General features: G+C 37.6%; 2 protein-coding genes across 2 annotated transcripts; one reads left to right on the top strand and one right to left on the bottom strand.

Annotated features, from left to right (window-relative positions):
• Positions 1 to 6,463: 6,463 nt before the first annotated feature.
• On the top strand, positions 6,464 to 57,756 carry LOC128742556 (NGFI-A-binding protein homolog). The gene is made up of 7 exons (XM_053838954.1): positions 6,464 to 6,809; positions 52,385 to 52,486; positions 52,550 to 53,342; positions 53,400 to 53,493; positions 57,139 to 57,233; positions 57,408 to 57,480; positions 57,535 to 57,756. Exons 1-7 carry the CDS (start codon positions 6,464 to 6,466, stop codon positions 57,754 to 57,756), a joined length of 1,725 nt encoding a protein of 574 aa, XP_053694929.1.
• A 4,312-nt stretch (positions 57,757 to 62,068) lies between these two features.
• LOC128744739 (venom serine protease Bi-VSP) lies at positions 62,069 to 70,858 on the bottom strand. Its single transcript, XM_053841948.1, has 6 exons — positions 70,757 to 70,858; positions 63,365 to 63,733; positions 62,865 to 63,306; positions 62,724 to 62,799; positions 62,575 to 62,659; positions 62,069 to 62,511 (listed from the first exon to the last, which is right to left on the bottom strand). The coding sequence occupies exons 1-6, from the start codon at positions 70,818 to 70,820 to the stop codon at positions 62,069 to 62,071; spliced, it is 1,479 nt and encodes a 492-aa protein (XP_053697923.1). The 5' UTR covers positions 70,821 to 70,858.
• Positions 70,859 to 72,089: the final 1,231 nt, after the last annotated feature.

Here is a 72,089-nt window from a genome sequence, read left to right on the forward strand (position 1 = left end):
AAAATCCGACTTATAAGCTCGAAAATTTTCCTTTTTCTATTTGCTGAAATTCATTTGATAGCTCTAAATAAAAAGGTTGGAACGATTATTTAATTTTGTTGTTGTGAATGGGGAGGGGAGGGGTTGCCGTGACGTGACGTACTTTCTCAGGGGGGGTCACGAATGTGTGACGAAATGTGACAAGGGGGGGAGGGGGGGTAGATTTTGGTCAAAATTTGCGTGACGTACTAAATGGATGTCGCCTATATATTTAACTATTGACATCCTATCATTTATGACGCAAATTAAATCAAATATTCACGCTGCGGCAGACCCTCCAAAAAGTCAATGAATACAGAATTCAGCGCACAATTATTTCAATGATTTCAAAGTTGCGTATGATACCATCGACCGTAAAATCATGGCCATTCTAACCTCGCAGGGGACTTTATCAAAGTGATGGTCCCTCATGTGGCCTGTTCAACATGCCGTTACAGGATGTTATGAAAAGGAGCAACACACAAGCACAATCTTCAGCAAATCTAGTTAGTTCGTTTGCTTTGTCAATGAAATGGATATTGTCGATAGAACAGCATCTGTGGTGGTGGCTGAACAAACTAAAACTCAAAGTAGCGAAGATTGGCTTGAGGAAAAATGCGTCCAAATTAAAGTACCGTGAACCGCTAATATGACGCACACGCTAAAAGCTGGTAACTCGGTCCTAATAACGACTGAGTTTGTTTTGTTTCGAGCATCGAGCCGCTATGCTGCCCGTTCACCCGGAACTCGACACTCGACAGTACCTGAGTCGAGTCAAGTTGCACGACGTGACTTACAAAATAGAGCCCATAATTATTCGATTTATTGTCCGTGTAACGCTGATGTCATTTGAGTAGATGTCGTTTTTTGTGTTAATTTACTATCACGAGAATATTGCAAACAGGGGCCCCTAATCTCAAAGGCCCGGTGGGCCCTTTGGCTCCCAGTCCGCCCCTGATTTTTACGATGCCTCGCTGACCTGAGGGACAGCAAACTGTTACTCTGCCACTTTGTTCTAGATCGTGGAAGAGTTCGGCAGAGTTTTAAAAGTTTCTCTAGTTCGCGAGTGATCTAAAGGTATCACGTGTAAGGGCAGGATAGTTTAATTAGTAATACTTAATTTAGTTTTTCTTATAGATAGATTAGCTCGTTCGATTTTGGTGCAAGTTAGTGGAACTAGTCTAGTTGGAATATCGGGCAATCCGAATTTCTTTTAAAAGGTATAAATCAATGAGAAGAGTGCAAGTGCGTGAGGTTAATTTCGACATTACGATGTCGAACCTGTCATTTTATGCAGGTAGAAAGAGCTGCAGACGCCATCGAACCGAGCGACCTTCACCGTTCCCGTTCAGCTGTAAGCCACGCCGTCTAGTGTCAGAGTTTCCTGGTCATCCGTCAACCACGACCAGAAGAACGCCGTTCCCAAAAACCACGCGCGTTACCTGGAATCCGCGCTCTGGTCAGCACTTTCCCGCCTTCGCGCGACACCGAGCATACCACGCGAATCGCAGGAGTCAGAAGGAGGTACCACGTAAAACCATGGAAGTGAGTACTTTTTAGTTTTCTTTTGTCATGCGCAAGTACAAAATTTTCCCCTCCGCATATATTCGCCCGGCGTCACTAAGAGCGGCCGGTTCAGTGCACTAGATGTCTCGGAAAATTCCTTGCTAAACTCATAAATTGAGTGATGAGAGTTCGAGGCCACCACCCCCAGTGACAAACGTTTTTTTAAAACCAAAATCCTAGGTCAGCGATGCTATCGCTGAGTAACCGTTGCCTCACGCACTCCATCCCATGCAAAAACGAGCTGTAACACGAGATAGGCCCTATACAAACGCTTAGCATATACGAGCGGATAGCCGCGAGAGCTAAGGCACCAGTCTAATGTGAATTGCATAATTTCGCTAGGATTAGTAGATAGGCCTGGGTTCGAGACCCGTGAAACCGTTACTGTATGCATCTTTTTTTTCTTTTTCTGCAATGAATAAATTATGTACGTACAAACAAATTACAATTAAAAGTCTGTTAGGAAGCTATTTTTGAGTTATTCTTTGTGTTAAACGATTGTGCCCGTCGGTTACCGTTTTCAGAGTATATTTTCGATTGTGATATTTTGGGTTGGGCTGACTCGGAGTTTTCGGCCTGCACTGTTGGTCCCTAAAGCGTTCGATGACTAAGTGGACAGGGAACAGGCCCTGTAATGATAATTGGCAAGTAAGGTTTACTTAGCCACCACGATAATTTTTTGAGTAACGGTCGGCTGAGGCCGCCGAGTTTTTTTAGAGTTTTTGGTTGATTACTGAAGTAGTTTCTGGTACAGTTGAACCGTCCTCGAACCGAAAGTCAGAAACAAACTGAACCCGCCCGTAAGTGTGGTCTCAATTAGCTGGGCAAACACGACAAGGCTAATGGTCTCCTTCGGGAGTGGCGCATAAGCCATCCGCTAACTTTTGCGTGACGTTCCGGTTCCAACTGTCCCGGGTTACAGCCTTTAAAAGTTTGCTTCCAAAATGCAATCAAAACACAATTCAATGACGAACTATGAGACCATGGGCCTTATTATGTAAGTGATGTCGTGTGTCACTTTGCTCGACTGGTCTTCTTTGGGTATTCCTTAAGTCACACGGGACACGATTTTGTCGAATAGCTCAAGGATACTTCCTCGCATAATATAATTAGGGTTTTAAAAAGCCAGTCGTCGTATGTTCGAATGTTCGAACCTCGGTTAGGCGGTGCTTGCTAGATAGAGTCAATAGGATCGTTACACTGGCCCCGTAATTTTCCTATACTCTAACAGCCGGCTGCGAAATCTGTGGTTAAAGTAGGGTAATGTCTAATGACGGTTTTAAGCCCACGGCTTTGCAATTTTATCTCCCAAACTACCAATATGGTTTTTTGTAGTTAAGTGATTTTTATGTATAATTTTCTGGAGGACATTTTAAGCATATTTATTTGAAAACTAGCTGACCCGACAAACTTCGTATTGCCATAAATTAAACTGTATTGTACATAAACCGTGAATCTCGGATGACCTTTGTCACAATCTTGAGTTTTGCAAGTTTCTGAGGAGTTCATGGGTGTTTTAACATATAAATTTTCCTCACAGTAAAGTAGAAAACAACTCCCCCCCATTGCTTAGCCTGACAAAATAAAGCGGATATCATTTATATATTCGCCATCATTACAAACCATATCGCCGAATACCATTTTGCGGAACACCAATTCTCGGTTGACCATAACGCGGAATATAGAGTTTCGCAGAATACCATTTCGTGAAAAACCTTACGCGGGATGTACCATTTCACGGAAAATCTTTTCGTAGAAAGTATCATTTCGCAGGGGTGACCCAACTGAAGGAAAGTAATAGGGGTCAGTAGACCTAGAAAAATAAATAAACCTAGATAGATGTGATCTCTACGGAGGGCTGCCCCCCGCAGTGACCGGCGCTTCCGACGGCAGGTCGCCGGCAACACACGCGGCCTGTGGCCGTCTCGCGTAATTATCTAATGTTACTATTGATAGTTTTTGGTGGTCTTGTTATTGATTAATGTTTTATGAAAGAGTTTAAAAATTCTCGAGTTCGATTAATTTTTGAGCTACGCAAAACTTTCTGTTTTATTTGTATGAGAGTCCTTATCCCCCCACCACAGGGGTGAGGGGTCTCAAACCATCATTAAAAGAATTCCTGCCTCCAAAACCCCCCCAGATGCCAAAATTGGTTCCATTTGCTTGCTTAGTTCTCGAGTTATGAGGAAATTTGTATTTCATTTGTATAGGAGCCTCTCTTCCTAGAGCGGGGAGAGGTTTCAATTCACCATAGAAAACATTCTTGTCTCCAAAAACACCCACATGTCAAGTTTTGTTCCAATTGCTTGATTAGTTCTCGAGTTATGAGAAAATTTGTATCTCATTTGTATGGAAGCCCCCCTCTCTTAAAAGGGAGAGGGGTCATATTTCCCTTCCTAAAGAGGGGAGGAGTCTCAATTCACCATGGAAAAAAAATTGCCTGCAAAAACACCCACATGCTAAATTTGGTTCCATTTGCTTGATTAGTTCTCGAGTTATGAGGAAATTTGTATTTGTATGGGAGCCCCCCCTCCCTCCTAAAGTAGGTAGGGGTTTCAATTCACCATAGAAAAAAGTCTTGTCTCCAAAAACACCCACATGTAAAATTTTCTTCCGTTTGCTTGATTAGTTCTCGAGTTATGCAGAAATTTGTGTTCCATTTGTATGGGAGCCCCCCCTATTAGTGGGGGGAGGGGTTTCTAACCTTTCCTGGCCCCAAAAACCCCTATATGCAAATTTTCACGCCGATCGGTTCAGTAGTTTTCGATTCTATAAGGAACATTCGGGCAAACAGAAATCCATTTTTATAGGCATAGATTTGTATGGGAGCCCCCCTCCCTCTTAGTGGGGGAGGGGACTTTTGCCATCGAGAAAACCTTCCGTAGTCCCAAAAACCCCTACATGCGAATTTTCACGCCGATCGGTTCAGTAGTTTTCGATTCTAAAAGGAGCATAAGGACAGACAGACAGACAGAAATCCTTTTTATAGGTATAGATAAAATTTGAGGTGTTTTGAGATATTCGCACTTTTCGTTTTAAATTGCAAAAAAATATACGATGTTGACAAATTAGATAAAAACTGATAACATCATTCGATTGCGCGGCCAAAACCCCATAGAAAAAGTATATTGGCATGTCTTTACATCGATCTGTTTCAGAGATATTTAAACCCGAAAAATGACTTTTTTTGAAAATCTGTAAAAAAGGAAGTAGCGCCACTGCTAGGGGGATTGATCAATTGGCGTAAAACTTTGGGAAATTGGTTGTGGGATCGGAATGAATTTTTCCGATTTTTGTGTTCACTTGAGATGGAGTGACCCATATTTAAATGATTTAACCAAAGCTCTTTTCACCATTTTCTTATCAAGAAAAAAGATGAAAGATTTTACTGCAATATTCTGGTACGAATATTATTTGTTTATGCATCTTATATTCTCAATGAATCTAAAGAACAAAACGCTGATATACAATGAATTTCTATTGCAGAAATCTAAATCAAAATTCGGGAAATCGCAGCATAAGTGATCAAAATTTATTTATCAATATATGGGATGCATAACTGCTTACATAAATATCACATACATTTAATCTATTGATAATCGAGCAACTATATTTTCCCATATTATCTTAAACAGTGCAAACCTTGATTCGTTAGCATAAACATTATGCTAAACATTTTTTTATACAGTATAACCTGAACTTTATATGATCCATGATCATTACCGTTAAAGTTTTTTAGACCGCGCGGGAAGAATGCAAACCCTTCTCTCAGTAGTAGAGATTCTTTGCTGCTTTCTTGCTCTCAGAAGAAGAGTATGCGGCTGAAAGCCCGGAATGCAACCCTTCATTACCAGAAGCTAACCATCATCAATGATCATCATTGTGAAGGGGCTAGGAAAAAATAAATGTTATTAAAAATTATGCTGAGGGTTCGAAACATATCGAACAAAAAAAAAACTATGAGGCGGAGTCTGCTAGCAGCGCTCAACTGGTTTTTCTCTCATTCTCGAAATTGCATTCTTGCTCCTTTAGGGAGCGAAATTCACTTTTCCATAGTACTTCAGCTACCCGATGGGTGAGAGTGAGAGAAAAACCGCTGAGGACCACGCGGTTCTGATACATACACACCGGTGCGACCACAACCGTACCGGACGGTTTTCCTCGTGGCTCAAGCCTTCTTCCTTTATGCGGTGAAGTTTCAGATATTCTTTTGACTTCGAACTGCAAAGTAGTTGTCATAAGGAGCTTATCTATTAACATTTTTATCACTTTATCAAAAAGGCAATAGCACTTGCGGAATTGTTCCGCGAGCCGGCAGAATCATTAGGAAAAGCAGTGCAATCTATATCGACAATTGTTGTTGCTGTTGTTCGGAAGTGAGGGCCAAACCAAAGCATTGCGGACACTTTTAATTTAGCTGCACCGGAAGTACAAATAATACGAGAATTGCGCGCGCTGTGATAGAACAAATGTGTGTGTGTGATTAGTTCTGGTGTGAAAACATTTAAATAGACTGTGACGCATTCATAGCTGGTGTACGGCATTTCCAAAGAATAAAGAGAATACAGTTGAATAAAATCGAGATAACCACGCTGAATAATTAGTTAAATTTTTCGTTGCCTGTTTAGTTACTTATTTTAATATAACTGTAATATCATTTTTAATTTTTAATTAAAAAAGCTTTGTTTAGAAGGGTTTAGCTGCAATTAGGTAGTATCGTAGTTTGTTCATTGATCAGTAAACCGAGATTTTTAACTTGCTTATTGTCAAAAACGCTATATTTGACCCGCTGATTTTATATCGTCTGTTCAGCTTTATGTATTTTTGTAACCGCGTAATTTGGCGATCGATCGCGCTTCATTATCGGGAAATGCTTTAAATGTGCCTTGTAATATTGCAATCGGTAATGGAACAGAAGCCAGTTTCCTCACCAACGACGGTCCCGAGCGGTGTCATAGTACAGAGTTGTGTTCAGGTTGACGATGGTAGTAGCATACTAGGGGGTACAAGCACTAGCGTAGGTAGTATTTCTGATAGCAATCTTAGCTCGACGACCGCGATCCACAAGCCGAATATCACATCGTCAGCTGCTGGTTCCACAACGGCCACCCCGGTAAAGGCGACGTCCGGTGCACTGACAACGTCTTCATCGGTTGCATCGTGCATTCCCAGTCCGATATTGAGTCCTCCACGGAAGGTGTGGGGTCGCAATAATAACGGAACAAGTAAGTACTCCTAAGTAGAGACACGTGCAGATTTTAACTGTTAAGTTCCACACTAGCTAAATAACACAGAAAGACGATATCGTTTCTAGTAATTGAAATTACTTCAAATTTCATTGAAACTAGTTTAAAACTGTACAATTTGAATTTCTAACTGTTTCATGTAGACAATTCCGAGTTTTTTTTATCAGAACAAATATTCGTCGCCTTAATGGTACTTTGAACCATCAGGAATGATAAAACAAGTTATGGAAATGGTGATTAGTAGTCGCATTTACCCTGAACTTTAAACAATTCACATTTCTATTGAAATCATTGGCTATATAACTAGGTTTTGATTCATCTGAATATTTTATTATATGGTAAACCACTGAAAGTCACTTTTCAATACTAATAGGATTGTATTATTTTGTAATCTTGGGAATATCACAAATTTAACAAAAATCATTTCTGTTCTAATATTGGTCTTAGATATTGGAATCCATAGTACATTGCCAAAGTTACTAAGGAACTATTTTGGCCATTAAAAACTATAGTGATAATTAACGAAAATCCCTTGTACATAATTTATATAATGTTTAATAAAATTGGATGTATAAAGTTTAACTACCAAAGTTCATGTTATTGATTGCCAGGACAGATTTACTGCAATTGGAATGAGTGCTTATTAGCATTTATCCATGATTTGCGTTTTATAACCTATTACATTTCAGAACTAATGAATCCGTTGTAATGTCAAGTACCGCTCATATCGCTGGAAACGTGTGTAGTCTGGGGAATCCACTACCATCATTTCTGCTTTACAGACAGATATTTAGTGAATGTCTATTTTGTGCAAATTTATTTAGTCGCAGACATTGATAAACGTCGAGCAATCGCTTTTAAATTAGCCACACATTATCTATCTTGATCCGATTCTCAGCTATCCATTAAAGCTCGTCGCTTTTTTACCGTCCGACCGGTCAGTTTCTATTTGTGTGACATGAAATATCAAGGAGAAAGCTTTTCTTTTTTCACTGATCTCACATCGTCAAAGAGTCCGCTTTTTCCGCTATCCTTTAGCGGACGGTTTGTTTGTTTGCTTTTCAACATTGAAGCATCGTCACGACAAACGTACATATATACGACACTGTATATGCGCATCCTAGCAGTTTGCACGGTGCTGTATTGGCCTGGACCGAATACTCCTTCACCTTTCCACTTTCCAAGAGCTTTCGAAACGTGCACTGGAACCAGCTTAAATTGAACTCCCTGAATGCGCTGTTTTTATTGTGCTCCACAGACGAATAGGAGCCACACGATACAAATATTCCTTCCCATATTTTTTTCCTGTCCGGGTGTGCATTGCACCCCAGCAAGAACAGCAACAGCAGCCAGTAGGAAGAAGAGCTCCTTGCAACCACCAAGCACCAAACCATCCTTCTAAGCCTCGAACGGAAACCCTTGCTTCGATGTACTTCAACCTTGTGCACTATTTTTCTCTCCTGTTCCTTGGAACCTCGCACTATTGGCTGCCTCCCTGCCTCCGGATTGTATTTTATGCTGTGATATTTTATAGATTATACTGGCTCGCTGGCTGGCAGGATAAAGCTCCAATATGTCGGTCGTAGTTGAAGAAATGGAAAAACCGGAACGAGAAGAGAATTTCTTCGTTTTCAAGCTTTTTGCAGCTTCCTCATTGCTGGTATGGATCTGTTTGCTTCTGATGTGGCGCGAGCAATGACAGTGGCAAAAAAATTACTGCCCTGAATTCGTGCATGACACTCGGGAATGAGTGTGACTTGGCGAATGGGGTCCTCTAAAAATCTAAAATCTAAAAGAGCGATTAAGTTAAACGTCTTTGCATAGAAGACAGTTGGTGATAAGTAATCCTTCCAACTAACACGCATTCAAAACTGATCAATATAAACAGTGAAATAAATTTTCTTAGGTATTCATCTAATCATTAATCAAATCATGTTCGTTGTTAAAACTTACGATTTGTTGAGTATTAAGATTTGGGATTTGATTTAATTAGGCCACCCTACACCTACCAACTAGCTGAGTATACCAGCGCCTGCGACCGTTTTTTCATACGTTTTCCCAAACTGCATCGTTTTTTCCTGCGTCCATCGATTCTTTTCCGCTTTTCTCCATTCTCGATTACTGGTGCCATCGAGCTCATTCGCTTCTATGGTGTACTGCACGTTTTTTGCAACTTTTCTTTTAGCTTCGGCACTTTTCTTTACGTGGCTGTCTTACTCGCGGTTCTTTTTTTTTGTATCCGAGCCTGGCTATCCGTGCGGTCCAGTTTTTTGTTGGCAATCTCTATGTGTCTTTTTTGAAACTCAAACGAAAGTTCCACTTTGTCCGAACACCGTATGCCAGGAGCATATGACCATGCGGGATGTTGGCTAGCCAGATTGTAGAAAAACTTCGCATTAGGGTGTACCTCAATATCTCTGTATGTAGGGTGTGTTCGTAACAATGTATGTTGAGAGACTGCTTATTTTGAGAGTTTTGCTTGATCCACAAACTGCAACATTGCTGAAAAACACATTAAACATATTTTATGTAGTGTGTATTTGCGAAAAATTAAAGATTTGTTCAATTGCGTTAGTGCCGTAGCGACAGAGATTAATGATGTCAATTCTCTCGAACTCGAAATCCGTAATGAATCTTTTGATTTTGACATCCTTGAAAAATAGCAAGCAGCATTTCTGTGTACAGTTATGCATCACAGTTTATTTGCATAACTTTCTAATACCAAATGAACGGAATCTCCTTGGCTTGCATGACAATGAGAATTAAACTTCTAAATAAAAGTTCATACACTTACGCCATGAACAGTTACACTGTAAATTTGAAATGTTATTAGAGTAAAAAGTATTTATTAATTACTTTGTTCGGATGTTTTTATGCAGAGGTTAAGGAACAAAACAGGCCCTTAATCTTTGCATAAATATGTAAAATACATACGTACCTACATAAATATGTATGTTCCTCGTGGTTAAGAGGGTAGAAAAATTCAAATTATTTTTTAAATTTAAAGTTCAATTAGTGAAAAATACAGAAGAAAATATCCATCTAAGCTTCCGGTTGACCGAATACGCATTCCAGGGCTATTCATTTAACTCCTACCATTATATTCTGTACACGCAAAGTGGACGAGGGGGCTGTGGACACAAATTAGATGATGTTCGCCACAGGACGTCAGTTTGCTTCTCGCTTCCAACGATGCGATGTCGATGTCGATGTCGATTAGGCGAGCTCTGGTGTGTTGAGTGCGTTCGTGTGAGTGGTGGTACACCACCCCATGGCTTTTGTTCCTAAATGGTAGGATGATAAATCCGGCCAAAACAGCACGGGCTAATGTTGTTGCTTCAGGAAAGGTAACATACGTTTTTCCAGACATTTGTTTTCGTCAATTTGTTGATTGACGATCCCGGTTGCAATAAAAATATCCTTTTTTAAATAAAGCGTAAAGATAGGATAAAGATAGCGTGTTTTTCTTAGCGACCTACGACAGTTTCATATACTTGAAAATGTCAGCCATCTTTTTTCTTCCAGTTGCCATATAAAACTCTTGCCCAGTAAGCTGTTTGAAGTCTGCCTTGACGTATAATTTGTCATCCATTTGCATACAATCGAACTTTGTCAGTATCACCATGTACATTCGGTCATCTTGTTTTTTTTTTCCGTCGTGATTGGGAGTCCCTACTTCTTTACAAGTCGATACATCCCAAGTAACAATTTGGGTTTTATTACACTCTTATGATGGCATTTAAGACCAAAATTAGTCTTGAAGAGCACCATAAGAGTACAATAAAACTCACATTGTTGCTTGGGATAGCTCAAATGGAAAGATTGGAGTTCTGCTTAAAACCTCTTTATACTCCTTGCCGCTAATCCAGGCTGCTTGGTTGTTGACGAACGTTCTCCGAACACTTTCATTACATTCGTAAATTTTGAATTGGTTGATATTTTATAACTAGCGAATAAAATTTGGATGCGCTTTTTTTCTCCCTGGACGCCGATTTGATTACTGATGAGCAAATGTCAAAATCAAAGTAGAGGTACCATTTAGCACTTGTCACAATCGGATATTTTTGAAATTACGTTTTCAAGCATCCAAACCTGAAATATATACTAATTTATGAACGTTTTGATCACAGCTCGTATTTAGCGGAATCAGCCAACCTAATAGATGAATTCGGTATAAAAGTATAAATAAATTTTGTTCTGAAAAATTCCATAGAAATGATCGAAATTGTTATAACGTGATTTCTATATTTTCATTCATTTTGAAACTATGCAGCTAATCAATATCTAATAATATAAGAGCCCTTATACGGTCTGTTACGAAAAACGCAGCATCACAGAGGCAATTAGCAAATAAACTGTAATTTCAGAGATTCGCCGCCAGCTGCAACTCAATGTTGTGTGCAAGTTTGGTTCAGTAAAATACTTGAGGGAATTCGAACTATCAAGGCTTGTAACACGTATCTACTACAGAGTACTCAGAGCGATGATTACAGCTACCTGGAACCGGATTTTGCGTTACGTGTTTTGGGGACATTCTCGAGCCCTTGAAATCTGTCGAAGAGATGAGGCAAGGTGATGGATTATCCTGAATCGGTGATTGGCATACTTCTACATTTTTTTAAAATTTTGTAGTGTCTTGCTCCTTGACTTTGATATTCATAACCTTCTATGCATAGTCATTTCAAATTTAAATACCATTTATCGTACATTCCTAGTAGCGAGTTTTTCACACTGAGAAGTATAGAGATACTGTTTACCACTTAGTACTAAGTTGTTTTTGCTTGGCTGACTGTTGTACTATTGTTAACAATATAACAAAGGTACAAGAAACATTGCATGACATTGGCTCAGGTAAAATATTATTAGGGGCCATCCATATACCACGTGGACAGAAAAATACCAATTTTCAACCACCCCGTCCCCCTCCGTGGACTAGCGTGGACATTGGCTCGACCCCTCCCCCCTCCACTGTTTGTCCACGTGGACATTTTTTTTCTTATGCCAAATTTAACAAAACAGAAATGCATTGTGCTAAATTTTGTTTTCAACTTGATATATGCAGTATTTATTGAAAAAGCTTACGTGAAAGGAACCTCCAGTTTAAAGGCCCCGACACATTGCATACAAATTTTTAATCGTTGCGGAGATTTGAGTTTTTCCATGGATTTTTCGTCAATTCTTCGCAGCGTATTAAAATCCATATGCAAGGTGTTAGGAACTTAATTCTTATGATCTTGTCTACTGCAAATTATTATCGACTGCAAGAAAGTGCACTTGACTTTCGCTTGACGATTCTTGTCTGCTTAAAGTAGGTATCGTCTAATCAGAGCACCTCAGCTTGGCCGTCTACTTAAACACAACATATGACCTTTCCGACGTGACGGACGCGACGCGATGTGATTCGTAAAATTCTTTGAAGGCGAATCCTTTTGGAAATACGTTGCCATGGATGCCCTTTTTGCGGCGAGCTGCATTGGATTTTGAAGCACAATGCAATCCATATTTCATCCAAGCGCGACCTATCAGCATCTTTGGTTCGAGCAGCACGTTCTTCAACGCGATCTAAATGATAAATGAGTCACGAGGCTGATGAATATTCGTGGATTCTTCCGTTACCTTTATCATTTCCCAAAGTAGACAAGGGTTGTAAAAAATGATAATATCATTGTTATTGCATTACATCAAATGTCAGGCTAGGCATTCGACATCTATGTGTACTAACGCAGGTTTAATCTTTGCAACAAGATCTTTAATCTTTGCAAATTTATGCTATATACGTGCTCTCGTAATGCTTGGTTCATGTGTTTAGGTCAACATATGCCTCAGAAGATAAAACTTTATTTGAGCTCAAAAACAATCACTGATCAATGGTTAATGCTAATATGTATAATTAATTCAATATTGCTGTTTCTAATTTCTATTATTTGTATGAAAAAAAAAATTGTCCACGTGGACATTTTTCATACCCCCTCCCCCCTTTCCGTGGATAAGCGTGGACATTTTCATACCCCCCACCCCCCTCTAAGCTGTCCACGTGGTATATGGATGGCCCCTTAGAGCGTCCAAAGTAATTTTGTCATTTCGTTCTTCCCTTAAAATTGTTTGCCTGTTGATACTCTTGATCTGTTTTCAAAATACCATAATTTACGAACCGTTACTCTAAAACTTTTTGTTAACCCTCTAACGGGTGAGACCGTCTGTAGACGGCCTTCGCTTTTGGTGCTCCAGAGTTGCATACGAAATTTGTTTTGAATTGACAATACGCAAAATGTGTTCAGAATAGATTTCTTGACATTTTGATATTAATATCACAACATTCTGACTATGCATTCAAAAGTTATCATCTTTCAAAAACAAAAATTCCGAAAAATTTCGAAAATAATTAATGCGCGAATATTCTCTTGTTTACTTTTGGAGAAAAAGGATATCTAGAACAAAATGATTGACCTTAAAATTTTTCTATGAGTAAATTTCATGCTTTATTTCAATTTTGTAATGTATTTGAATTGAAAAAATATCTGGGTAGAGCGTTAGACATGAAAAACGAAAAAGAGAAATTGGACTTTTTGTAACCTAGCGCTCCTCCAGATAATTATTTTTGCATGAAAATCAGAATTTAAGGTTCTTTTGAGTGCACTTTTATGATAAAATAGTCATTAGCTTGATCGCATCGTTTTTACGATGTTGCCCGTTAGAGGGTTAAGTATATTACATAGAACCGTAAAAAAACATTGATGTCACTTTTTTAGTTCGACTGTTAGCACCTGAGCTACTTGGAATAATGCACTAGAATTGCATTTCATTGAAACTAGATCTTGAAACTATTTTGCTTGTCCGTGTGCCGCTTGAAGTTACTGATTCTGTCTGGCGTCGAAAGTATATGTTGACGTTGACGTTGACGTCTTAGTAGAATCAGGCCATTCGAGGTCAAAGTGACTTTAGCATGGGTTTATTCTCTGGCCCCTCATCACCCTTCCTTCATGCTGAGTTCTATATTATCCCGAAGACGCTTCTTATGGTTAGTATACTGGTATGAGGACCTAATGAGGTAATGGTTTTGAACCTCAGGAGGACTCACCAGTGCTAACTATAATGAGGCGATACAGGTTTGGTATAGTAGGACATGCATCGAAGCATGGGTAAAACCCTCAACACATAAGCACGCATAAAAAAATATAAGTTATCGTTTACTCAATAACGATAAAGCACAGAAATTCAGTGCAGAATACAGCATACACCCGGGCAACATTACAATAGATCAATAATGTTGTGGTCAAAGTGATAAGCCCATACAAAAAAAATATTTTGACGTTTGACGACTGCATCATTATCATAAAAAAGCAAAGCCGGGGGCTTAAACCGTCATTAGACATTACCCTTCTTTATCGACAGACTTCGCAGCCGGCTATTAGAGTACACGAAAATTACGGGGCCAATGTAATAATCCTACTAACTCTATCTAGCAAGCGCCGCATAGCCGAGATTCGAGCATACGACGACTGGCTTGTTAGACCAGCATCATACCTCGAAGCTAACTGGGCGGTTGCATAATTATTATATGTGACTCGAATGACGTTTTATATTTGATCGTACAATTTTGTTTGCAATATGGCAAAAAATATGATTGTTTACGTTTGATCGCAAAATACATCCTCGGCTTGTTGACAGTGATAAACAATGACTGTGAGACAGAGATACCGAGCGAATATTTGTGAGCGTAATCAATTCATATTTTTCTCACCAGCTTTTGCGTCGGCGATTAATCGCGAGCGAATAGAATAAAAGAGAGAGTTACCAATTGTCAAAATTTAAATCACTGATGAACTGGCAATGAGGCATCATCGCGATGAAAATTAGCAATATTGATCTTATCCATCACAAAAAAACTGGTTCTCTTTCCACCACAGGAACAGTTCCGTTGTCAAATCATGAACTTTTTCGCACGCTTATCCGAGAAAACAAACTTTAATCTGCTAGGAACCATGTCGCGACACGCCCTGGCAGGTGTGGTGGGTTCAAATCCGGTTATAATCTCTGATTACAGCTTGGTTCGACCCATGCACCTTCCAGCATTGGACAAAAGATAGGAGTCACAACGACAACTTGTTAACCATAGCTACCTATTACCCCCCCCCCCCCCCCCCCTTCCCCTTCATTCCCGAAAAAATCCTTCTTCATTACACCGTCCCTTCATCAATTGTAGAATCATCGTTTCAAAATAAATATTTATATATGCCTGACCGCATTTCAAGGTCATGACTAAAGTCACGAGTTTGGTCAATTTGGTTAAAACTGCTCTTAAAGTGTACAAACGCAAATTCTAACTAGAAAATTTAAACAATTTTGGCTACTTGTTACCAATAATTGAATTATTCTCAGTGACAGATAACGCACATTTAAGTTCCTCTTGCCAATTTTTTGGATGGAAATATAATCATAACCTGAGTTTGCACACTTTACTGCATTTTGAGTAGTTTTAACCAAGTATTTGCTGAATCCAACCTATTTACAGGTAAACTCATTTGAGAGTGTATAAAGTCGTCCTTGCTATAGTTAAGAATTCAAGATAAGCCTATACTTATCATTTTCGTTAAGTTCCGACACGCGACTTCAATTTCGGTATTTCAAAACTTTTGATTAGAAGAGATTAAATCAATCCACCGATCTCTAATTTTCGCTAACAATTCAATCAAGAAATCAGAATCTCCACATTGATCCAAATCAGAAAAAAATGTCTCTATTCATACTAACCGATAAATCGAAATGGTGGTAGTTAGAGAATATACAAATCATATTTTAAGGAATATATTAAACTGAAACATCAGCATTTGTGGATTGTGGCTCTAACAGGACGTTCCTCACGATCATGTGCAGGGCTTATTCCTAAACATAGCTGTTGCCTTGCATATTCCAATGTAATATTCAGCATCAACTTTGACATCGTAGGTCTATTGTGTCGAATTCATTAAGTATTCCGTCCATCTGCTAGATCGCGCGTGATGCGTCATTCAATTTAACCTATATATTAACCAGGAGAAAGGGTCACATTTCACCTTTGATACAACAGCTAAAAAAATGCTCAATGCGTACAGCATAAGTCTGTTAATGTTAGCTCAAATGGCAGATGTACGTATGTCCACGCGTAGAAAAAAAAACTTGTCCGCTCGAAATCCTAACGGCTATCGAATTGTGCTGGACCAACTCGTACCGAACGTGCATGCGAAAGGGATCACTAATGACAACGCACATCCGTTGTGGTTCGCTTTACTCTCAGGTCATAACAAAAGCTAAAACTAAAGCATGACCCTCCTGAACCTTTTGGATGCCCTACCCTATTGCACCGTAAAGCTACCAGAGCCACGCAAGAGTCAGAGGGCAAAGTAAGATAGGTCAGCGCAACTTTTCCACTCTTTCCATCAAACGTGACGCAATCAGTGTTCCTCTCCTCGCAGAGAAATGCGTGAAATAGGCAACCCTCCTGATTAGGTTTTGAAAAGCTAAAAGAATGTTCCACTGTCAGTAACTACCTACTGCGCAGATAAAAACACTTCGGGTTGGGCGGGAAATGTTTAATAGGTATGTCCCACCGAACCAATCCGATTTGTGTCAAATCTGTTTCATTTTTTAAAATATCCTTTTGAATCCGTTTCTATTTTTGGTGAATGCAACGATACAAATATACAGATCTACCTAGATCTGAAGTCAGTACATGCTCACTCAAAATATATTTAGTTTGGTTGAGTGAAAAACTTAAATATCTCGAAATCAAATTTTCAAATCCTTGTATTCTCTATGTACAGGTATACCTCGATAGTATGAACCCTCCATAATACGTTCATTTTGCCTCGATAGTACGTACATTTTCCAGCAACACGATATTTGTTCCATTCCAAGCTTCACAAAGGGCAAAATCATTGATTTAAAAAAATTAACTGCTATATTAAGTCAATACCACTAAAATACATATTTATTTAAAAGTGTATGCAAATTTGCAAATTTCATCCAATATTAAGCATAATACAACAATGCTTCAAAGTCAAAAATTGTGATTCGATTAAACGTACATTTCGGTAATACGTACGCTAACGATGCAAAGGTGGACGTACTATCGAGGTATACCTGTACCTCCAAACTTCAAAAATATTTATAAATTATGTTCTTTAAAGTTTGAAATTAGCTAATCTTTTACACTTGTTACAATATTATTATTTCTACTAGGTTCAAAGAATTAGTCTCACGCTTTGACCTCGGCATGATCACAAGATGAGATTTGTTGGTTTGAATTTAATAGAATGGAAAATCAGAAGGATCTAATCATGTCTAAGTTTGTTCAAAACTAACTACTTGCAAGTAAAATGTATTGCCATAGTTTTGCTTCACTGCTATGTAGAACATACAATGATATGTTTTTAAAGATAATCAAAGAACTGTGGAACCAATATGTGCAATAGAAACCAGCATAACCGTTACAAAAACGGCGGCCAGCCTCGGACATGTGCTGCTACCGGTTGGTTTTGAATCGTGGATCTCATACACAAACAAAAAATCAAGAACATCTTGTTCTGAATCTAGCAACGTCTTCAAGCATCTGGACAACTTTTTTTTCTACAATGCCTCTCACCAACGTATAAAAAATATTCTTGTAAGGAAACAACACAGCACGCTCCTAAAGCAGCATTTATTTAGATTAAACTTTTTTTGCTGCCATTCATTTCTTGCGTTCATCACAAAGCGCGCTTTCCATATCGCATGGAGTTTTTATGCTACTATTCTGCCAAGACCTTCTTGGTTGTCCCTTGCAAACGTCTGATACACAGACATTCCGAATACAGGAGACCTTACATGCACCGAAAGAAGGTAAATCGAACATGATAGAAGGACACTGGAAAACACGAAAGGGGTAATTTCTGTGCCACATGCTCTGCCGAGACTGCAACCTCGACAAACCGCTTCGTTTGTGATATGTGGTGGACACAAGCTGTTGAGGGATCTTGAAATAAAAAGGCAAAAAATGCTGCCCGTCCGCTTTGTTATATGCGTAGAGCGTAAAAACATGATTTGTACAGCATAAATGTGTACAGATTTATAGCGATGTTAATGGAACGCATATCATTTCGATTTAAAATTTAGCACTTTGTATGAAAAAAAGCTTCTAATAACTGATTTTCATACGATTAATAGGATCGCATGAATTTTTTCGCTCTAAATTTATATTGAAAATACGTATCGCATTATATAATCTGTACTTTATAAATTTATAGATGTTCAAATTTTTATAAACTGATAGCTTCTATTTTATTTTTTTTTTAACTTTTATAAAAAGAGAGCATGTATCAGATACCAGATATATTAAATGTTAGTTGAAAAGTCAAACTTATTCAAATTAAGCCTAGATTCAGATAGAAAACTAGCAATAATCAAATAATATTTTTACAAAAAAAAATGTTACTATAATGGATCTCAGGTCACCACTGCGTTACGATACCGAGAATTGTGATTTTCAGCAGACTTTTCAGTTAGTTACCGCAGCCAGCAAATCTCGTACGACAATTAGAAGACAAATAAAAAATCAAACACCATTACAAGGCAAAACTCACCGACAAAGGCTGATAAAGAGCTGGCGACAAGGGTCGTATATAACAACAAACTAGCATCGAACTAAACGTGAGACTATAGCGATTAAGACGGCACAAAAACCATTTGGCTGCGTGGCAATTTTTTCGTTCGTCGTCTCATCTCAGCCTACAGAAGGTATTCCTGCTGACTGGATGCAATGTTGCGACCGTGAACGCCATCCCATATATCTTGAAAGACGAAGGAATGTCATTCGGGGAAACTTAGCTTTGATAAAAAGTGTGCAGTCTTACACGGCTCAGACCACCGAAAATTTAAGCTTGGCATACCTAGTTTTTCTGCTTCTTATTTGTCGGCTGTTTAGTGATAAATCAAAATTACAAAAAAAAATCTTTGCTTGATTTATTTCTCGCAATCCTTTTTGAACGCGATCTGTTGAATTCGAATACATCTATTACCCCTCCTACTGAAGAAAAACTTTTTTAATAGATCAAATTTCAAGAAAAAACATCTCAACTCCATTATGCAATTCCACTTCAGTGATTACCGCGGCTGTTTGCTTTCCAAAATGGAAAAACCTTCAAAATGCTGTCAGAGCAAACTTTCCATCCCAAGCCCTCGCTCTGCTCGTGTCATAACTTTTTGCAACCCTATTTCTAATTTTATCACACGTCTATTTCTTTTTCGCTGCGAATCTTCACTTTCCTATATAGTCGCCTTCTCGTGGTTTCCCCTCGATCAAAATGGTGCGAGAATTCTCATTCAATTACAGCTTATTTAATTTAAGATCAGAAATCTCCTTCCATCAATACCAAAAAAGCCCAAGCAACTCCGGCCAATCGACGGTGGTTATTCTTGTATCTTCGCGATTCCCCTCTGACAGGCCGCACCAAATCCCAAGCTTTGCCGAACGCAAACAGCCGCAGTGATACCCAGGGCCGGCATGTCCCACCCCTACCACCCAACCAGCCAACCCGAACGTGACAGCATGGGCATAATTAAAAATGATAAAATTTGTAATTAAGGGTGGAACTGCCGTTGCTTTTTTCATGCTCTCGCACTCGGACTTCCGTTGTTCAAAAGGACAACCCATCTTTCGGCGTAGCAACGATGTCACTATCATCGGTTTCCTTTAGATGAAAATTTTCCTGTAATCATTATTCAAAAATGGCACCTAGCGGGTGTCAGCGCAATCGGGCTTCCAATTTTTTGGGCCTTTATTTAGCAGGTGAAATTGGTGGTCTTTTAGTATTAGGAAACTCAAATTTACTGCTTGCGTAAAAAGACTACGACATAGTGACGAACCTGATTGGAAGCATAGAAAAATAAACATGACAAATGTAAAAAATGATCAAGTAACGAATGCTTAATGTAATAAAAAGATTTTTCCTATGCTAAGAAGATGGATAGTTGAATGTTGAAAGTATGACGGACAGCTACTGCTATGGCAACAAGAACCGATATCATTTCTCAAAATTGTTTTGCAGCTGGCTGTCAGAAGAAAATTTTTTATTACCAAAAATCTTGGCTAGGCGCTGCTGGTAGAGAGAGTCAGTAGGATTGTTGCACTAGCCCCGTAATTGTCCTGTACTTTAACATCCGGCTGCGAAGTCTGGCGATAAAGAAGAGTCAAGTCTTGGAAAGACGTTTAAGCCCAAGGCTTAAAGGCGTTGCTAGTTTTCATTCTTCGGGTACGTTACAGTGATTGAATTACCTACCCAATGCTTTTAATTTGTTTCAAATCGAAAATATTATCTTTAGTTGGTTTTCCACTGACAATCAGGGCTGTCTTGCAATTAGTGCACTGATTTTGCTTACTTAAGTTACACCTCAGCCAAGCAAAATTCGAAATTGTTGTGTATGGAGCATTTATAGAGCTAATTATTATCCATAATATTGATGAACTAAGTATTGCTCTATCTTACATATTTACGGCGTACACCCAATTTACACCGGGTGGTGCGCAAAGAGCGCTCTCATCGAAACATTGAGACAAATTTAGAACGTAACACTTGCTGAGACAGATGAAAGTCAAACGCTGTTGAAACTCGGTTGAATGCACGTTGGAATCCTTCGCAACACTCTCGGGGCAATCGATGTTGGAAGTAGTATTGAGCGATACCGTATCGATACCCGCGATAGCGATTTTCGAAGGCCGATATTTCGATATATTTCATCGATACTTACGACGTCCATATTATGCTAAATCGATAATTTCATCCCGATACTGTTTTGATAAAGCGGGATATGCAGCTGAAAAAATATAGGCTAAAATTAGGAAAGGAAATGCTCAAGAAAGCAGTATTTCAAGGATTTTTCCTCGCGCTGTTTTCTTATCAAGTAGATCTGTAGATGGGACAATCCACACCCTCAATCCACTCGTCCGGTAGCCCTCTCCCAAACCCCTGAAACCATCCAGTGATGTGTCGTTGCTGGCGATTCTTGACCATTCCTGCAGAGTTCCGCCGAGAGTTGCTCCTTTCCGGTTCTAGCTTTTCTCGATCTCTGTCCCACTTCTGTCACTTTCCCCGCTATTGTGAGGCGTAAAAAGCTGGAAAGTCTTTGTTAATGCCTTCAACGCCCAGTAACTTTGTTTTGTTATTTTTTGTTATGTGTGAGTTGTTTGATCTGCCACCATTTGCCACCTTGGGAAATATTTGAGCTCAAAACAGTAGTATTTTTCACCGAAAAAGCTCAACATCTCGGAATATTTAGAAAATAGCGTAAAACGGTGCTTCACTAAAACGTGGATTTTAGTTAGATAAATAACTTTCTAGATCACTATGAACACGTGAAAATTGCCCAGAATAATTTAGAGACAAAAACCTGTTTTTAAGGTTTTGCCCACAAATAACGCTTCATTGCTAATTTCTATGCAGAGATACAGCTATAATGTCTTTAACAAAGTTATTTGTATTGATTTTAACTACGTCTTTGGTGAACGCATCAAATCTGTATCTCGAGTATGTGAGAAAATAAATTTCGTATTTCACTTTTAGAGGGATAAATCATGTAATGGTTCCTGTCAATCGAAGGGGTTTTTTTACCAAGTATTATTGCTAGACACCATATGCGCAAAAGCTCGCGTTTCGGCGTAATCTCACGCGATCACGTATTTCGCTGTTTGGTCCACTGTGCAGCCTAGTCCATAAAGGGTTAAAGACCTGAAACACGCATTTGATTGTTCATATGACCTCAAAGGAATCATTAAGGGGGCATAGTACGTTTTACGCCATATTTTTTGCCTATTTTAAATATTTTTTTCTCGATAACGCGCAACACCAATTGATTCGGGTTTTTTGCATTCTAAACATTGCACTTTAGACTAATATGAACAATTTTGATTTAATATGAAAACCTCCTCTCCCTTCCCCTACGGCTTCTTGAAGCTGATCATTCATAAAAACCCGATTTAATCCACCTAGTGGTGAAAGGAACCTTTGTTATACGGTCTTACTTGCTATTTGAGATAGAAATCGACACGTCTTCGAAACATAATTTATCTATTGGTTATCGTTGCGTAGTGCGTTGGTTTACATAAAATTTTTGAAAATTGAATAAGTTTACAAAATTTGAACAAAATAGGAACACTTTTAAATTTTAATAGATCCTTTTTTCATGAAATTGCCGAGTAAGCATAAGTAAGTTGTTATTAATCTGAGTAAATGCAAATAAAAGTAAGTTGTAAGTGGAAATCTTATCCTTTAGCATATACATTGTCTAGTAAAGATCTAGTTTATAGGTTTTTGAACTATGCATAGTTTCCTGTAACGCCATTCTATTTGAATCACATCAATAGAGTTTTCTTAAATAATTTTCATCAATTTTTATTAACTCACGCTGTTGTATTTTATACAACACGTGTAGGTTTTTCAACGCCATATTGTTATAAAGTTACAAATCGTAGTTTAACTAACGTATATTCTTCAACAAACTTACTGTGAGCAAAATATCATAATTATTCAATGCATTAATAACTTAAATTGTTGGGAAAATTTATGCAGCAAAACTATCAGCAAATGTAAAATGTTTAAAATGTATCCGTCTGCTGGTAGTCGAGTAATGCGGAGTCAAAATTAGGGTATTTTTTATAATCAAAGTTCCACAGATCCTAAACAAGCAAACATAGAGGTATACTATTTTCAGCGAAGTTGTGTATTTTTACTATTTGTACAATTTTGTAGTACATGAAAAAGTCATACAACAATTACAAAAAGAGCAAAAATAGAAAAACTGATTTTACAAATTCATATACAATAAATAAATATTTCTATCTTCGCTGCAGAGATAGAAGGTTACTGTCTTTAGCAAAATTTCTTGTAATAATATGCTCTATAACTTTGCAGAACACATCAATGTGTTATATTGACACTGAAGAAAAATATTTTTTTATTTCACTTTTAGAGGGATTAATCAAAATTTAAATCCCACCAGACGATAGAGCTTTCAATTTCAAGAAACTCTTCCAAAGGTTCGATAAACCTAAAACCAAGTTTTCCCAGTCAAAACTCTAGTGCACACGTTTTCTTTGGTTTGGGGCTATTGTGCGCGCGAGTAATTGTGTTATAAAAGTTGGCGCGAGTGTTCGAGGGTTAATATCTTTTAACTGGTGAAACCAATTTTTATGCAATTTTGCATATATATTCGTAGTGTCAAAACCTCTCGTTTGATATTAAAGTAATTGAAATTAGGTAAATTATCTTAGTTAAAATCATTATAAATTATTGTTAATTTTGGTGTGGTGTATACGGTTGCTCATAACTTTCAAATTAAACGTCCAATTGAAAAACCATTCAATAGTGATCTATTAGGATATATTATCTTTCAAATCAGACTAATAGCGCATAAATCGGTTTGGCCATCTCTAAGAAACAGGCGATAATTATTACCTTGTCAAAACAGGTTTTTTAAGCATAACTTTTAAACTACTTGTTTGTTTTCAATTAAAAATTCCTGAACAATTTAGCTTTAATAAGGGCTTTCATTTGAAACTAAGATCCTTGAAATCGGTCATGTAGTTCCGAAGAAACCCGTGTCACCTATTTTTCACATTTTTGCTTATAACTTTTAAACGAAACGTCGTATCACGAAACAACTTAATAGTGATCTACTAGACAATAACACCACAGACAAACAGACATAACTCTTGGAAGAAAAATCAACAAAAATTATCGTACCTCACATTTAACCTGAACACTAGCACCATCTATAATCGACATTCCCAAATATCAAATAGCAATATGGGTGTCCCTCGAAGTAGCAAGTATTTTTTTTGAGGAATTCCCCTTCTTTCGTCAAAAAGCGCCACTTTGACCAAAACGGAGACATTCCCAACTAAGCCCAAATTTGAAATGACGGTTTTATCGGTACGATGAATGGAAAACGAGTGTTATGTCTGTTTGTCTGTGATAACACCTTTCAAACAAAAGTAATAGCGAACCATTCGGTTCAGCCATCTCTGAGAAACAGGCGATAGAAAAAATCATTACATACATACACACACATACACACACACACAGACATTGCTCAAATCGTCGAACCCTATCGATTGGTATATGTGACTTGGCCCTCCGGGCCTCGGATCAATTTCGTGTTTTTCGACCAATTTTTAAACCTTTGTTATAGTATAACAAAGGTAAAACATGAAATGCGGTACCATGTATTGGCGTTAGAGGGTATATCCGAAATGAAAAATTCCAAAACGACAATAATAATAAATATAATAAATAATAAATCATATCCGTGTTTGATCCATCCTTTTTTAAAATTAGAACGCATAACAAAATGGCGAACATTCAAACATAAAAGTCAGTTTTTCAGTCGAAAAAATTAACTATACACTTATCTAAAAATTTTAGATAATTGTATGAGCTTTTAAACAACAGAGAATTGAGTGAATTGCTTGAGCCGTTCTTGAGATATTTATGGTACCGACTTTTAAAACCTGGTTCCGAGAGAAACGGCGTTGAAGTTTTTATTCGCAGTGTAACCGTTCCAGACATGCGCGTTACAAATAGTTGTAACTTTGTTAATTTTCGGAATTCATCCAAACGGCTTCAAATACATATACTCTAAATGTTAATCTTTCGCAATAATCAATAAAAAACATTTTGGATTTTTTAAAACTAAAAAGGTAGGTACTATGCCCCCTCAAGTAACTTTAAAAATCCAAACAAAAACCCGAATTAATGCATTTAGCGGTGTGACCTGGCCTTTCTACTGCAACAATAATTATTTTTTATTTCTCAGGAATTTATAATTAAGTTGACTATATTTTTAAATATCTGATCCTTATTCTTCAAAATCCTTACTTAACAGTACAATTCATAAGAACGTACTACGTGCAATATTTTCTCTCCTAGCGTGCGTAAATATTGGTAAGGGTCTTTTAATTTACTTTATCAACACCTTATTTAGTTTTATTACAGTTAAGTGATTCCTAGAAATATATTTAAAGACAAACGATAATTTTTGCAAACTTGAATGAATATAACCCGTTCAACGGGTTAGGCTTCAAAGCTACATACGAATTTCGTTTTGAATTGACAATTCAAATTGAAAAATGTGTTCAGAACCGATTTCTTGATATTTTGATATTAATGTCACAAAAATATGACTATGCGTCAGAGTTATCATCTTTTAAATGGAATTCAGGAAAATTTAAAAAAAAATATTGCGTGAATATTTTCTTTTTTACTTTCGATGAAAATGGGCATCTAGAACAAAATGACCTCAAAAAATTTCTATAATTAATTTACCTGCTTGATTTCAATTTTGTAATATATCTGAATTGCAAAAATAACTGGGTAGACCGTAGAGCATTAGATATGGAATATTAGAAAGAGAAATTGGACTTTTTCTTAGTTGGCACTCCTTTCGATAATTGTTTTTGCATGAAAATCAAGACTGGACCTTCTTTTGAATACTCTCATGAAAAAATAATTATTGGTTTGATCGCATCGTGTGAAAACGAAGAAACAGTACACAAGTAGCGCCATAAACATGCTTAAGAATGGCAAAAATAATGGTTTTTCCAGCGCCAGTCTATTTTGATGGCACGAGCGATCCGATATGCGCAAAATTTGTTTCAAATTTGTATAAATTTATATGGGAAAATCCATTTATTAGCATTTTCAGTTCTATACACCACTATACCTATGTATATGCCTGGATGAACCCCTGTTTTTCGTTTTTCTGCTTTTCTAGTCCGCTCGTGAATTACAGCTTGTGATGAAAATGTCAAATAGAATGTTTCTTACTTATCTTGTATTTCAATGCAAATTGCAAAATTGAGCAAATTGTACACACATACATAGCCACATACACACATTCATACACACACGCGTACATACATACCTATGCACATGAATCACACATACGTTGAATACAATCGACCCTTGATTGATATATTTTGGTTTTACACGTTTTGATTGGTTTAACATACGGTACTTAAATGTTTAAGTTTCCGGTTTTCAATAACTTGGTTTCGTTTGAAAGATCTTAACGGTAATTTTCAAATAATAATGAATTCTAGGATGTTTGTCATTTAATTATTGCAAATATGTTACAAAAATATGTTTTAAATGCAGTAGAAAGGCCACGTCACACCGCTAGGTGGATTAATTAGGGTTTTTTTTCACATTTATTTATGTTCATTAAGACAGTTTGTCGGATGAAGCAAATAAATAAATAATAATAATAATAATAATGTAACTTTCAAATCACCAGCCCAATCATCATGAAAATTGGAGGTTATAACTTTTAAAGGGTCTCCTTCATTTTTAATCAATTTTGTTCAAATCGGTTGAGGGACCGCTAAGAAAATGAAGTCTCTTATATTTTCGTATTTTTATACATAACTTTTGAACTAAAAGTCCAATCAATATGAAATTAAATAGCGACCTATGAGGCAACAAGACCTTTCAGTTGATACTAAGATCATCAAAATCGGTTCAGCAATCTCCGAGAAAAGTGAGTGAGATTGAAAAGTGTGACATCGAACACACACACACACACACACACACACACACACACACACACACACACACACACACACACACACACACACACACACACACACACACACATACAGAAAATGCTTAGTTTTCGAAACTGAGTTGAATGGTACCTGAAACTCGGCCTGCAGGACCTTCTTACCATTTCCGATTTTTCAAGTCCTATACCTTTATAGGAATTAGTAATTTATATACACTCAAGTCTTTTTTACACGGTTTATTTTTACGATTTTTGAATTAACGAGGTTTTTTTATGGCGATTTTTGAATTAACACGGTTTTTTATGACGATTTTTGAATTAACGCGGTTTTTATTAAATCATTTTTCGAATTAACGTGGTTTTTTAAGCGGTTTTTAAATTCGAGCGGCTTTTTTGGTGATTTTAAATTAACGCGGGTTTTACGTCGATTTTTGAATTAACATGGTTTATTTTATGACGATTTTTGAATTAACGCGGTTTTTTTCAAACGGTTTTTTTACACGGCACGTATCTCCCGTGTAAAAAAAGACTTGAGTGTAGTAGAAAGGCAAAAATGTATTTTTAGGGCTGATATAATCGGAAAAAAGCAATATAATCGGGACTAGATATAGGGTTTTTTTCTAATTCCCGTCGTAGTAAGGAAAGCCACTCTAATTTTCTCTCTAATTCATTAAATTCACTCTAATTCATCATTTCTTAGGTGGATTTAATGAATACCACAAAAGTTCTTGCGCTGATTTGACTAAAACTTATTTACCTTCCGATCCGTGCACTTTGCACAATTCACTAAAAAGCGATTAGTAAAGCATTTTATTGAAATTACGCAGCTGACTTTATTTCTAAAATTCGTCGTACCGTTTTAAAATCCGTCCAACAAAATTTTTCATCGTCCAAACTAAAAGCACAGTACTATTTACGAAACTTGCGCGCATGTATTTGTGTAAGACGACATGACAGATGTTATTCTGCAACATTTCTGCTGGTCATGCAAGTTTTTTCTGCTGCAGAATAATGACAATGCGTTGGGTGAGCGATTTTCATTTTATGAATGTTGAAAATTGAAACGATTAGTCGACATTTTCTTCCTCGTCGCACAAAAAAACGTAGGAAATTTGGCTGCTAGGAATTCTTTAATGAAAAAAAGCATTCAAACAGATCTCAGCTCACTTTGATTGATCGCGTATGATAGACAACAAACTAAAATATTAGGGAATAGCTAATTTTGCATTGTGTGTTATAAAAATCGCTGATATTTTAATAATTTGAGTTGGATAGGACGAGAATAGACAATTACGACGAAGCAGAAACATACCCTAATTATGGGTAAATTTAATCAGGAACTGATATCATCGAAACCATGCTGTAGTGGATTTTAAATTGCTATCTTTAACACGTATTTTAAATTGCAAAAAGTTGTGGAGGTTATTTTATGCATGGATGCTAGATTACTCTTTAAAAATTTTTAGAATAATTTGAGTAATAACTGAGCATCGCGTGATAAAGTACTTACATGCAAGAAAAGGATGTGTTTCTTACACGGGACAGAGTGAAAAACAAATGTACAAAATGTTTATCACCCGCTACACATGTAACAGAAGCTTTTATGTGGCTACTGCAGCATTGGCGCCTACGGTGGCTTAAGTTTAATCGAATATCATTATTAATTACTTAAGTTAACTAAACTTATTCATTTTCTTAAGTCTAAATCGTAACCATAAAAGCATTATATGCAATTGAATAAATTCTCTTTGCTTTCAACGTGTTCACATTTGAAAAAGTAACGTAGCAAGTACCTAACACTTGAATGCACACTATTTCGCTAACTTAATTAACATCGATATTCAACCGCGTTTATATGTCTTTCTCTGAAAATAGCGGCCCACTGACTGTTCTTATGTGTTATGTTAGTTTTTTCGATCCAATATAACTCGCACTTACACTCAAGCCTCGTGTCAACCGTGATACTATTAACCCTGCCTGCAAATCAGTGACGATAACATTGACATTGCCAAGCAAAGCAAACTAAAAGCAAACAGGTAGGTACTACAAGGAGCGGCCGATGGACATGCCTCAAAATACGACGGTTTAGTTTCACTTTCCATGCACTTGCAGAACTCAGGTAAGCCACCGCTAGAATCAAAACGAGACCGGTGCGGTCGCCAGAAATTACCAAACCACTTCGGGCTCACACGCGTGGCGTGGCGTGGCACATCCATTTTCTGATAATAATAGCTCAAAGGAAAATCGCTCTTAATTGATCATCGAACATGAGCAAAGCGAATTGCATCAATTCACTGTTCTCTTTCGATGCATTTGAGGTATTCCGCAGAGTGCAAAAATAAAAAGGGCTCGAAACGGCATCACAGCTTCTGAGGGAAACTGATTCTCTTGAAAGCCCTATAGATAGAAAGGAACAGTTTTGGCATCACATCCCTTGTGTGCTTTGTGTAAGCAAACAGTTGCTAATAAGAAAGACACACAAAACGCAATAAATTCTTCTTTTCTGAGTATAATTTGCCACTTACATTAAGATAACAACGTTGCACCCAAGCTCTGTATAGACGATCCAGCCCAGCCATTGACTGCAAGACAGGAATAAAATACTTTCACCCAAATTGAGACCCCTCTTTTTACTTTTGTTGCAATTTTTTTACGTTTTCACATCGGTGCCTAGCACGGGACACAAGGTGATAAGAGCACGTGCCTTTTGTTGGCTTTTCCCACGGAACGCTATTGTTCAGCCGGTTCTGCTGGCTGCTCAGTTACGCTAAATTGGCACTTTATGGAGTAACTCGATGAGGCCAAGTGGCTAGGCTTGCTTGTTTTAATTAAACGGTAAATTGCTCAACGGGCATACGAAGATCCTCACGAGTTCGGTACCGTTAAAATTTGAAGGTCGGCATAAATTTGAGCGGAAGAAGAAAATTCTTTTTTTTTCGCATGCATATGTAATTTGTAGATTTGATAATTGGCGCGCAACGACTAGGAGAACACGTATTACGGGTTTCGCACGATAATTATGTATGAAATGTACCGTTGCGTGTCCTTCGCGTCCAGCGAAGCTGCGCGGCTGTAGTTCAACCGTGGGAACATTTCTTTAAGTTGTCCGTTATCGGCTTTTTCACATTAGTAGGTTTTTTTAGCAGCTGGAGCATCAACCATTGATATGAATGATGCCATTAAAGTTCTTCCACGTTTATTGATGGACAACGTAATAAGACCACCCAAATGAGACGTGTTTTATTTATTAGATGTATGCTTTTAAAAATACAAATATAGAGGTATAAACCGAATCAACAGAAATAACATAATCAACCCGAGCAAGTGTCTAGAAATGTTCCACAAATTAAGAATCAAATGTTAATAATAGAAACATATTATGTATGTAAGTGGTTTGTTTTGAAAACAGAATTGTGTCCATAACTTTTATTATGATCTGCGATCCGAAAAAATCAATGAGAAACGTTTGAACATTGAGTAAAGACAAGAATCTAACTCCCCATTTTTTAGAAATACAGCTCACTATACCATGCAATAATTTGAATTTTAAAACGTTGTTAACGTATTTCATATGTTAACTTTGGACTTAGTTTTGCAACAATAAACCTCAATCGCATATTTCATTTTCAAATCTTTAACCTCATTGAACGGAACCAAAATTTAAATATCTTTAAACTAAACTAACGGAGCAGTCTAAAATACCCTAACAGAAGTTCTTAGAATCAAGTCATTATAATAGAAATCGATATTCACATATGTTCAGTAGGCCTCATAACATTGTGCAGCATTCATTCTTCATTTTCAATAAAAAATATAACGGAAAATTATCAAGAAAACAGTTATTTTCTCACCCGTGAAAGCACCGATACTCGGAAAACGACTCATTGCGTGATAAAATGTTGGAACCTTTCGAATAAAATCATCGAACCATGTTATTAAACTCCATTCAGTTCTGCCTATCCAATTCTGGAAACAGTTTCTTAGCCTAGTGATAAACTGCCATGAAACGGACCAAACTTATGATCATCTTGATGAAGCAGAAAAAAAAACTGTTCACAATTCAGCCACCGAAAACGCCAGAAGGATTGCTTCCCAAGCCCAAAAAAATTGTTTAGATATTCACGGGATTTAAGAAGCACCAATTTTTTTCTGTATCGGCTCCCATCAGCTGAAAACGTATCCAGCTGCCATCCTGAGAACACCAGAGGAATCACAAAATGCAGCCAAAAAAAACACCTTCCTATCATTATGTGGTGGACGCTCATGATTGAAATGGTTCAGCGCGACGCGGATCGGTTATGCTGTATAAGCGTAAACGGACTGTACCGCGTCGAACGGTGACAATTATACGCTGACACAGCGCATAGCGTAAAACGTACGACACATAGCATAGGAAGAAATATTTCAGTACAATATAGTCGAGAACGACACGTTACGAGGACCACATCTAGTATTCTTACTCCAAACCGAACCGCCATATCCCAAGAATATTGCATGGCGATCCTCGCCAGTATGCAGTGAAAGCGAGTTTCGATACGGTTAAATTTTCTGATTCACGCGTTGGAGATGCCCAAGTTAAAAAAAAAAAAGTGGTCGAGTTTTGTTCCGGAAGTTATAGTTTCAGAAATTGTGCAATGAAAAACGTCCTTGTTGGTTGCAAAACGAAAAAGCACGCTTCGAACAGTGTTCTGGAAGAGACCACGTAATACGTGAATCGTAGAGTGAGAAAAAAAAAAAAAAAATTAAAATGGGATGGTTTAGTGCGGATGAAATCATCGCACCGGCCGCATCAAATAGCGTCATTGAACAGAACCATACCGCACAAACAATTGCACTGTGCGTGATAGCAGCGTTGGCTGTAGGATACATTGTAGTGCGGATAGTAGCAAAACTGCACCGCCAACAGACAGAAAGTGTCGCCCAAAGAGCTATTAGTATGGCAAATTTGCCAAACGTGTAAGAAACTACCAAATGTTGTGATTCAAAATAAAAACAATTAAAACAATAAACAATTGCTTTAAAAAACAAACGTATAAAAAAAAAAAAAAAAAAAAAAAAAAGTGTAGTGCTGTCCCAAGTAGCTTCCACGTTGCATTCGTACATCGACATACATTCTACGGATAAAAGTGCTGATTCAGTTGTACAACTGGAAATGATTTCAATCAACCAGACGATGACTGCGAGAGAAAATTTCGTTCGATGATTCCAGCTTCGGATGGATGGAAAATTTCACACTAGCGAGATATGGGAAATTTCGGCTGCTGCGGGGAAAAAATGTCAAATGTGATGACCATAGAACATCTCAAATATAACCAGAGAAATAATTGGGAAGTATCCATTAGTAAAAAAAGAAGAATATAAATTACTTTACAAAAAAAAAAAAAAATTTTGTTTTAGGCACTATCACTGGAATGGAAGAATTTTTCAAAGCAGGAGATGCGTTAGGGAAATTACATGCTAATTTAAAAAAAACATGCCAATTATAAACCAGGCACTAAGGTAAGGAAAATAAAGGAAATCCAAACCATATTAGAAGAGCTAAAAAGGGCCGTAAACAAATGTAAAGCAATAGAGACTAAAGCCCAATTTAAAAGAAGATATCTACAACTGAAGTCTGTTGCTAGGCAGTGCTATAAGCTGCTTGGCTCAGTACCTGCTAACCTAGACGACACCTTAGCCCCTGAAGGCACTAAAGGGGGTGAGGGTGAAAATTCGAAAATACAAGATAACGAAGAAGACTCAGAGGAATCAAACGACGACGAGGAAGTTCTTCAAGAAGAATTTTCAGACTTCGAAGAAGAAGAACGCTACGAAATGGCGACCAAACTAGACCTTAGCTTGGCCATGAAGGTAGTCGACAGATATAATGGCGAACCATCGAAACTGTCCATATTTATTGAAACCGTCGAATTGCTGGAGGAATACTCCAACGGTGTTCCACCAGCAGACGTCCTGAAATTTTTAAAAACAAGACTAGTAGGCGCAGCCCACGGGGCAATCGATAATGCACGAACAACCGCCGAGGCGTTTGATGCACTGAAAAGAAAATTTTCGGTGAAGATTACACCGAGAGCGGTGGAAAAGGAGATGGCATTGAAAAAACAACATTCTAAACAAATCGCAGAGTTCGGCGCGGACATAGAAAACCTGTCCGCTAAATTGGCAGCCGCACACGTTTCAATGGGAACTTTCCCAAGTGAGGCGGCAGCCCTAAATATTGTCGAACCTGTAGCGGTTCAGGCATTTGTCGAGGGATTGAAAGATCCCTCAACACAATTTTTCGTAAAAGCACGGAATCCGACATCGCTAAATAAAGCGATATCGGATGCGTTGGAGTGCCAAAGTACTCCAAAAACTGAAAATAGTTTGGAAAATATGATGGCACTATGGTGCACATCAGGAAGAACGCCCTATAGGGGCAACGATCGAAATAATTGGAGAAGCCGAGGAAGCTCTAGAGGTCGTGGTGGTTACCGAGGAAACACTAGGTACCGTGGTAGGGGTACACAACACAATAACAACTATGGTTATAACAATAACCACCAAACCAACCAAACCTACCGAGGAAATAACAGTCGCGGGAGGAACAACGGACATGTGGCACATATGGCCGAACCTCAGCAACGACAACAACAGCAACAACAAACACAACAACAGCAACAACAACAACCTGTAGAAGAGGCACATTTAATCGATCTTTTTCGTTAATTTTAGTGCGAAGAAGGCTCTCAGAGCAAAATTTAAATTATTTGGCAGAGTAATAGAACTCATAATTGACAGTGGAGCATCTTGTTGTATTCTGGACAAAAGATGTCTTCCCGAATTTATCAATATCAATAATTCACACACATTAGAAATCAGTGGTGTAAACGGAATAACCCGTACTCTGGGATCCGTTGACACTTTTGTGGGGTACAAGTCTGTGGAATATCCCATTAAATTTAATATTATAGAGAGCTTGCCGGATGCAGTTAACGGCTTGATTGGCACAGATTTTTTGAGAGAATTTGGAGCCATTGTTGATTTTGTGGGTATGGAGATGAGATTGCAACAACCAAAAACTGAAACATGCTACATTATACCGGCTCGTACTGAGGTGGTAAGGTACGTTGATACCGGTGTGACGGGTACTTGTGTGGTACTACAACAAGAAATAGTGCCACATGTTTTCATAGCAAATTCAATATCAGTTCCAAAAGAAGGGAAATTACCCGTAAGAATTATTAATATAGCAAATAAGGAAATTTGCATTGAAACAAAAAATATTGAAACAAAGGATCTAAGGGATTACAATGTGGTAGGAAAAATTAAACTGCCAAAATACGATACTAATAGAGCAAGTAAACTTTTAAATGAGTTGAACTTGAAACATTTGACAAAACAAGATCAGGCAGAGATGCAGAGGCTATGCTTAAAATACGCTGATGTGTTTTGCTTGAAAGACGATAAATTAACAGTAACGGATAAGTACACATCCAGTATTAAAATAAAGGATGGCACAACTCCAATATTTTCTAAACAATATCGCCTTCCCCTGGCGCAAAAAAGGGAAATAAATGACCAGATTGATAGGATGATGTCAGATGGAGTCATTGAAAAGACTAGTTCCGAATGGAATAGCCCAATTTTACTAGTGCCAAAAAAGTCGGCGAATGACAAAAAGAAATGGAGGTTGGTTGTTGATTATCGGAAACTTAACAATGTTCTTGAGAACGATACATTTCCACTCCCAAATATAGAGGAGGTCATAGACTCATTGGCAGGAGCGAAGTACTTTTCGCATTTAGACTTGTCCCAAGGGTACTACCAATGCAATTTGAAGCAAGAGGATAGGCCACTAACAGCTTTCTCGACGTCGTCTGGACAATATCAGATGACAAGGCTTCCAATGGGACTAAAAATAAGCCCAGCATCATTTTCAAGACTAATGACCATAGCGATGGCAGGTCTTAATGGAGAGAAGTGTTTAGTATATTTGGATGATCTCATCATATTTGGTAGAAATCTAGAAGAGCATAACAAAAATCTCTCGAACGTTTTCCGAAGATTGCGAGAGGTAAATTTAAAACTAAACCCCGAAAAATGCAATTTTTTGCAAGAAAATTTAGTATACCTGGGACATTACATATCTGCTGAAGGCATCAGGCCTGATCCTGCTAAAATCGAAGCAGTGAAAAAATGGCCGATCCCTTCCACTGCGGATGAAGTCAAGCGATTCGTTGCTTTCGCAAATTACTATCGGAAGCACATAAAAGACTTTGCTAGGCTTTGCACACCGTTAAACAAGTTGACCAGAAAGGGTGTAAAGTTTGAATGGAGTAGCGAATGCCACAACTCATTCGAGAATTTAAAACAATGTTTTATAAATCCACCAGTACTGGATTACCCGGATCTAACGGAGACCAACAAATTCAACTTACATACGGATGCGTCTGGATATGCGATTGGTGCTGTGCTATCTAATAGCAACGGCAAACCGGTTGCATATGCCAGCAAGACTCTGAATAAAGCCGAATCAAATTACAGTACGATAGAAAAGGAGTTATTGGCTATGGTGTGGGCTATCAAGCATTTTCGACCATACCTGTATGGAAGAAGATTTGAAGTCTACAGTGACCATAGACCATTAGTTTACCTTTTTACTTTAGCTGACCCCTCCAGCAGATTAACAAAATTCAGGTTAGCTTTAGAAGAATATGATTTTGAAGTAACTTTCAGGAAAGGAAGCGAGAATGTGATAGCGGACGCGTTGTCACGCATTTCGATTCAAGACCTGAAAACACTTCATGGAAAAACTGTTCTAGTCGTTACCAGAGCTTCGAAACTTAAAGGCGAAAAAGCGAATGACGATAGGACTGATCAACCTTCGTCTAAACAAGACAAATACGTTAAAATAGTAATGAAAGATAACATAAAAAGCATGCAAATCTCCACAGATGTAATTGAAATTCCCCTCAAAAGGACACAAATTGACCTACGGGCAATGTTGTCGGAGGTGGCGGAATATTCAAAAATTAATAATATAAAATATATAATCATCAAAAATAATAAGGAGACATATGACGTCATTAAAAAATATGAAGAACTACAGATATATGGTCGACCATCATCAGTAAAAACATTACCAATTTTAATAAAAATCGGAGAGCAAATAGAAGAAGTAACAGACGAAAGGTCAAAGCTTTTAATACTAAACGACTACCATATATTACCGACAGCGGGACATGCGGGTATTAGACGCACACTTGCAACTATAAGCAAAAGATATTTTTGGAAAAACATGAAATGCGATGTAGAGAATTTCATTAAAAAATGCAAGCAATGCCAGATATCAAAAGTTGGAAGATGCGGAAAAACTCCAATGATCATTACGACAACAGCAAGCACAGCATTTGAAAAAATCTACGTAGATTTGGTTGGTCCTTTGATACCTACCAATGGATACGAATATATACTAACAACGCAATGCGAGTTAACAAAATTTATAACCGCAACACCGATACCTAACAAGTCAACAGAGACAGTAGCTAAAGCATTCGTGGAGCATGTTATTTTAAAATACGGTGTTCCACAACGAATTGCGTCGGATAGAGGAACAGAGTTTATGTCGAGTTTGTTTACATCCATTGCCAAATTATTGAATATTCAAAAACTAAATTCTACAGCTTACCATCATGAAACTATAGGTTCTTTGGAGAACACACACAAATGTTTAGGAAACTTTTTACGCATCTATTGTAACGAAAAATTATTTTCTTGGGTACATTGGATACCATTTTACACATTCGCATATAACAATACCGTTCACACTAACACTGGATACACACCTTTTTATTTAGTATTCGGAAAAAATAGTAACATGCCTTCAAATTTAACAAATGATAATCCAGTGCCTATTTATGACATAGACAACTATAGCAAGCAATTGACGTTAAAGTTACAAGTATGCCATCAAGAAATAAGAGAAAACCTTCTTTCTAGCAAGATGAAAAGAACAATAAAAAATAACTTAAACATTGTACCAAAATGTTATAACAAAGATGACTTAGTCCTAATTAAAAATGAAATAGGTAAAAAATTGGACAATAAATTTATAGGTCCATACAGAGTAGTAGAGGACATAGACCCAAATATAAGGGTAGAGATCAATGGTAAAGAGGATATAATACATAAAAATAGAATAAAAAGTTATAAGGAATGAATATAATAATACATATAATTTGAAACAATAGGACGTGTGGTGGACGATTGTTTCATAATGAGTTCTTTCAAATTACATGGGAATAATACGCATTATATAAATCCTAGTTCATATTTCCTTGTTTAGTTTAAAAATTCTTAACTATAGATAACAATTTTTAAAAAATGTAAATAGGGCGTGTGGTGGACGCTCATGATTGAAATGGTTCAGCGCGACGCGGATCGGTTATGCTGTATAAGCGTAAACGGACTGTACCGCGTCGAACGGTGACAATTATACGCTGACACAGCGCATAGCGTAAAACGTACGACACATAGCATAGGAAGAAATATTTCAGTACAATATAGTCGAGAACGACACGTTACGAGGACCACATCTAGTATTCTTACTCCAAACCGAACCGCCATATCCCAAGAATATTGCAATTACACATCCTACCACGCCACATCCTTTCTTCCAGTCTGAGTCGAAAGTAACAGTGATTATGTGAGGATTCTCGAAAAGACAAAAAAACTCATCTAACATGCATAAATTATCCACAATGACCTTGTCGTTACCTGCTCGAGGTGTACGGAGGTTTCGTAGAAAGTTCTCACTCATCCTGTTCTCATTGAACGTCTTAAAAACAAAAAAAAAACTATGACAAAAAACCACTGCTAGATTGATTATTCAAATTTAGGTGCCAGGCGATACGATTTGAATGCTGCCTAAGCCGGAGCGTCTTCTCCGAGCAGACAAAGGGGTGAGAAAACCAGTTGACCCCTTACTTTTACCGTACTGTGTGCGGCCGTGGCTTCCGGACGACAGCGACGACGGTGGCAAAGAAGGGGTTAAAGATGCTGCGCTTCCTAGGCTGCTGCAGAGTCCTGTTTGTTTTGTCTACATACGCTGCCTGCCGTGGCCGTCTGCGCTCTTCAAACCGAGCGCCGTTCGCGGGAACGGAAAATTAGAATGATCCTAGCGGCGCATAATTCCTCTGACATATGCCCGGAGCACACCTTAGGAAGGACAGGGCCTTTTTTTTGTTTCAATTCCTGTTGGTTACTTTTTTTGTTTAACTTGAAGTTTGATAATCGTCGTATGTAAATGAGATTCTGTGGGAATTTAGATTTTTTATTTTTCCTAGGTCGCTTCGTACGGCAAGGTACGAGTATTGTTCAAATATTTAAGAGATAAATTATCTAGACCAGATTGAGGCACAAATTACTGATTTGGGAAACTTTAATATCATTTTTTGTAAATATTTGATTTTAATGATTTGAAAAGTAGTAATTTAAAATTACAGTTAAAAGGTATAACTCTTAACAGCACTTTACTTTACTTTACTTTACTTTACTTTACTTTACTTTACTTTACTTTACTTTACTTTACTTTACTTTACTTTACTTTACTTTACTTTACTTTACTTTACTTTACTTTACTTTACTTTACTTTACTTTACTTTACTTTACTTTACTTTACTTTACTTTACTTTACTTTACTTTCCTTTACTTTACTTTACTTTACTTTACTTTACTTTACTTTACTTTACTTTACTTTACTTTACTTTACTTTACTTTACTTTACTTTACTTTACTTTACTTTACTTTACTTTACTTTACTTTACTTTACTTTACTTTACTTTACTTTACTTTACTTTACTTTACTTTACTTTACTTTACTTTACTTTACTTTACTTTACTTTACTTTACTTTACTTTACTTTACTTTGCTTTACTTGTTTTACAATTACACCATACCGTCAATTTTTTTCTGTATTAGTCACCCGTGCCACCTATCGATAAACACCGTTAATCTTTTCTAGCAACAGCTAACTTTTCACAATATTAGGAGTTTCGTTTGTATATGGGAAATGTGTTGAGAATTCAGTGACAACGATCTACGAAAAGTTTTCCAGCCACTGTGAAATCTTTATGAAAATACTAACGAAAACAAACACACTTAGCAGAACGATTATTGTGTATATTGATCATGATTGATTGTATTGATTATTTCTGGTAAGCAAGATTGCCAGATATTAATTAAACAAAACATATAATTTCCACTCAGCGCTCGAATAGGTTACAAAACTATAAAGCGTAGAAACTTTAGTTGTTTCTCACGATGTATATTTTTACGCTATCAGCACCAAATTCCAATGAAACATTCGGCTGCTCGTATCATGAAAAAAAAACTAATGACATAAAAAAATGATGGCATATTCTATTCGATAGTCATGGTTCACACGGTGTTGCAAGCCCATCTCGGTAGTAGTCGATTGAACGAAACGACCACAACCTAGCGACTGGCTACGAGACGAAAGAATGAACAATCCGTCTTTGTTAAAGGATAGTGCAGCAAAAAAAATTTACCACATTAGAAATAAGATATTCATAAAAACCCTTCTTCTGAAAGGATCTCCGGTAGAATAAAAGCGAAAGTGAAGGAAATCTTGGCTTAAGCAAAAAAAAACTCTGTCTCCTTAGTCCTGTGACGACTTTCATATGGTAGGGAATATGCAAATTAGGCTAACAAAAAAATGGTCGTAGAACATTAGACTAGTATGAAAAAAAAACTCTTCGTGGATAATACGCGAGAGACGTCAAATATATGAGAATTGGAAAACTAAAAGTACTTGTGCATCCATATATTCTCAATCGTTATTTTGTTTGTATGAATCCCTTCATCAGCTTTTTTCATAAATATCCAATCAGGAGGCCATAACAAGGTTATATCAGTTTTATAATAGGGTACGGGAGGGTATTTTCAGCAGGTTTCTAAATTCCGCCTATTTGCCTCTTCTTTCGCCAATAAAAATACTTCGCCGACAACAATTTTAATATGTTATAACTATTTTCTCAAGACTGTAAGTTTTCTACTATTTTTCATTCAAAGAACGTCAAAACCACCTGTTCTTCCACTAGAACTAGACCATAGGCCAAAAAAACAGTTGTCATCGCTTAATGGGCTGAAAATACCCTCTCGTGCCCTATATTATGATATGTGTTACAAATTGGTAACAAACAGACCGAAAAGCAATAACAAAAGATTTCCAATTTGTAACAGATTCTGGCAGTTGTAAGTGATTTAGTTATAAATGAGCAATGAAGGCTCCGCCATTCAACATGCTAAAGGGCAACAACAAACAGAATGCTACGTCAACGCGTCCGTCAGCGTTTTTCTGGCAGTTTTCCCGTGGGTATACTGTCAACTTGACGCTGACGGATACGTTGACGCAGCCTTCCGTTTGGCCCTTAAGTATCACTTTTACTACAAAATATGTTATTTGCAAAAAAAGTTAGTCTAGTAACTACCATCATTTCAATAGTAAATTAACTACGTTGGATCACATCTATTTATATAATCTATAATCTATTTATACAAGAGGCTTATATCTGTACCGAAAACCAGGTCTCTGACAGGACGTCATAAGAGGCTTATCGGTAACTATAAACAAGTCCCTGTCAGGACGTCATGCTTTCGTAGCAATGGCTTGTATTCTCAGTCACCTCACTTGTCGACAGCCGGACTGCTCGATTGCTCAACTGGTTGACTAGACTGCTCGACTGGGCTGGTCGATTTAACTGCTCGATTTGATTACTTGACTGGACTGCTTAACTGAACTGCTCGACTGAACTGTTCGAATCGACTACTCGACTCAACTGCTTGATTGGACAGATCGACTTGACTGCTTGACTAAACAGCTCGATTTAACTGCTCGAGTGGACTACTCGATTTAACAACTCGATTCGGCTGCTTAACACATTTGCTTGACTTGCTACTCGATCCGACTGCTCGACTTAACTGCACGATTGAACTGCTCGACTCAATCGACTCAAGTGCTCGACTAGACCACTCGATTCAACTGCTCGACTGGACTATTTGACTCAACTGCTCGATTAAACAGCTCGACTGAACTGCTCGATTTAACTGCCCGACTTGACTCCTCGACTCGACCATTCGATTCAACTGCTCGTCTCAACTGCTTGACTCAACTGCTCGACCGGACTGCTTGACTGAACAGCTTGATTTAACTGCTCGACTAGACTGCTCGATTTGACTGCTGAAATCCAATATGACCATGAAAACTATTTGTTTCAGTTTCCGGCTATGACTCTTTTATGTACATCTTAGAGCTATATTATGCAATATAAGAACTCAAAAAACTAATACAAAAATTAAACATCTTCGGAAACACTGGCCAATGGAATTTATTTATATTTATTTATTTATTAACAGAAATTTATATTGTCTGGATCGTAAGATTCGGGCTCAATTAGTCTATTATATTTGCTGACAGTTCAATTGCTATGATGTTTATGAAATATCTGACATAATATGTTACATTTCAGGTAAACCCCTATCAAGGTCAGTAAGGATTAGATAAAGGCTAAAAGATTTTTTTTTTGGAATTTTTGTTATTTTAAAGTGTTTAATAATCGACACTAATTTATAACAACGGTTGATATAATTTACCTAATTTACCTATAACAATCGTTGTTAGAAAAGTTGGTAGCAAAATAGCTTGTTGGTAACACGACCTGTTAAATTTTATTAGGTTCTTCGATCATGTAAATACTGTTATCACTATATCTGTTCAACATGCAAAAACGATGGATCCTAACATTTACATTCTCAAGCCAAAAAAGCAAAGCCTAGGTGCTACAGCTTCCATTTTCGCCACTTGACCTTCTGTTTTTGTTTGACAGACTTCGCTGTTAGAGTACAGGGCAATTCGGCACTAACTTTTCAAAATGTACATTCTGCAAAATGTGAACAAATCGAATGAGGGTTTTTTTCTGCTAGACAAGCACAAGCAAAGAAACCTTCACTTAGTTTGCTTACATTTTGCAAATAGGCATTTTTGAAAAGTTGGCGAATTGCGGGGCAGGTGCTACGATCCTAATGACTTTAACAACCTCTCGCAGCCGAGATTCGAAAATACGACGACTGGCTCATTATACCACCGTCATGCCGTCGAGCCAACTGGAAGACCAAAAGCAGAGGATTACGGATTATTAACGCTTCTAGCACGAAACAAAAGTGGAAGTACATATAATGTAATTTCAGAAAATCGGCAAAAAAAAATTCTTTCGATTTTGACTCTATTTTGGAAAGTTTTTGCATAGAAAATAATAACGTGTATATGAAAAGCAAGAAAAGAGTCGGGTTTCACGATTAAACTTCAAGTAAAAATTGGACAAAAACTTCCGCAAAAAAATATTTGTAATGGCCTTACTAAACTTACGAATTTATCGACAATTTGTGTTATAAAGACCCAGTTTTATTCATTTATTGTGTATAGTAAGTTTCTATCAATGCTACGAAACACGTTCTATGTTTATTTGCGTCTAACGGTCGGTGAAGGCTTATTTTGTAAATCAACTTTCTTAATAATTTTGACGAGCAAATCGTTAAGGCGAAATCGGGACATATGTAAGAAAATTTATTATTACGCTTAAAAAACACGCTGAGTGACAGGATAAAATCGTAATATTCGATGGATAATGAAAATGTATAGCCGGTGTTGTTGTCAAATTATATTTGACATAATAAACCGTCGAGACACGTTGCAAACACTGCCAAGTGTGCAATAATTGACAAATTACACTAATAACACATTCTTGATGGATTGATTAAACTGACTCGAACAGTGTTCAATATCTATTTAACTAAATATCCAGCCAAATTTTTTGTGTTTAACGCGAATTAAAATTTCATTAGCTTTCACCAGTTCATACAATCTGTGTAAACTGAAAAAATGTTATAGATTTACCTATCATTTTCATTCATAGAAGTAAAATCCTAAAAACAATTAACATTCAACGATTTTTTTGTATAACCTACATCGTACAAACTTTATAAAAGGGTTGATACTTCGCTGACAGATTATTCTATTTATTCAATCGTTTTTATGCACATTCAAAAAAAAATCCCACGCTGTAAAGTATTAATCGAAAACCCAACCCACTTAACCAACAATGCAGAAGTCATCATAATTTTTCCAAACAAATTTACATCCATTCTCAATTGCGTTGCGGCGGAGCGATCAAACAGCCAATTTGGGTAGTACGTTTTTTCTCCACTGAGTATGTAAATATCGTTCAGCAAAAAACGCAAGTCAAAGTTGTTAAAACGTCGTCAAACAATTTATCGCGTTACAGCTGTTTTTTGCCTATTCCGAAAATTCCGCATTATCTGATTAGAATTAGTGCTGCACACCATAGCAGCGGGTGAAGTCGGCAAAAAATTCCACCCTTCGCATCGTCGTACCTCTAGAACAAGTAGAGACGAAATTAGCGGGTTACGTATAGGGTGGCAATCGTAATCACCCCAACGCAAAGGCATAATTGAGTCGTGAAAGAGTTAACAATTTTGTTTGAATGGTTGGCCGTACTACAGTGCTTTAAACACTTTTTTTTAGAAAAAAACATCATTGACAGTCATGTCAACTCACCACTTTATAACGCAGAGCCGAATGCGGAAAATTTATGTTACTATTTCAATGAGTAAGCAAAGATGACACTGGTGCCTTACAGGGTTCAATAAGTTCGAATTTCATCGTTGTGTAAGTGCGCATCATGTGCATTCTGTCTATTGGCATTGGTGTCAGCTTTAGCCTTATAAATAGGCTAACCGACGCGCAAGCTGTCGACTTGATGTTATTTGTTATTTGTTTACCGCGCGCGATAATTTCATCTATAACACCATCCGTCGGTACCGGGAGACGGGCTCGGCCAAGGACCGTGCTAGATCAAGGTGGTGAGGGAGCGGGTTCATCGAAAAATGAACCGCTCGATTAGGAAGACCGCTGTTGACCTGGATGTGTCGATCGGGACTGCCTACACCATCATGGCCAAGGACCTGGTATGCAAGCCGTACAAGAAACGCAAGGTTTACGAGGTAACGGAGGCTACAACGAAGAAGAGGCTGGATAGAGCAAAACTGATACTTTCGCGGCACGCTGGTCAGGAGTTCGTGTTTTCTGATGAGAAACTCTTCATCTTGCAACAGCCGCACAATTTCCAAAATGATCGGCTATGGGCGCCGACGTTGGCCAGCATCCCCCCGACCCACATAAACATCCCGCGGTTTCAGAGCGCCGCGTCGGTGATGGTTTGGGGTGCCGTATCCAAGCGTGGGAAGCTTCTACTGGTGTTTACCGAGAAAAACGTGAAAATCAACGCCGCGTACTATAAGACCGAGGTTCTGGAGAAGGTTGTGGCCCCGGCCTCTACGGGAAAGAACATTGCGTCTTTCAACAGAACGGCTCATCAGCCAACACGGCGAATATCGTCCAAGCGTAGTGTCGGGAAAATTTGACTGATTGTCTCGATAAGACTCTCCCAGCTCCCCGGATCTTAAACCCCTAGACTTTTATGTATAGTCGTATATACTGGCCAAGCAGAGCGAACATAACGTGAGCACTATGGACCAATTTCAGAAGCTCATTTACAAGATATGGGACAAGATGCCCATGGACCAGGTGCGTTCCGCGTGTGATTCTTTTGAGAAACGTCTCAAGCTCGTCATAAGCCACAAAAGAGGGGAGGAAGGTGCTGCCACCATATACATATGTCGTAAAGGTTCTCAATAAACACTGCTTTAATAAAAAGTAACTCAGAAAACAATATTTTGTATTTTCATTTTTTAAACACATTTTTGAAGTATGTTCGAACTTATTGAACACCCTGTAAATTCTATTTGAATTAAAACAATTTGTATTTATTTTTTATCGAATCGTTTGCTATCCTAATAACCCCATATCCCACCATATCTGACTCGAAAGTCAGATTCAACGAGCACATCGGAATTATCACCGCGAAGGCATTTACCACACTAGGATTCATTCGTCGTCATGCTTCCAGCTTTAGCGACATTTACGCACTCAAAACGTCGTATTGCGCTTTGGTGCGTAGCATCTTGGAGTACGCGTCTGTCGTTTGGTGCCCGCATCAGGTTACGCAAACCCTTGTAATCGAACGAGTACAGAATTTTTTTTTACGTTTTGCTCTGCGCAATTTGCCCTGCAATGATCCGATCAATCTTCCTCATTATCAAGTTCGGTGTCAGCTGATCAAACTGGATCTACTGTCGAGTAGGCGTACCAATCAACAAAGAATGTTCGTTTTTGACCTAATGCAGGGAAACATTGACTGCCCAGCATTATTAGAACAGGTGACAATCAACGTACCTCCTCGCCGGTTTCGCGATACGCAGATACTTGCACTTTGGCCAGAACAACGCATTAAACTCATGTCTTCAAGCCTTCAACGCTGTTGGTGAAATTTTTGACTTCGACATGCCAAAGTCAGTTTTTAATAAACGAATCAGCGAAATTACACAGTAATACATAGTTGTAAGCATATTCAGTCTGTACGGTTTTTTATCGAAGGCGGTGTTAAATAAAATAAAAAAATAAAATAAATAAACATCATATTTTTCGTGAATGAAACATTTCTTTTCAAACTTTTTAATATGTTTCTTGATGTAATGTGATTTCAATTACAATTCAGTTACAAAAAACAAAAAAGAAGATCTAACCCACTTTACACACAATTAATCCCAAATCCCACTTTCACAAAATTAATCAATGCGGGATACGTTCCGGGACACTTCTAGAACTGTCTAGCAAAATCCGAGATGTTTGGTCAGTACAGGCATGAAGCTGAGTCCGGCCAGAAAATAGTAAGACCTGAGCCTACATGTGCCTCAGAAACCGAGTATGGCGACTTTGAAGTCAACTTTGATAATTTTTGCTTTCTGAGGTAGTCTGGTAATCAAACTTGTATTGTCGTTCATCATTTTTATGACAATCAATTCTACAATGGATACCAAAACGAATCAACTAACTGACTATTTCAGTAATTTTAAAAATTAAAGAATTATGGGATGGTGAATACGAATAATGTAAAAGAAAGTCAAAACTGTGCTTCTTCCAAGGGTAAAGGGTCAAACAGAATACTGACGCGTCCGTCAACATAATTCTCACAGTCTTCCCATGGGTTAACTGTCAAATTAGCGCTGACGCCTGCGCCAACTGCAGCAGCATTCTGTGTGGCCCTTAAGTCGCTTAGAACAATCTTTGCACATTATTTGTGCCAATTTTGTCCATTGTGTGGCTTCTTAGCCGATCGCGTCAAACTTGTGCTGATTTGTTCAGTTTGACAATGTTAAAATTTGGCAGAGCGGCCAGATTCCAATATTTTAAAGTTCGAATATTGAACGAATGCCATTTGGGTGCCACAGTGTGCAACAAATTGTGCAATGAATGTACCGCTATTGTGAACAACGAGGTGAAGTGTCGCATGTGTCACAATGTTCTCTGCGACTTTCTCCTTGGTTTCTTTCATGTGATTGGTTGATTTGGAGGTAAGCAGATGAATTCTTATTTCGTGAACAGAAAAATTTTGAACGCAAAACTCAAATTTTCGGAATTAAATAAAACAAATTCAAATTTTTTGAATTGAAAAAGAGGAAAAGAAAATAAATTTGTATCGAAAAAAACAATGACAAAACACAATGCGCACTTCATTTTAACTCCAGAAAAAATAAAGTAAAAGAACAGCAACGCCTGAACCAGATTTTCCCGTAGGATGTCGCTGTAGAAATCTGCCGTTATTATCCCATTGATTTTTACGACGTTTCTCACCCCACTCACTCAACCCAGGAAAAACAACCTCGGACCATCACATTGATTGTGAGGAACGCGCTGGTCGAGCCACGTGTTGATACCTGCTGATACCTCCATGCTTCACCGTGCTTCGGAAGAGGACTCCTGAAGCTTCACAACCGATATGTGCCACACGCAAGCCCACCGCATGCAGCTGAACAGCTCGAATTATGATTCGTTCGTCCTGAGACGCGTTTTTCAAAATTCCACGAGCTTATCGGCATGCCTCTTAGCAAACTTAAGCCATTTGGATTTATTTGCCTTATTGATAAATGGGAGCTTCCCGGTAACTTTGCCATTCAACACCCGTGCTACGAGACGGCAACGAACAATTTGACCTAAAACTGCTAGCTGAAGGGTTTCCTGAATCTCGCGGACAGTTAACTTCAGGTTCTCCTGGACTTCGTGTATGACCTCGGTGTCCGTTCTCGCATCTGTATTGCTGCTTCCTGCGTCTGCCCGGGCGATCCACCACTAATCCAAACGTTTCTAGTTTCAGGAGAATTTTTCCAATCGTACTGCACTTCATAGCGACAGCTCGTTGCAATTCACTGTTTTGCACATCACGAACGACCAATTTCCGGATGCATAAGAGAATTGCTTTTGGAATCACTGCGTTCTCCATTTTTTTTCTACTGAATCAAAAGCACCAGCTCCGAACCCAGACCGAAAAACGGAACTTTTTGTTGCCGCTGTTTTTAAGGGATAAAAAGTTTTTAGATTTTTAGATATATATTTTTTATTGGACGCTTAGGGTGCCTGTTTCTCAATTGGGGTGGCTATAAAAATCATCACGACTGACATGTTTCTACAACAAACTGTTTCAGTGATATTTGAACACGAAAAATGACTTTTGAAAAATAACTGCTAGGAGGATTGATCAATCGGCACAAAACTTTGGGAAATTGGTTGTGGGGTCGGAATGAACAATTGTGCCGATTTTGGTTGAAATCGCTGATGGTCGATTGTAATTTTTTCGAATTTATAGCATGATTGAGATAGAGTGATCCATACACTGATATGTAAAATAATATGTTACGTGTACACCTCATCATTTTTTAAATTTCTCCCAATTAGTGATATTTTTTGAAATTTCTGTGAAAGGGCACCTGGCCCTGGCGGGTGTTGTGGGTACGAATCCGGTTATAATCATAGATTATAGCTTGGTTCGAACCATGCACCTTCCAGCGTTGGACAAAAAGTAGGAGTCACAACGACAACTTGTTAAGCGTAGCTACCAATAACCCCCCCCCCCTCACCTTTCCGCTCTTTCCACACCATTTCAAAAAACTTTTCATTACTTTCTCCTACCGTCCCTTCATAAATAGTAGAACCACCATTTCAAAAAAAAATATTAATACATGTTTGACCGCATTTCAAGGTCAAGACTAGAAACACGAGGTTTAGTCCCAAATAGTGGTTTAAAATAAAACTAGAAACTTACTGAGTCTTTTTTGATTTTCTATTTTTATGTTCTTTTAATTGTTATTGTTATTTAATGTGGTTTTAACCAATTGGTCATTCACCAATGTTCTTTTAATGTTTCACTTACGAAAAGCTGAAAACTGTATTAAGAAAAACAGTGACAAAAAACTTCAAAATTCGATATGCTGTCGATAAGTTTCTCTCGTAACACACCTCGAATGTTTTGTTTATGTTTTGATATTTCGACATGTTTTGAAGCCTACGCACAGTGGGCAGAATCGACCGAAAAAACGAAACTTTTTGTTGCCGCTGTTTTGAGGTGTAAAAAATGTACTTATGTAAAAAATCACGATAAATTGGCTGGTGATGGTCTCAACCCGCTTAGGAGGTGACAGAGGACCTCATTTGATGAAAAAAAACGCATGTGGCCAAATCTAAATCATTACAGAGTTATTAAACATTTTTAGTTTTGATTGCCTTAAATTTGCTCTAGTACAAAAACTATGCTAGCTAGCTCAGTTCTGTTACTTTCATTCGAAAGCTGACAAACATTTGTACTGAAAATTGCTTGTAAGCCTCATGCTTCATGAAATTTAGTAAAAAAGCTTTGAAATAAATTTTTCTCATGGCGTTTTTATCAAATTTCTCCTAAAAAGATTAAACTGACTGCTTTTATTAACCCATTTGAAGCACCGATATCATTCTACAATTTGTTCTTTGTTGACAAATGCCTATCTATTTTAGTTTTGTTGCAATTTAATATTAAACGTATTGTGTTGAATTAGTATCTGAAAGGTTCACGAATTCATACATCACCACGTGCGATGGATCCGGTATGACGCGTATGTAAAATAGTAAGGAAATAGTCTTCTCTAGTACGCTTCTATAAGCGATTGTATGTAGTATTATAATATACAGGAATCCTCCGAATAAGGCGATGGGTGCAACTGTACGCCCATCTTGATATCTCAGCTGTCCATTAACCAATAAAGTTGATTTTTGGTACATGGCAAATTGCGGCACAGCCCCATGACACCCCAGGTGTAGAGTTTGCAGTTTTGCTTGAGTTTTGCAGGTCAATAATCCTGTTAAGAGCAAAAGTGGAGGCGAACCCTAAATTTATGAAAAACATTGTTGTTGTTTTTGTTGTCTTTCATACGTGTCAAACTCTGTTCGTTGCACGCGGTAGTCTAGGGTGCTATGCGTGATGTATGAATTCGTCCAGTTTCCCGATACTCAACACCCAAAACGATACGATAAAGAGATAGGTATTTCACGTCAAAGAACGAATTGTAGAATGGTACCAGAGCTTCAAATTACGAAATGAAAGCAAACAGTTTTATCACACCTTTTTTGGAAAAATTTTATAATAACTCCAAAATAAACACCTATTTCAAAGCTTTTTGCTTCCAAAAAGTTAATAAATTGCATGAAGTTGGAGGTTTAAAAGTAATTTTCAGTACAAAATTTTCTCAGCTTTCGAATGAAAATACCGCATTGAGCTTGCTGGCATAGTTTTTGAACTGGAGCTAATTTAAGACAAACAAAACCGAAAACTAAAAATGTTTAATAGCTCTATAACGCGTGAGATTTAACCATATATGGTGTTCTGATCACCCCCTGAAATATTTGTACTAAACTACCTAACATCCTGAATACATGTAAAATACCAAAAACTTATTTACGCCGGACGGATAGCTCTTGGCAAACCTTTTAAATAGAAAATAGTTGCAATCGTTGATTAATAATATTGTCAATTGCAAGAAAAATGGTCCAAACAATAAGTGCGTAATCGCTCATAAAAGTGCTATTTTAGCTTAAATCTTTTCGGTCTCTTCGGCGCACTTATTGCTTGGAAGATAACGAAAAAGTGCGTCGAAGATACCGAAACGATTTAATGTAAAATAGCACTTTTATGAGCGATATCGCTCTTTGAATGGTACAATTTTCCTTGCAATTGACAATATTTAGTCAATTTCTGACGCATTTGCATTCAATTTTTTCATATTAAAAAAGGTTCTCGCTTTTGGCATGGCACGGTCTCGATTTTACAACATAGGCGACACGCATTTGTTGCCCAATTCGAAATTCTCTTCATTTCTTGTACCGACGATCAGTTTCCCGTTCAACGTAACTAGCGCTGTCGTGATTGCTACTGAAAAACATTTGAAATCTTCAACTGGATGCGGCCCAGGTGGCTTTCCTTCCATAGTCTTGAAACACTGTCTAAATACTTATGCATTACTCTCAGCTAAGGTTTTCGATATATCGTTGACGATGGGAGTTTTCCCCGAGTGCTGGAAGGATACCTTTGTTTTCCCTGTGCACAAAATAGGGCGCAAAACAACCTTTGCTAATTACCGTGGTATTGGTGCCTTAAGTGCTGTCTCTAAGCTATTTGAACTAATCGTTCTAGAATGTTGATGCAAGATTGCTCACACTGCATCTCTCCTGACCAGCATGGATTTATGCCAAAGTGCTCATCGTTCATCATGCGTGCTATGCTAAGTCAGTAAAAATCGGTGAATACGTATCGTCACCCTTCGTAGTAACTTCCGGTGTTCCCCAAGGCAATCATTTGGGACCATTCTTGTTTCTGCTGGACATGAACGACGTGAACATGATCCTCAAATGTTCGAGATTATCTTATACTGACGATTTGAAAATGTACTGTGCAGTAAAAAGCCCTAACGACGCCCAACTCTTGCAACGGGATCTGGAGACCTTTGACGAATGGTGCCGAATTAACAAAATGACACCAAATGTGTCCAAGTGATCGGTTATCTCCTTCGGTCGCAAACGTAACATGTATTTGCACGATAACGCCCTTCGTGAGACGCATCTAATGTACGAAACAACTATTAAAGACTTGGGGGTCTTGCTTGACTCGAAACTAACGTTCAAGAACCACATTTCTTTCTTTGTATCCAAGGCTTCCGCGCAACTAGGATTTCTGTTCCGCTTTGCTAAAAGCTTCAAGGATGTATATTCCTTAAAATCTCTATATTGCTCGCTGTGGGTCGTCCTATGCTGGAATGCTCCGCCATTGTTTGGTCACCTTTTTGCCAAAATGCAATTCATCGGGCTCGCTCTGCGACACCTACGCTGGCGTGATCCACGTAACCTCCGAGTTACGAAAGCCGAGTTGCAAGCAGATTAACTTAGAACCGCTGAAAGGAAGGCGCAATGTGGCTAAGGCGTGTTTCGTCGGCGATCTCCTTCAAGGAAATAACGATTGTCCTGTCCTGAATTGCTTAATCGCCTAGATGTCAATACTAGAAGACGTAATCCACGTTTCCACGTCTTCCTCGTCAATCGGCACTCAAGAACTAACCTTCGGCACTCAAGAACTAACTATGAGTTACACGAACCAGTGTTTAGTATGTGCCGGGTTTTTAATAACTACTGTGAAGTATTTTGATTTTAATGTGTCTCGTGTAAAAAAGAAGCGTTGTTTTAAAAGATGTCTGTGCTAGGTTAGTTCATATATGCTTTAATTAGATTTTGTCAATAGGATAATACATACTTTATCAGTTGACTATAATGAATAAATGTAAATGGAAATGTTCACATTCTGTCTATCATACTGCCTTTTTATACTTGCAAAATACATAGATACATCAATAAATCAACACAATGTCCAAACCCGAAGTATAGCCATAATTGAATCCCTGTAGCAATCAACACTCTTTGCATCAGCTGCGTAGCCATTCATTTTTCTAATTCAAGTCAATTGCAGTCTTATTACTTATTCCGATTAAATTTAAAATATATGGTTTTATTTATCAAAAAGATTGATCAAAATAGACAAAAAAAATCTAATCCAGTTTATATTGAACGAAAATTAATTCTAATTACTAGAAAGAAGCAATCAAATATCGAGCGCGAATAATTGTAACTATCAGCGTTATTTGACGGTAACGACTGAATCGCGCTTATGCCTGAGGAAATCCGTTTCAATTTTTTTATCTGTCGTATTTTCCTCTTGCTATCCACTTTGAACCACGCGAAGAAACATGCGAGTGAAGCATCAGTGCGTACACCAACCCCTCTCTAGCTAGCAGTATGAGGGTAACGGGAGGTGTGGTTTCAGACCCACAAAGATTTTTTTTCGTTTCAATTGTTCCCACTCCTTTCCACTGTAGGGATGTGTCTGTAGGAAGTGTAGTGTGTTCTGCTACGCGGGTTAAAATTTCTGCAACCAATCCCTTCCCTCCAATTTGTGCTTACGGTTGGTTTATGTTGTTACTTGAGTTTGCTCAAAACGAGGGTAAAGAGGAAAGCGTGCTTAGGAAGAATCTGAGGCAAAGAAGTTTTTTGCAAGAGGGTTGAACTAGATTCTTGTAGAAAATGTTGAGGGATGTAACGGTTACAGCAGCATCCTTTCATTCAAATATAGCCGTTGGTGCGCCAAATCTTGATTTCTTTATTATTCCTATCCAAACTTCTTTGCGCAATAAAGGGCATTCAATATTTTTTCGAGCGGAAAGATGATGAAGAAATTAATGATTTAGAAATGAAAAATAAGAAGCATTCGGAATGACAAAGGCAAAAATTAGGATTTTTTGGAGGGTGATGTTTTGTCTCCCATCGCAAGAAAATATATTGTACGAGTCTTTGAGCCGTTACGACGGAATAAAAAAAATAAATATAACTGGAGTGTTGCCTATCCTAACCTGCTATTTGAATTCTTTCTTTTTATTTGCAGTGGTTGAAACATCCACCCCGTCCAATGAAGCTGAACTTCAGCTTTATCGTGTCCTTCAGAGGGCAAGTTTACTGAACTATTATGACACTTTGCTTGAAATGGGTAAGGGGTCTTTGAAATATTTGAGGAAAAAATATATGCTAATGGCTTTTTATATTTTCTTAGGAGGAGACGATCTACAGCAGCTGTGTGAGGCATGCGAAGAAGAATTTTTGGAAATAATGGCATTAGTGGGAATGGCGTCGAAACCATTGCATGTACGACGCCTGCAAAAGGCACTACAGGAGTGGGTAACCAATCCTACAGCTTTTCAGAGTCCTTTAACCAGTCTGGACACTCCATCCAGGCTAACATACAGTCCTGGTCCTGGGTCGATAGCACGGAGTGTTAGCAGTTATTCTGCATCTGCGATAGCACCTACGTCCAGCTTCATCGCAAATCCTTCATCTAGTACAAACATTCAACCGTCTTCGTTAGGTCACCTAGCGACTAGTCTTAGTAGTAGTATTAGTAGTAACGTGGTTAGCCCTATCGGTTCTACCACAGCAAGTTCATTGCAATTGACACCCTGCCTGACGGAAGACCAAATTGCTAAAATTGTTCAAGCGGCCGAGCGACTCTCTAGGACGATTCCTCGTCATCTTGAACCACGGCAGCAAAACATTAAAAAACGTACAACACGTGACCTGGAGCAGGTGATAGCAATGAGTGAAAACGATCCTCGTCGAATGGAAGAGATTCGAAAGTATTCCGCTATCTACGGCCGCTTCGATTGCAAACGGCGCCCGGAGAAACCACTAACTCTCCACGAAGTTTGCGTGAATGAGGCTGCAGCGCAGATTTGCAAATACGTCCCGGCCCTGCTTACCCGACGAGATGAACTTTTTCCTCTAGCGCGGCAAGTTGTGAAGGAATGCGGCTTCGGGCATTCTGCCAGTATACGACTGACCGGGCTATGGTAAGAGTTTTTTTTTAATATTTGATTCGAGTATCTAATACGATTGGTTTTTTACAGTCATACTCAAACTAGTCGGCACGAGGAGATGGATACGTCACAGCAAATGAAGAGAGCTCGACTGTCCAGTGATACCAGTTCCGATCTCGGAAAGGTAGCTACACCTTACCCAAGACGATGATTTGTGACCAAAACCGATGCGACTTGTTGGAGTGCTTTTGCTTACTGCTAATTATTTTGTTGAGCTTTCGTTTTCACAGTTCCGTTTCTTTGCTAGAGTCGTTTCTGAATTGTTCAGCAAATTGTTACGCCAGGCATTACGCTTTTATTTCTTCCGTTGCAGCTTCCACCCACCACGCAGTATATGTGCTTATGAGCTTCCGGCTTCATTGGTTGTAGCGACGATTAGCGTACGGCTGTGGGATCCCCAGGGGGTCCACGGCGAGACGCAATCTCGTTAGCGCTTCTAACCTGCTTTGCTTTGTTCGCGCTCACTAGGGCTTCCGTTGTTATTGTTATTTGTTGCTTATAGAATTTCTAAATTGAGCATTTAAGTATCCTTTTATTTACTAATTTTTTATTTTGTTATTTATTTTCACTTTTATGATATTGTTTTATTATCCCGTTATTTTGAAGCCAACCTTAGTGCAATGCATGTTAACTAGTAGTATAGTGGAGTAAACAGACCTATTTACGGTTATTATCATATACCTGATGCATTTACAACATAGTAAATATGTTTTGCAATATAGAGTACACGTGTTTAGAGTCTATCCGTCCAGTAATGCTGTTGAGTGGGGTTAATTTTACGAACTAAATTAAAAGCATCCAATTTTTCCGGCACTAAGCGCTAATCGATACGCACATGAAATACCACCAAAACGGTTTTACACTAACCCGAAAGCAACAGTAGCCCAAATATAACTAGCCGCAATGTAATATTACCCCGAAAATATAACTATTTTCGTAAAAGATCGCTAGAAACAAAATGAAATTTTCATGAATGATTCAGAACAAAACGAGGACGCCCACCATTACAGGTGCCGCATTTCCCCAGCAAAAATCACATCTTACTAGGTTTGTTTATTTTCGTAGATCTACTGACCGGGTGCGAGACACGAGGTATGCGGACTCTTCTATTACTCGCCTCTCACTCTTCACTCGCTATCTACTCATTTCTTACCTCCCACTACTCACTTTTGACATTCCACTCACTACGCACTATTCACTAGTCATTACTCACTATTCACGACACATTACTCATTACTCACTACTCACTACTCATCACTCACTATTCGCTACTACCTACTAACTGCTTACTTCTCACTTCTCATTACTCCTTCTCATTACTCACTTCTCACTATTCACTTCTCAGTACTCACTTTTCAATACTCACTTTTCACTAGTCCCTACTCAGTTCGTAGTTCTCAAAACTCGCTTCTAACTACCCGTTTCTCGTTACCTACTAGTCTCTTATTACTGCTCAGCCTCACTAATTATTATTCACTTTGCAATACTCTTTTGTCGCTTTCAGTACTCATCAATTCTTACTACTCGTTACTCATTAATTCTTACTGCCCTCTACTGTTTTACCTGACTCACTGCGAATATGCGTGTTATTGAAATAAAACGTCACCATGCGTTTTATTCGTTTATACCGCATATGAAGCTAATATCGACAACAAACGATTTTTTATTAGTTGTGCTTTTGTTATTGCATTTAACTTGTAAAAAGTTGCATAAATAACAATTCAGTTTCACAATACAATTATTGCGTACTACTAGCACTTGCAATATAACGTTTAAGTACGTTATTTTTAGTGATCAAAATTAACGATATTTTCGATGCAAGCGCGATATTTTTCGAAACCTTTCGAACCAACACGATCCCGCGAACACAACGCATATTCGCAGTGAGTCAGGTAACACTGTAGTTACTACTCAAATTCACGAAAAAAAATCGTTCTCTTTGAACATAAACTATCCGTTTCCTCTACCAATATCGCAACTATTTATACGAAGTCGATAAATTCAGCGATGCTATGGAATTTAAATATATCGGCATCAACTTATCAAAAGGGCCAATCTGCAAAATGTAAACAAACCGTGGGAGGGTTTCTTTCCCTATGCTACTGTTTTACCTGACTCACTGCGAATATGCGTATTATTGAAATAAAACGTAACCATACGTTTTATTCGTTTATAACGCATATGCAGTTAATATCGATAACAAACGATTTTTTATAAGTTGTGCTTTTGTTATTGCATTTAATTTGTAAAAAGTTGCATAAATAACAATTCAGTTTCACAATACAATTATTGCGTACTACTGGCACATGAAATATAACGTTTAAGCACGTTATTTTTAGTGATCAAAATTAACGATATTTTCGACACAAGGGCGATATTTTTCGAAACATTTCGAACCAACACGATCCCGCGAATACAACGCGTATTCGCAGTGAGTCAGGTAACACAGTAGTCCAGCAAAACACAACCCTCACTCGGTTTGTTTACATTTTGCAGTTTGGCCCTTTTGAAAAGTTGGTGCCGATATGTGACATGCCTGAAGTAGAATTAATCCCTACGTTTACATCAATGTTCATCAACGCATGGTTTGCTAGTGTTCGGTTCAAATACTCATTCACGGAGAGTCTCTGGAGCTTCTCGCATAAGAATTGTGTGGAGGATTTTTGCAGAAGATTCGTACAGAATGCCTTGCTTATAGAGTCAGGGTTCTTGCATGCGAATCTATCAGTTTGAATCGCCGTGATACCTACGACTCGGTACAGGAATCGCGTTGACTAAGAAAACAAAATGCTCGGGATTCATTTATATACAATTATATATTGATATTGTACATAATATAGCCATTTCTCCGTTGAATTAAAACATCCAAACAACTCAATACGTTTAGTCTATATTTCAAAAGATACTTACTAATTTGTAAATGCATGAGTAGATATCATTCTGTTTTATGTTTCGGTTTTTGTTTTTTTTTATTAGTAGATATGCGGTATTTTCATCCTTTTACCTTGCTTCTGGCAATTGCAGTCTTTACCTTTATTCTATGTGTTAAATAGTGGTAAATAATTGAAGTTTTCTTTTTTGAAAAAAAGTAATATTGTTACGGTATGAGAATAAATCCTTCATGTCGTGTCTGCGACAGATTCCGTTCCATTTTTTTGACCAGATTAAGAATCGAATCGCCAACTATAGAAGCACGCGAACAGTGCATTTTTATACCATTTACCATCAAAGTTTATCTATAGTTTACACACTTTGAGCATGGCTTCGCAACGCTACGCAAACAAATGGTGGCAAGTTTATGTGAGAAATGACGCATCCATTATGTTAAACTAAGAAGAATAGAAAATCAATACATCATACGATTTCTGTTGATCGGAAATATTTTGTAAAGCCGTTAAGTAAAATTTATTACGGTTCTCAATTTCGGGTACCAGTGAGCAATAAAACTTAAGTTACTGCTAGCTTAGTTTATGTTTCTCAGCAAGTTTTTTTTCACATAACTATCGCTCACCAACCATGCGCAAATGGTTGTCGCTGATTTACTAAATTCTAATACAAATCTAGCTGACAACTTCCATGTGCTAGATATACCGCTTCATGCTTTCCGCTTACGCAAAATAGTATAACCCGTTTTTAGTAGTACCTAGATTGTTTTTTGTTTTTTGCTTAATAGAATTGATTGCTTTCACTCGCATTTTTAGTACAGTGACGCATCCAAACCATCAAGTTCAAGTTCCAAACTAACACTCATCGATATCATTTATCCTAGGAAAATTCAGACGACAACAGAGACCTGTCCAGCACTTCCTTATATCAGCAGATGGGCGACAAGCCATTCGACCTGACCGATTCAAGTAAATTTTCGTGAGTATGTTAGTGGTAAAGTTGGCTCTTTCGGAAAATCAAACGTTTCCGAGGTCTCTTCACAGTAGTAAGCAAAAAAATTATCGCTTCCGGAAGAGCTCGAGCTTGTTGCTGTTGCGTTCTTGACGATTTATACTGTAAATCTAAACTTTTCTTTCTATTCAACCATCATAGGTTTACCAGATCCGAATTTGATGACGCAGATTCTAGATTTAGTTTTAGCAATTCAAGTTCGTCACCAGTTCAAGTGAGTGTTTCAACAACACGTAGTAAATGGTATTTTAGAATCATTTTCTTCCAGGCTGGAAATGGAATCGACCGAGATTTGAACGATCACGAGTTCCCGGACAGTCTAAGACATACCGCAAGATCGTTAATTCCCCACGACAGTTCTCTTGGTGTCCAAGTCATATCCTCATCGGGCGGTCACATTATCGCCGTCGCTAATCCTGCATTGGCGCTCAGCCCAGCCTTAAGTGAAGCCATCACCATTAAGCGAGAGGCAATTTCTCCAGACTTATAACAACTCACCGGGACCACATGCACAAGCTAGTAGTGACGTAATCGTGAAATATTAATTTAGTTTACTATGCTGGCCTTGTTCGCTATTCAGTGGTTCTAATGGCAATATTTGTTTACAAATTTTAGCTTAATTATTGAAATGAATTAATTTATAACAAATTTAAAATTCTAAGCAATTGCTCTGCAACCTACAAAATTATTAGCGAAATACTTTAATATCTGATCTTTTAGATAATTCTTATTATTATAAATTAATGCAGCACAGCTTTAATTAATTGTCATGTATATTTTTGATCAATCTTTTTGTTGTGCCCTGGCTGTTCAAATAATTTTAATGAAACTCTTCTTTTTATTTCTACTGTTGTAAATGCAACAGTAGAATTAAAAATTAAAATTTCACTTATCCCTATTCTTCTTATAACTTATTACAATAACTTACTGTTCTTCTAATAATAAAACTGGTGTGGACCACTGAAAGGCGAATAAGGGCATGGTATCTGTGAGAACATACGATTAAATAAAACTAAAGATAAAATTATCACACTCATTTGGCGACTAGTCTATAAACTTTATAAAAGTTTCAAATACATATTTCGAAAAATTCAAAATTAGTAACAATTGAAATAGGTAATAGCTTGATATTGGAAGATCACTCCAAAATATAGGAGCGTCCAATGGTTGCAAAGAACTGGTTATACCTTGAATCGGCAATAATGAAAAATTATATTTCACTACGAATAGACTGTTTTAGTTTTTTTTGGTTAAAAATTCTCTTACGTTTAACAGTTCCAGCATTTTGAGATATGAATACACGATCAACGCTGTAAAATAATAAAGACTGTGTTTTAACAAATTTTTTTCTGTTTTATTATTAAGTTCTTTTAATGCTTCTTTTTTTGAGAATGTAAATAAAATAACGCATACATTGCTATGTATAATTTTGTGGCTGTAATACAGTTGAACATTGACATATAAAAGAAACAGGCTAATAAAAATATAGCATGTAAAGTCATTCGTACAAATTTCAAATAAATGTAGTGTAAATCCTATATCGAATAAATCTGCAATTATATATGAGTATCGTACTTAGAAACATGAGAAAAGGTATCTCCTAATTATCCATGTAGTTTAAATCATCAATAATAAGATCCGAAACCACAAAACAAGTAAATTATAATTGAAAACCATACAGATGAAGAATTCATATACCACCGCTTTACCGATGCAAATATTTAACTTTATATTCTATCATGTTGAATCAGCTGGCAGACGGGTTTTTTAACAATCGATATTTAATTACAAATTATTTACGAGCTTTTTAGTAGTTAGACTACCTGAATATACAAGGGGATGCCAAAATGTTTTTCTGGACTGTGGTATGAAAAATGTTAATAATTCGGTGCCCATCTTTGGGCCCAAACTTTTCATAGTTTTTTATGACCGACAGCCAAAGACCACTTCAGTTCATTTTAATGGTATACCCGTCTAGTTGTATACAAAAGTTTAAGTCGTTTTGGTTATAACCAAAATTAATTATAACAAAATTAATTAATTTATTATAATTATAAATGTACAGGTGTAATTTTGTCTCACTATTCCTCATTAAGCAGGAAAACTGGAGCAATTAGTAGTGAACGTAACTACACAGTTTTAATTGAATTTAAAACACTCTCTCACTAATACACTTCCGAGCGCCAAGATCGTCTGTCAGGTTAATTACATCGTTTGATAATATTTTGTGAGAAAACACCGGCTAACGTGGTCGTTAGCAGACAACCGGCTTTCGCCAGATGTACGATGAAAGCGGTGCCTGTAGCACGTGATTCATACATGAGCGCCCCTCTCCGCTTTCAGTTTGTACTCCGCCTAATACCGTCCGCGTATGTCCTCGTTGGCCAGTGCTACGGCTTCAGGTCCGTCCGTCTTTGACGCATTAATTTTTAGCCCAATCCTCCTAGACTCCACTTGCAGTCTGGCGTAGATTTCTTCCGCCGTCGCAAAGTTCCTGGCTGTGCTATCAAAGCCTAGGCGTTACCTCTAGTTTCGATGCCCGGGCTCCCTCAAGAGCGATGTTGAGCGGCATGCAGGATAAGCTGTCATCTCGTCTCAACCCCCTCCGGATCTCGAAGGGATTCAAGAGTATCCCCGAGATACGCACGAAAAACATCACTGGAACTAATGTAGCTCTGATCAGTCGCGTCAGTTTATCCGAAAACCCGTCTTCATGCTATATTTGCCATAGCTTTTTCGTTTGACTTCATTAACTTCCGTTCCACCTCCTTCTGCAACTTCGCCGTTGAGGGGTGTATCGAAGAACTGCTTCCATCTGTCATCTTCTCGTAATACTTGCACGTGTCATTAGCTCGGAATAGTTGTTCTAATGCTTCACAATCGCTGTACTCCTTTTGGCGCTTTTCATTCCTCAGGATCATAATCAACTGGTTCCTTGCCCGTCGGTAGTTGGTCAATTTCTCCTCAGTGCAGTAATCTAAGTAATTTTTTTTTCTCCAAAACTTCTTGGCATTCCCCATCGAACCAATTTTTTGGTACCTATACTACGAGGGTCCTTATTTAGTGCCGTAGCGGCCTCTCCGATGGCCAAGCTTATTCTGTCCCAACCGTCTTCGAAGGTTGAAGGTTTTCTCGGCAGATTGGGGTTATCTAGCTGCCGGATGTTCAGCCGAAGAGGACGGGTTTGATGCGTCTGGTATACAGGTAACCATTTTGAGCGCACATATACTGCTTCTAGGTGATGGTTAAAGTCAATTACCCACGCCACCCCATAGGGAACGTATGTTCGTGATATTAGAAAAGAATCTGCCACCTATGAGAATATGGTCAATCTGGTTCATTATATGTTGATCAGGTGATCTCCAGATGATTTTGTGGATATCTTTGCGTGGGAAAAAGGTGCTTCGGATCTCTAGGCTTCGGGTAACTGCGAAGTTTATTAGCCGTTATCGTTCGTGTCGGTGTGCAGTCTATGGGACCCTAGCGATCTGGGCGTTCATATGCCCGATAACTTAATTTCCCGTGGCGAGCGGCTGTCGTATATTGCCTCGCGTAGAACGCTTCCTTCTCATCGTCGGGTCTACCTTTGTGCGGGCAGTGCACGTTGATGATGCTGTAATTGAAGAAACGGCCCTTTTTCGCCAATAGACGCAATCTCTTGTTGATCTAGCCTAACACACGATCCTGGTTTCTGCCCAACACTACAAAGCCCGTTTCCAGTTCGTTGGTATTACGAAGTCCACGCGGTTCGAGCAGCACCCTGTCGCCACCCGCGAAATTTAGTGATCTACAGTTCCAATTATCAAGTTTCCATTCATCGCTTTTGTTTTGTCACCTAGGTCGATGCCGAATATTCCGATGCGTATTCACTTGAATTTCTGAAGCAGTTGATTTAGGTAGATTGCTTTTTCTAGGGCCACGCTACCGAGTCTCGTGATGGCGCTGTCATCTTAGGTGCCGAGACAGCACAGTGCCTCCTTACCTGTCCGTATGAAACCTTAGTTTCAACCGGGGTTGGTTACCCGATCTTCGCTAAGGTTTCTCGTATTCCATGGATCTGATATATTTTTACGAAGATATATTTCTGATTTATGGCACAATCACGACATTTCATTTTCAGAAGATTACAATTCAATGATGTTTGAAAAGGCGCTATCGATCAATTGGTCAATTAGTATTGGTACTTTATGGTAGTGATTGCATAGATTTGACAGATAATCTGTCAAATTGTATGGGCGAACTGTCATGTACACGCAACCATAAAGTACGAATTCTGGGCGGGCCTTTACATTTACGTTTGTTTGTTAACGTTTGGTCGATAGGACTAATTCAAAAATCAGGGTAGAATCAAGGATGGTCCGATCACTTTGACTCAATTTTAATTCATTTGGCAGTACCGTCTCAGTCGTGCAAAATTTAACAAAACCATTTATGGAATATTCGTAGAACTAGTTATGATCTACAATTTTGCTGAATGAATTTTTGCTGTATCTTTTGTAGTTACGGAGCTACAAAGCTAGTACCTCATTATTTACTATAAATGAACGTTCATTTAGTTACTAATGAGGTACTAACATTGTAGCTCCGTAACTACAATAGATACAGAAACTCTTTTCAGTAAAATTGTAGATAATAACTAGTTCTACAAGTGTCCCATACACAACTTTGTCGACGTTCTGTTATTCTGTTAAATGATTTGCCCCGCTCATTCTTCAAATGGAAAACTAATTTATTAAAAAAAAACAATAAATAAATTTAAATAAATCAGAAAAAATTTCGAATTATTGTAAAAAAATGTTTATTCAGATTGGCTGAGCTACTTTTTCTTGGATCCAGTCTATAAACTGTGTCACTCTTGTATAAACTCCGGGAACTTCGGCACGTGCACATCCAATACCGTAGGAAACAATACCCATTTGATAGTAACGGTATTCGGTTCCAACACGTTGGGGAAACATTAATGGACCTCCACTGTCACCCTGGCATGAATCCTTTCCGCCCTGTATAACACCAGCACATAGCACTGCGTTGTCGAATTGTTTGTCAGAAAAAGCTTTTCCTATTTTGCTGTACAAATCGCGACATTCGGAATTTGATATGACTGGCAGTTGCAACTCTTGCAGTACATTTGCAGATTTTCCACCTTCTTGCGTTCGACCCCAACCAGCCACAAACGGCATCAACCCATCCAGGGTACGAGTTCTTATTGGATCACTAGTGGGAAGACAAATTGGACGCACGGCATCTAATAAGAAGAAAACACTTGTAAGCTATAAAGCCATGTTAACTGAAGGATCTAAAATCAAACCGTTAAACGTTACATCTTCACCAAGATAGAGAATCGCCAGATCCGAATGACCGTCTTTTTTATCATACTGTGGATTCGTTACCGTCTAAATATTGGATTAATAGATATTAACAGATATTAATTAAACTACCAAAAGCTTGGGAACTAACCTTAACAACGGGAATATCAATGTGATTGGTTTCTGCATCGGTCGAAGTATCATGCTCTCCAAGGCGAACCGAAGAACTGAAAACATTGAAATATAAGCCATTACAAGGGCAAATCACTTAACTATCGTATCGACGACTCACAGATCGTTACGAATGCAATGAGCGGCTGTTAATACATGCCGTTTAGTGATAACCGAACCACCACACTTGAATGACACCTCTCCTAGGGTATTTTTATACCCAATTAGGGCCATCCACGGCCAACCATTCAATGCAGCAGGCACACCACCAACAACTCGTTGATGTTGAACCTTACTATAACCGCATCCCTCTTCAGGGTTGGCAAGAGTAATAAGATTGTTATTTTTCGGAACAGGAGGTCCATCGGTAACTGGTGCCGGCGGAGGTGCTACTGTCGGGGGTGGAATGACAGGTGCGTTAGTAACTGATGATTCCAGAGGACAGCATACGTTAGGTTGAATATAATTGCAGATAGCATTCGATTGCTGTATGTAGTTAACATACTGTGGATCCTTTTGACGTTGTATGAATTCATTCAGAAGAGATGGACAGTCTCGTAAGCCTGAAATACAAATATGTTAATATTGCTGAGAAGAAATATTTTTTGAAAGTGTGCTTACTAATGCAGTATCCTTCTCTGCGGTCAGGGCCAATACAATCTTCTTGATGCGTGGGAGCATTTGTAACTGGAGCTAGTGTCTGCGGTTTAGGTGTAGTCGTTGTAGTTGTAGTGGTAGTAGTAGTGGTTGTAGTAGGCACTTCAATGAAAGGTGATCTGGTGGTAGGCTGTTCCTCGTAAGAGACACCATCCGTACAGCAAAGAACCGGATAACCACCGAATACACGATTACCACAGCTACGTTGAGATGCAACCAAAAAGTTTACTGTGCGCTGTGTTCTATCATATTGATACAGGCGAACCAATGATGGACAATATTGCAGCGACTGACATACTCCAATTTGACCATTAGGAGTGTAACAAGAACGTGCTGTAAACAAAAATGTCAAAATTTATTATTATTGTGGTTGTTACAATTAAGCAAGGAACAAGCATATGCAAGTTTTTAGTTCAGAAAAATCCCAAATTTTAAATAGCCTGTGACGCCAACTCGTCTGTGGGCACCCTCTCAGAATTCAATGAAACTTTTTGTGTATAGAGTTCATGAATATAAGCAACTTTGCATACTTACACACTTAAAAAACAGTACCGAATTAGGCAAAATTTTGCCGAAATCTCAATTACCGACCGTTCGGTGAGAGCGAGATGCTCAAGTCTTGACGTATCTTTTCGAATTAGATTTTTTGGAATGATATTCCACCTAGCCAAACATTGGTATATGATAACATAAAATAGACTGCAAAGTTAGAAACCAAAATTCTGACAAATCAGCTACATTTATTGAGTTAAGCATTATTAAATGCTTAATATAATACAATTTTAAGCGCACAGCTAACTTAAAGCATAAAATTAAAACAGAAGAAAACTTATCCAATTTAAATTGGAGTTTCTCTTTTTCTTCTTTTTTAATTTTAGGTTTCGTATTCTGCTAAGACGCTCCAAAAACTTCAGTTAACTTAAAGCAGTTAGCCGATATTTTTAAAATAACTGATTCAATGTTTCCACGTTGAAACCCCTAATATCTGATATTGAGAATAAATTCAGAAATCAAGTTGCGCACACAGGAATCTATCTGGGGTGTGACATTGATTTAAGCGGGAATACAGGGTAAGTGGGAACGGATCTCACAACACTCTTCAATCTCATTTTCTCTAACCGAACCTTTCTAGAAATGAAAGATACAACTCAAACGCATGTATTAAAATTATAGATTATTTATAACAGGCATTACAAACACCAAAATTGGGTTTTAAATTTGAGCGTTATTTTCAATTTGCGTTGTAAGTTTGACGCACCTTTCTATAAATGATATTTTGGCCACAGATTTTACGTAAAAGTACATGTTTTTCTGACAGTAGGTAAACGTAATGAGTGTATTAACAAATTACACCCGAAAATTAGTTGTTTAATTTGACAAATGGCATTAAAAAATGGGTCGAAATAAGGTCGGCACTTCAAAGCACCCGGGGCAAGTGGGACCTATTAAAAATAAAGTGTTTCAGCACAAAACTTCCTGTCTTAATACATTTTTTAGATGTACTACCGAACATTTTCAGTTCAATTACATAATATTAAGCAGTAAAGCTTTAAAATAAAACCGAAACGGACTAAACCAAAGGGCCTAAAAAACAAAGCCCACTAGCACAGCTTATGAGGGAACAAACAGTTTGGTCAGATTTTGGTTACAACTAAACGAAGTTAATTGAATTTGGAAAAGCAAATTTAATATAATTCAGCAAATCTGCAACTGAAATTGAAACAATAAAGTGGTGTGGTTATTATAGCGTAACTATCTCTTATGAGTAGCTCTACCGAATTGGGCATGGTAGAACAAACAGATCATAATCGTATTTTCGAGCTATTAAACAATAGTGAATCCTAAATTACGTCTCGCAAGAATTGTATACAACGACATATTTAACTACATTTCATTACAATAATGCTTTACAGCGTAATTGCTCACGATCTGTGTTTTATATAAATTACTAGCTGACCCGACAAACTTCGTATTGCTACAAATTAACCTGTGTTGTACATAAATCATGAATCTCGGATGATCTTTGTCACAATCTCGAATTTTGCAAGTTTCTGTGGAGTTCAACCTTAGATGATTCATTTTTGCAGTTACGTAACTATGAAAGCATCCTAGGTAACCAACAAGCATCACCAATGCTATTCAAATGTAGGCCAATAAGCATATAAGTCGCCTTAAATGCTACTTAAATGCTATTTTGGCAAAATATACAGCTACTTTACTGATAACCTTCTTACAGTGCTGACAATGCTAATTCACAGCTAATTACCGACACGAAGAATTTGAATACAATTTTGGATGCCAATTTACAACACCTATGCAGTCAAAAAGCTAATATACAACAAAGTGCATTATAAAATGCCAGATATGCTGATTTACTGCTTTTTTAAATGGGTATGGGTAGTTTAATATACAAATTTGCAATTTTTCCTCACAGTAAAGTAGAAAACAACTCCCCTGTCCCCTCATTGCATAGCCAGAAAGCGGATAATAATATTCGCCATGATTGTACAACATTTCGCCGAATATCATTTTGCGAAAAATTTCTGTTTTATTTGTATGAGAGTCCATATCCCCCTACCACAGGGGTGAGAGGTCTCTAACTATCATAAAATAAATTCAAGACTCCAAAATCTCTCACATGCCAAATTTGATTCAATTTGCTTGATTGATTCTCAAGTTATAAGGTAATTTGAATTTCATTTGTATTGGAGCTCCCCCTCCTAAACAGGGAAGGGGTCTTAATTCATCATAGAAAAAATTTCTGCCCCCTAAAAGCCCCACATGCCAAATTTGGTTCCATTTGCTTGATTAGTACTCAAGTTATAAGGAAATTTGTATTTTATTTGTATGGGAGCCCCCCCCCCTCTTAAATGGGGGAGGGGTCGTAATTCACCATAAAAAAAATTCAGCCATCTAAAACTCCCACAAGCCAAATTTGGTTCCATTTGCTTGATTAGTTCTCGAGATAAGAAGAAATTTGCATTTCATTTGTATGGAAGCCCACCCTCTTAAAGTGGGGAGGGGGTCTAATTCACCATAGAATAGCCAAAAGCTACCGTAAGATGTATACAGATTTTCACTTCAATCAGTTAAAGGATTTCTCTAGAAAAATTCTAGAAAAATCGATTTTTTTAAACCTCCCAACTGTATATAACCCCTCATTTGAACTTTGAATGCTGAAAGAGTGGAAATTATAATTTTATTCTTGTAAATTGAGTGTCAGTTATTCAAAACAAAAAGAAATAAAACATGATGCCCACTGATAGAAAACGGTGCATTAAACATTAATGTAATAATCGTGAAATTTTTAAAGTGAATCAGAAATGGGCAACTCAATTTTTTAATTTACTATCAGTTACGATGGAGCACCTGACATAATTTTTTTCGTGGAGGCGAAAGGTATGTTATACACTCAAATCATTACATCATTTTCTGAATCAACGCGGTTTTTTCAGCGATTTTTGAATTCGAGTGGTTTTTTCGGTTATTTTTTAATTAACGCGGTTTTTTGCGAAGATTTTTGAATTACCGCGGTTTTATTCATAAAAAATTAGGTCGATTGATACGATGTAGCAAAAAACGAGTAATTTTTAAACGTCATGAGTAGAGATATCCGTTAATCGTGCAATAAATTCAATTAATCAAATGGTATCGAACAATTATTTGAATAATTTTTAATCGAATACTGCCAGCACAAGTGGTTGAAATAATCGAATAATTGATAGGAAATAATAAGATTCATTTAGCTATAAATAAAGATGCCCGCTAATCGTTCAAATATTTAGTCTAATCGAATTAAAATGGAAATTTTCGAATATTTTTTAAGCGAATACTACTAGCATGAATAGTTGAATAAATCGATTAGTGAAGACAATGCTCACTAATAAATCGGGAATCACATAATTGAAAATTTTAGACATCACAAATCATAGGGATAGCATTATCTATCAACATTCACATTCAACATTCATTCTGTAAAGTTAGCCGAAGTCCCACGTCGAAATCTCAATTGATTCAAAAGCTTACGTACAATATTTAGTTTGGTTTCTAATTTTTCAAATGGTCCGTGTTAAGTAAGACCGAACCAAGTGACAAAGCTCTGATTTCGAGAAAAACGCATTCAAAGTTTCCTGCTCTGTATGATTTATACCTAAATATCAATTGTCCGAAATCATCACATAACTTTGGCTGTTTGCAACATTTATGTCTGATTAGATTAAAATGTAGCTTAGAAAGTTCTTGATCGTTTGCTGTCATTAAATCATTTTTTTAAATTTTGCGGCTTGGTCCGGTCTGATTTAACACCGACCAAATATGGAAGAATTTTAGTATTCTAAAATGCTAAAGAAGCAATATTGTAAATAATAACTGACTCTACAAGTAGGGGGGAGTAGTCAACAGTGAGACAACAGGAACAGTGAGTCAACGGGAATAACTACGCCATAAAACATTCAAGATTTAAAATCTTTTTATGGAAAGTAAAGTTTGTGAATCTACATCGTATAGTGTAGTTTGAGAAAAATTTGTTGATTTTTAAATATATTTTTCAGCAAAAATGATTTGAGGTGGGGGGGATCTCAAAGTAATTTTATTTTCGATCATTTTCAAGTAATTTTCAACAACAACATACATATTAAATTAAAATTAAAATAACTGCTCAAAGTAATTTATTTTCGATCATTTTCAAGTGATTTTCAACAACAACGTACATATTAAATTAAAATTAAAATAACTGCCTGGCATTCCATATTAATGAGAGTTAATGTTTTGATAAATATGACAATCGAATTGTTTGCTAACTACGCTAGTTCACTATTTTTCATAAAACATTTCTATTGGTAACATTGAGACGCAGAGACGAGGGTACCACTGAGACAAAACTTTCGCCATGCCAATTTTTTTGATTTTATGTTGTGTTCAATTCAATTCATAGGGATTGACTGTAGATGAATTCTTGAGTGTAAGTTAAAGCTCAGATGTCCAGGATTTATCTTTTATATGAGTACCAGCTGACCCAGTTTGTCGTATTGCCACAAATTAAACAGTGTTGTACATAAATAAAGTTTTTGAGGAGTTCAACCTTAGATGATTCATTTTGGCAGTTACGCAACTATGAAAACATGGGTAGTTCAATGTACAAATTTGCAATTTTTCCTCACGGTAAAGTAGAAAACAACTCCCCCCATTGCTTAGTCAGAAAGCGGATAATAAAGCGCATAGCAATATTCGCCGTGATTGCATTACATTTCGCCGAATACCATTTCGCGAAAAACCTTAAGCGGAGTGTACGATTTCACGGAAAACTTTTTCGTGGAAACTACCATTTGACAGGGATGATCCTCTCCTTACTCGCTGTCACTCATTCGGACCCAACTAAAGGAAAGATTTAGAGGTCAGAAGACCTAGGAAAACAAATAAACCTAGACATGCCAAACTTGGTTCCATTTGCTTGATTAGTTCTCGAGTTATGAGGAAATTTGTATTTCATTTTAATGGGAACCCTCCCCTCTCTTAAAGCGAGGAGGGGTCCCAATTTACCACAGAAAAAAAATCTGGCCTCCAAAAACCCCTACATGCCAAATTTGGTTCCATTTGCTTGATTAGTTCTCAAGTTATGAGAAAAATTGCATTTGATTTGTATGAGAGCCCCCTTCCTAAACAGGTGAGGGGTCCTAACTCATAAGAAAACAAATCTCGCCTCCAAAAACACCCAAATGCTAAATGTTGTTCCGTTTGCTTGATTAGTTCTCAGTTATGCAGAAATTTGTGTTTCACTTTCATTTGCATGGGAGCTCCCCCTCCCCCTCTTAGTGGGGGGAGGGGTCTCTAATCATCATAAGAACCTTCCCTGGCCCCAAAAATCACTACATAAAAATTTTCGAGCCGATCGGTTCAGTAGTTTTCGATTCTATAAGGAACATACCGACAGACAGAAATCCATTTTTATATATAAGATAAGATAAATCGGAATTTTCGATCATGCCCTACAATACTGTATACTGTATAGGCATAATAAACAGCACGACCTCTAAACTATTCTTTATTACCCAAAAATATGGTTTAAATTGAATTCAAATAGGTGTCTCAGTATGCAATATTCGTTGTCTTACTCTTCCCACCTATTGGATAACAGTAAAACAAAAAAACACCTTCACTTTTGTGGCTGTAACTAATTTAGCTTATAATCAAACCGATCGAAATTTTTTTTCAAATAATTAGAAGGATATACCTTTTAAATGGCTTGAAGAGCTCGTAATTTTTTAAAATTTTTGGAAAAAAGTGTCTCACTGTAGACGTCTCTCCCCTATCCCATAGACAACCTTAAAAGGTTATACTTGCTCAAGGTGATACAGTTAAATGATCAGAATCGAACTTAAACGGGTGAGCCACATTTGCTAGTAACTGAACTAACTGCAAACTGTATGAATCATATCTTTAAACTGATGGTTGAAGTAAACACCCGCTGATTACAAAACAAATGTTAAAATTCTTAAGCGATTTGCATCAGTTACCCGACTAAAAGTCAACTAATAAAAAGCCAATAAACTTAATGTTTTAGGTATTTCTATAGTGTTTATAATTTTAGATAATGATTAGCGTCTGTTCAAGTCTTCTTTGAAAGCCTCCGAAATCCTAAAATCACAGTCAACAGTGTTAATAGCATAAATAACGCGAATAAATACACGTAAATATATACACAATTTAAGATATGCATATAAAATACACATACATAAACTTATCACATGCGCACACAGAATCACTTACAAATGTGTCTAATACGTACTCACTCATATATATATAATCATTGCTAAATTATCATCGATTAGTCACACAAAACTAATTATCAAAATGTGCCAATCTTGGTATTACAACCAACATCTTTCCGTTCACTGATTTTCAGGTTGAGTGATGCAAATCGGCAACATATGATTGTCATCTCCAACGTTACACACCATGCGAACTGTAACTTTAGCATGACCGATTTGTAAATTTTGTTTGTCATAGTCTGACTGATGCCACAAAAACCAAAACGAACGCCAATCCGAAACTGTAAAACGTTTCGGTGAAAGACTTCAACTAGAAGGAAACGAACCGGCTTTTCGTGAAACATACAGAACTAAAAGCATTTCAGAACACACACTAAAACGAATAATATTCAACAAATGTGTTTCCCACGATTCTCAACATTGTTGTTATTCAAGGATTTTTTATAATCCTAGTCCACGAATTTAAACAAAAACCTGATTCATACTAAAGCTATTTTGGCTCTAGTTTCGTTCGTACAATCACTTTTACACTAGAAACTTGTCTATAAATGTATAATTTGCTATTCTAGTTCACATTTTTTGGCAATACCTTGTGGATAAACACTGCTCACAAACAAAAAAGAAAACAATGCTAAGCCTAAGACAAACTTCATAGCTGACAATAATTAACAATTTAACTAAAGAATTTAATTAAAATATAAAACAAACTTATACAGCACTTGTAAATAGTGTCCACATAAGAGCTGCCCGTTCTTGCGCGTACCGGCGATGGGACAAAACTAAATTAAACCCGTTCTCTTGGCACTGATTTAAGCAAAACTAGATAAACAAATCGCGAATCACATACAACTATTCACACCAATACTGACATATGCGTCACTAACGATAACGATAAATACAGTGAAGAACAAAACTTCAGAGCATTCTTCGGCATAAGTTATATCGGATTCGCAAATTAAATTCTGTACAAAACAAATAAACCGAATAAATAATATAGTAATCTTATTTCGTTTAAAAACAGTTATACTTTTAAATGTAAGCATTTTATACACCTGCAAATTTCATACTGTAAGTGGTTTGACATTATTGTGGGCTATGCTGTAAGCACGCGTAAAATTGCCAATTAGGAAGCACCTTGCTAAAGCGATGACGCTGAAGCAAGGTGGGGTGATGGTCCGCCGAACTAAACAAACTTTTGGACAAACAACCAACCGGTTCAGCAGCGGTGGCGTGGCTGAGAGCAGAAGTAAACTTAAAACAACCAACAACAAACGGAAGCAGGAAACTACAGTGCTCTGAGCATTCTTTCTCGGTTGTGTCATGAAACATTGACACTTTTTGCACTAGCACTACTAACTAGTAGCCTGCCATTACTCTTTCCATCTACTCAGTGTTAATTGATATTCACCGGTGACCTGTTGATTAGTAATCGGGGATTTATCAAACTTATGAATCAGTGCGTAAAAGGTCAGGCACATCCTGTAACGTATGGTTTAGTCCTTTTTGATATTATTTCATAGAAAATGGTTTATTTACCTTTTATAGCTTGATTTCTCCTAGCTGACGCCTATGTAACTCCTAAGGTAAAAAGTGGGTGGTAGCCTTTACTAATCTATATTAACAAGCACAAACAATTGCTTTCTCAACAGATACTCATGTCCGAAAACTGGTAAAAGCGTTTTAATATCTCTAAGGTAGGAAAATTAGATTAGAGAGCCATTTAAACAGCATTTACTAGATTCGTAGTACATTTCTTTTTGGCGGCTTATGTAACACATCAAAAATAGACATTTGATAATGCAATAATGGAGGCACATGGTGTACCACTTTCAACTGCAAGGAAAAGAATATAAGGGTAACCAACGCATTTTGGACCCCATCAGCAGCTGTACATAATTTGGACACTTACAACAAAATCAAAT

Source organism: Sabethes cyaneus, chromosome 3 (assembly GCF_943734655.1).
Source record: "Sabethes cyaneus chromosome 3, idSabCyanKW18_F2, whole genome shotgun sequence".
Lineage (NCBI taxonomy): Eukaryota > Metazoa > Arthropoda > Insecta > Diptera > Culicidae > Sabethes > Sabethes cyaneus.

Bases quoted from the DNA above. Each gene is read 5' to 3' on its own strand.
- LOC128744739 (XM_053841948.1), bottom strand. From the start codon at position 70,820: ATGAAGTTTGTCTTAGGCTTAGCATTGTTTTCTTTTTTGTTTGTGAGC. The intron at 63,734-70,756 runs GTATTGCCAAAA...TTTTGTTTACAG, and splicing joins GAGCAGTGTTTATCCACAAG to CACGTTCTTGTTACACTCCT. The intron at 62,660-62,723 runs GTTAGTTCCCAA...TCCAATATTTAG, and splicing joins TTGATATTCCCGTTGTTAAG to ACGGTAACGAATCCACAGTA.
- LOC128742556 (XM_053838954.1), top strand. From the start codon at position 6,464: ATGTGCCTTGTAATATTGCAATCGGTAATGGAACAGAAGCCAGTTTCC. The intron at 53,343-53,399 runs GTAAGAGTTTTT...GGTTTTTTACAG, and splicing joins ATACGACTGACCGGGCTATG to TCATACTCAAACTAGTCGGC. The intron at 57,234-57,407 runs GTGAGTATGTTA...CAACCATCATAG, and splicing joins ACCGATTCAAGTAAATTTTC to GTTTACCAGATCCGAATTTG.